The following is a 72,089-nucleotide window of genomic DNA, read 5'->3' as shown; positions in this document are numbered from 1 at the left end:
ACCTGAATGGTATACACACATATTCAATTCAACCACTGCACTGCACCTTGTGTAAGCCATGACTTAAACAATGGTAAACACTTCAATGAGCATGTATGGGCATGAATATATAAATGAAAGTACATGGACAGTGTATGCAGAGAAGGTATGCATTAACCTGCATAAACACATGTAATCATCATTACAGTAAGAAAAATCTCTCAAAAGCTTGCATTTCCTTGAGAGATGTCCATGATTACGTAAGTCAGAGTTGTGCAGATAACCACTAACCTTTATACTAGCTACAATCTGTATGTAGAACATTCACCAATGGAATGCATACAAGGATTTCTTCATAACAGACCATTTTTGTAATACATATAAACGGTGGATACTCTCTCATAACTTATTGTGGTGTAATAATTCAGATATTTCAAGCAACTGAGCAATAGACCTCATGCAAGTGTCAAACCCCTGGTTACCAACTATCTGATTCACCTGCTATGCTAGATGACATCTCTATGAATGAAAATTCACTTTGCATACATTGGTTGTTGATATGTTTGGCCAAGAAGTTTTGAGAGATGGAGTCCTATCTAGCTCATTCCCTTTGTACCATCTTCGATGCCATATGTCAGGCATGTGCTTAACTGGACCTTCCCTGCAGATACGTAGACAAAGGATTCCTGCCTAGCTGCAAACTATCGGGCCACTTTCAAAGGGAAAAAATGCTTTTGTAATGCTAATTACTTTTCGCTACCACTCGTCTGATAATACGAGCAGTAGGCCTACACAGTGATTAGTACCTTTTACAGGAGGCAAGCGAAAGAAAATGTAGCAAAATTTCTCGACTGGGCATGTATGGGCACTAATCTGACATATAACATCATGAAGAACTGTACACGAACAAATTCACTTTTTATTTTTGTGAGCTGCAAGTAATCAGAAAAAGTGTCAAATTGCAGGTTTTAGGACTGTACATTTTTACGATTTTTCACAAATTAAAGCTGCTATCATACAATGTAAGTAAATTTCTTGACACAATTAGGCTTTTGTATTCATATTTTATCATCTGTTCGATTTTCCCCTTGTTAGTTCAAATAAAAAGTGAAATATTAAGGATATTTCTTCGTGACAATCACTACTCAAGCTTTCCAATGATATTGGCAGCTTCGAACCTCGGACATCAAAGGGAACAGCACACCAGTAGATTCTATTGCGCAACAACTTAAAACTCCTTGGTTTGGCAAGCCTCTGGCAAACTTTTCAGAAGTCAAGAGAAACTTTTGTTTAAAAATCATGCTTTAAATTATTAAACAAAATTTCTTCAAATGATATTTTTCTATAACACAGTTAATCTACACAACATCTAATTAATAGAATTTATAAAGTGAAATTTACATACCGTATTTGCTGGCGTAAAGGCCGCAGTATTTTTGGAAGAGAAAATATCAAAAAGTCGGGGTGTGGCCTTTGCGGCGAAAGAGTAAAAAAAAAGAAAAAAGACTGAAGTCAAAACCAGCACGAATTTGCACATATGGGACTACGAACGGTACAATGACTATACCACTATGGTACAGGACATTTCCACACATCTTACCGACAATTTTATCTTGCAATGTTGACATGAAGATGAAAATAACTTCCTAAAACAACATTTGCCGATATATCTTGATAGTTCGTGCCAATGCATTACAAAAGTAAAGGAAGGGACCGTTCAACCAGGAAGCTGTAATGAATGGAGATACCGTCTCGAAAGAATTTTCCGAGGGAAAATTATTCAAGATTAACCTGGCTTAACAAAAAGAAATGTAACCCTCTCCAGCCATCATTTCCATCAACAGCTGTCCATATCAATGCACAGTCCCTCTCTGGCATTCCAAATAGTACGAAATGTTACGCAACGCCATCTGCTTCCCTAAGTTCTCTATTCACTCGTTTGCAAAAATATGCAAGCATCGGGCTTTGAAGCCATGCGTGGCACCGACAAATTAAGTCATGTTCATGAAAGATGTATTTAGCTATAACATATAAAATGCAGAATTCACAACATTATGACCAATGCAACTTTCTATTAGTCATCAAATGCGTTTTTCGTTCTCGGATAGCTCTACTGAAGACATGGTCATTTTAACCAGCGAAATCGACCAAGGAAATCATGAGTTAGAGCGAATGAAAGATTTTCATAATCATGATTTTCTCATCTAATTATTGACATTTTCCGAAAATTTCCGAAATTTGTACATAGCTAGGAAGGTAGTCCAAAGGATTATCTTCCTAAAGAACTAAATGAAATTGTTTTATATGTTTGCGCATTTATTGATTTAGAGCTAGAAGTTGTCAAGTTAGCACCACTATTCACCCAAAGTACGGGCCGGCAAAGCAAAAGCCGCCGTGATCGCTGGGCTGGGCTGTGTGTGGAAAGGGAGGACTTAGTGCTACTAGAGAGCTGTAACGTTTTGGAGGGGATTAAGGGGATTACGGTAGGGGAAACAAAAGACGCGCGGTGCCACGGATGACTTCAAAGGGGCCTCTTGGACGGGATCTCCATTCATTACAGCTTCCTGGTTCAACGGAGCTGACGCGAAGCATCCATCCGAAGTCTCCATTTTGTTTTCCATTTCATGCAATTTCGCATTACACCGTACATTGTGGTAGGGGTATATCAGACACCAAATCTGCCTGCGATCATCTGTTTGGCTAAACTTCCGGTAAATTATAAGAATATTGATGAATTTGGTATCAGTTTGTAAAAAAAAAATACCGGTAGTGTTTTACGAGAAAATTACGATTATTATTTTTTTTTCCTCTTTGAAATGTCAAAGTTAGGGTGCAGCCTATGCGGCCTTATCGCCGGCAAATACGGTATTGGCATTTCAAGAAAGCCGGAGAGCAACTTACGCATGTGTCCTGATATGGTACTTGAGGTTGGCAGGCCAGGAGAAGCTCCTGTTGCAGCCGTTGACAGGACACTTGAGCATCTTGTTGCCCTTGTGGGTTTCCATGTGGTAGCGGAAGTGACTGGATGACTTGAAGATCCTGCCACACTGCTCACATTTGTGCTCACGTTTTTCTACGAAAAAATAAATAAATAAGATTCTTATCTCATAAGACACATGTTCTTGCAGAAGTGTAATCCTAGCCAGTTTCCCTTCTTATTTGACCTTGTAGTTTCAATATATTTACACATCCTTAAACTTCAGGATGGTTGAAATCTCTGCACTTTTATATACACAAAATAAATAAAATTTACATCAGCACACATAAAATGAAGGACTTTTTTTCCAAAACGTACAACTTCAGAATGTTTTCTCAAATGTTCCTGTATAAGGGATTTCATATTTAATAATAAAGTTGTTTCAAATGTTCCCGCTTTAAATTAATTACCATGGTAGTTGGCTGGCATTAGTTCATTTTGTCTTGTTCAGCCAGTGATAACTTGTCTTAAAGATGAAGTTGAGTTCTGGTCATGCAATTGCATTGTGAAAGAAATGGTGTGGAATCGATCAGAAAATGTTGATCATGTGGCATATGTAGGTATCGGTGTGTACTGCAAGGTTCTGGAATCGTCAAAATGATAAGTAATGTGGTCTTGGTAAAAGTAACAAGCACCGTACCCAGAAAGATGTATATGGGACTGCATAAAAATGTGGTCCTCATTTTTAAGCGGTTACATGTCATATTTAGAATAGGCATATGAAGGCATTTGAAGAGCCATGCATTTCAGGGAACATTTTTTCTCTGATGTTCTTCCACACTTGCATAATAACAATGAAAGCGCTCACAAATTATTTTTTGCCTCTACCTAGAACTCAACCTTCTCTTTAAGAGCTAAATTCCTTCCCCTAATCTTTACACACTCACCAACTTGCTTTGGTGTGGGTGCATTGTAGGTCCTAGCAATGCTCTCCTGAGTTGCACAGATCAAGTTGGCATGGGCTATGTCCCTGAGCCTCAGAAACTGGGCCCCCTCCCCGCCCTTCTGCATGCCCCCTCCTATCACTAACAGGGGCATGAAGGACGTGGTGGCCCCGCCCAGTGACCCCAGTGGTGCTTGGGCCCTGGTGGGTAGGTTGACCAGGAAGAGGCTGGATTGCTGGAGGGCTAGACTGGACAGGGCATCCAAGGTGTCAGACTCGTCTCCGCATCCCCCCAGCTGCTGGGAGAAATCATCCCCATGGAGGTCGCTTCCATCGTCATGGAGGGAGTCGATGGTAGAGTCATGGTCGTTGACTGTCAGACTGGACTGAGGTACTGTTAGGGAGGAGCTGAGGAGAGAGTGAGGGTCTGGTTCTACCAGCGCTGACGAGGGCGTGTCTGCCATGCAGTTGGTGCTGTGCATGTAGCTGTTCGTCATCACGCTTGATGGCGAATCTTGATCCCTGTCACGATGTTCCACCTAATCAAAATTCAATGCAAAAGATTTTTTGTTATTGATAGGCTAACCGAATAGAGGTTTGTGTTTTCAATTCACTCTTGCACTTACTCATTTTAAAATTTTCTCATTCACCTCTGTCAGCACATAGGCCACATTAAGATGCTCAAAATAAAATGTCTATATACCAGTTCTGTACATTTCTTTAAAGAAAAAATTGTACCTAGGAGCTGTTGCAATAAAGCCTGCTTAAACATTACAATTTTATCACAATAATAATAGTAATAGGTTAATTTATATAGTGCAGCTACTATTATACAAATGATGCATGCGCATGAGTTCATTATACGATCTATCCGCACTCGAGTTGAGGCTGTGTGTATCTATGCGATAGATACACACAGCATCAACGAGGGTAGATAGATCGTATACTAAACGAATGAAAACATGCATCATTTGTTTTATACAACAAAACTCCTAGATCCTTGTTATTTGATGTAAAAAGAATTAATTCCAGATTGTTTTGTGACAATAAATGGCTGACAAATAAATCTCAAGTTTTAATATGTCTCAATTTAGTGCGCACACATAAGTATAGATATAGCAAGCGCACTTACATGTACCTCTACACCCATTTACGCATAGAGCTGTGCAAGAATAGGCCCATGCACACGCAGTATTAAGCACTCTAACCTCTACGCGCACTACTGCGCGCTCTGAAAACGAGTTCAATAGTACTGTAAAATATTGCACTCCTTTTCATGAAAACGAGTGCAATAGGCTCAGTAATTGAATCATACGTGACCGCGAATGACCAATCATTTGATTAGGATCTGGGAGTGAGTTGTATAAATGAATATATTCTACTGCGCTTATTATCCCAGCTGTAGCTGAGCTGCCATAAGAAGGCGCTAAAGCATTCAAGGAATTTCTTCCTACTGGGTACCCATTTACTTCACCTGGATGGAGAGTGGCAAATGAAGATTAATGTCTTGCCAAAGGAAGATTAATGCCTTGCCAAAGGAAGATTAATGCCTTGCCAAAGGACATGAGTGTCGCGGCGGGACTGGAACTGCAAACCATGGAATCAAGTCCAGTGACAAATCTGCTAGACCACGACATATCTAATTCTCTACTAAAGGATATTCATGAACTTTCATAGGCTTCTGAATGAATAATTGATTACAGATCGTACAGTTCTATAGAATGTACCCTAATTCCATTTAGATCTGTATGAACTGTACATCAAAATGTTGAAAATCACAACAGTAAAATAAAAAGCAGTCATCTCCGATCTTTTATAGAAAATACATAAACTGCTAAAAAGAGAGTAAATTTTACCTTAAGATGATGGTGGACCCCAGGAAACTGTGAGAGACTGCTGCCCGAGGCAGCCATTTTGAACGCAATGACCGCAACTACGTGAATGTATTCATGCCTAACATCTTGTTTTCAGTTGATCCAAGTCAGACATCTTTCAAAGCAAAGCTGGAAACAAAGAAAAAAAATGAAGAAAATCCCTCATAAGGGCAATGTTTGGACAATTTGCATTTCCAGTCCACTCAACTACTACCTGTACTCATGATAAAATTCTTTATTTCTTAATATTAATATTTGTTTGTAGGTTCATGTATTATTCAATTTCCTGGTAAAAGTCTTATTGAACTTTTTCACCATGTTATAATTATGCATGAATTTTGTATTGTTTGTTTTTTGTTGTTTATACTTTTTAAATCATATTTCAACTTGAGGTGCACTTGGCAGAGGCTCGCTTTTCTTTTTTCCGGTTTTGATAAAAACATTCCTCAAGACTGTATGATTCTTCTCTCTTTCTATTTTTCTTGTTCTACTCTGTCCTTCTCTACCTCTCTCCTCCAATCTTTCGTATATTCCCTGATCAACTTTTCTTTCTTTTTTCTTCTTCCTTCTATTCCTCTTTCTAGTTTTGTCTTTCTCTTTCTCTCTCTCTCTCTCTCTCTCCTTTTTTGATGACACAGAAGGTTTTTAATGTTTTTAATATTTGTAATATATTTAGATTTTAATGTAATATTTGCAATATATTTCGATTTTGATTTAATGTTTGTACATGTAATATATTTAGATTTTGATGTAATATTTGATTTTCATTTTGTTTCATTATGCATGATTTATAGTCGTACGTTTTAATCATTCATATTTTGAACGTTTTGTATATTGACTTTGTAAATTGAATAATTTCAGCTTCCCAGCTGCATGTTCTTTTATTTCAATAAACCGAATCAAATTCAAATTCAAATTTATGTTATACAGGAACCCTGAGGACAACAGCATTTTAACTACTGATGGGGCTACCCTGTTTGAGGAATAATACATCCACCAATCAATAATGAAAGAGAGAAACAGACAAAGAAAGAAAAGAATACATAGATAGATAGACAATAAAAATGAATAAATAAATAAATAATAAATAAGTAGATAAATATATAAATAACTGGAAATATCGCAATCTGCATTGCCGCATAATGCAAATGTATCCCCTGGCACTGGCAGGGATTTTTGTGTCATCCTTACGTTTCGAAGGAGGGACAAAGATCCCCTCTACCCTCCCTGAAACAAAAGGATGATGTAGAGATCGCCACTTGTGGCTCAGACGATTGTCAAGACTAGGATCAGCATCACCAAAACAATATGTGTGTAGATTTAGAGTAACATGCATCTCTATAGAAAATTTGAAAGAAATATGTCAAGAAATGTGACCTGCAGAGAGACGTATGATCTCTAAAATATGACTTTTGACCATATAAAAGATGGAACACTGGGAGGCAGCATCACCAAATCTGTAGAGTTCTAGAGTAGCCTATGATGGGCCTCAGATTCCATACAAAATCTGAAAGAAATCAGTAGAAAAAAGTGACCACCAGAGTGCATGCACGACAGCAACAAAAATATGGCATTTGAACCTATAAAAAGTGGAACACTTGGGACAGCATCACCAAACACTAAGACACACCTCCATACAAAATTTAAAAGAAATCTGTCAAGAAATGTGGCAGTTTGAGCGCATAAAAGACATGACCTTTGACCCTATACAAAACGGAACAATGAGGGCAGTATCGCCCAAAATTGAACATGTGTAGATTGTACCAAGATACATCCCTATACAAAATTTGAAAGAAATCCATCCTGAAATGTGGTCTGCAGAGTGCACTCATGCCATCCTGACTCAATGAAACACTGGTGGCAGCATCATCAAAAACTGTATGTGCGTAAATTTACCAGCATACACTTCCATACAACTTTGAAAGAAATCTGTCAAAAAATGTTTCAGTGAAACTGCACACCAGAGTGCTTACAAGACATCTATCAAAATATGACCTTTGACACTGTAAAAGACGGAATACTAGAGGCAGCATCACCAAGATACACCTATGTTCAAAATTTGAACAAAATCCCTTGAGAAATGTGGCCTACACTGTGTAGAGCGCACACAAACCATCCACTAAAATATGGCCTTTTACCCTACAGAAGAAGAAACACTGGGGGCAGCATCACCAAAAATTATAGGTGTGAATATTATACCAAGATACACCTCCTTAAAAGATTTCAAAGAAATTTGTCAAGGAATGTGGCAGTTAGAGTACACATATTTGTTTTCCTTCAATTTTTGAGCCCTCCACAGGTTATTTATTAATAATCTTCACACAAACGGACATATCTAACATATGTGCATGTTTAAAACAGTTCAAAATAATCTTTCTATACAAACAATCGTAGCAACTGCCACTTTACAGCAAAATTTCTTTCCATTCCAGATAAACATACAATATATCAAAAAGCGGAACAATACTATTCAATTTACAATATAAACATCTGTTGTTTAATTAAAATAAAAATACAATTTAGAGCATTGTTTCTCTAATCTTCAAAGCCAAAAATGATATATACTACATCTTCTATTTCTTTATTTTTGTATAAAAACAGATGGGAAATTGTAATTCAAATATCGTTCCCACTTATTAGAGAGAAACAATTTGTTTCTCCAATTTGTTTCTCCAAAAAGTACTTTACAAATGTATCTACATCTTTTTTCTTCATGAATAAGTGTTTTAATATGGGAAGAAATTAAAGGTTCTTCCAAATTTGTTGACATGTTTTATAATGTTCATTATATCTGCACTTTATTACTTGACAAACTGAATAATACAAATAATTATGCTTCAAATTAAACTTCTGCTCACATTTGTCATGAGACAGTAAGTTTCCATTACTATCCATCAAATCATTAATAAATCTTTGGTTAATTTGTCACCTAAAATAAAGGAAATAGACAGTGTTTTCTTTCCTACCTTGTCTTGTAGCAACACCTGTTGAAACCAGCACCAGAATTAATGAGCCACTAATTGTTGGGACAGGTTATCTCACAAGTCACAGTGAGATAATGTATATTGACAAGGTAAATTATAGGTAGCCGTTCAAAAATGGCACAGTTCCCGTAGAAAAAATATGTAGACTATATTTAGTAAAGTCGCTTCTTTGCAGATGAAGTAAGGGAGACGAAACTCATACTGTAGTATAATCTCAATAAAGTAATAAGGCCTTAGAACCAAGAAGAGAATCGAGCAAAGAAGTCAGACTTGAATTATGATGAAGCTGAAATAGCCTTAGCCTTGATATAGACTCTCTCAAGACGTGTGCTCTACATGTAGATAGGTGTGGCATATGTATGCATACATGTGTAGGCTATACCAGTACATTGGGTGGTTGCACATCCCAATACAATAGGGTTTAGAACGTGCTTGCCAGAGCAAGTATGTGTGGCACTCGAGTAATGTTACAGGTGTCACTATAGAAATGGGTGACAATTTAATAAAAGGCAAGATTTCTAGCCACACAATAAATTCAAGACAATAATATTTACAAATGTAAAATTCTTCTATGGTCAAGTCACTACAAATCTACACTTTTCATACCAGGATTTTAAAAGAATAGACTAATTGCGAATTTGAATTGAGCTATTCATCCATAGAGATTCAGATAACCAATCAGCTTCACACAAGAATATGACGCTGCGGCGTCGCAATGCTGAATCCAAAGTATCCTCTGGCATACTGTCGGGGGATACACTTAAATATCCTTCTCCCTTGTCATTGGTCAACTATGTTACCCACTTTTAGCATTCCTAAAGTAAATAATGGGATCACTTTGTACTGGTCCATGCATCAGTGCACCCCATTTGTTCTGAGCTGTGTAATATCAGAGGTCTACAGTGGTCACTGGTCAAGGCTATAATAGGCAGTCATTATTACACTTACTTTACTTTACTCTAATCCAAAGATGTTGTAGGTCTAAGCCTCTTCATTGATCCGGGATTCTGCTATGGTTACTGCTATTTGTGAAGGGAGGAGATTATGTGCTAACAATACATGAAACAATGTATTGTTTTACTCACTGATGGGGTTACCCTGGGTAAATAAAACAAAATAAATAAATAAATAAACAATAGACAACACCTAGACAGGCTCTTACAGAAGGCTTGGATTCTTTGACCAGTGACTATCAAGTCTATTCTTCAAGGAAAATCCAACCCAAATAGACAACTACTCTAAACGAAAGCGGAAAAATCAGAGAAGCAAACTGATGAAAGTTTCAATTAAATCTGACTAAATATAAGAAAGTTATGAATTTTTGAAAGTTGTAATCACTATTCACTACCGCTATACGTACATGTATGGGCACATCCTTTAAGTGGGAAAATAACGATTATTAGTTGTCGAATCAACGTAAGTGATACTGTGTGTGTAATTGATTTTTTACAGACGTGTATCAATCAGATATGATTATTTACGTCTGGGGACCGACTTTTAACGTCCCCATTTGAAATATGTGATTCAGTTTCGAACTTGCGTCCTCAGCTGAATCAGTTTGTAACTTCCATTATAAGCTGGATTACAGGTGCATGCCACAATGCCCCGTTGTGTAAGTAAGTAATAGTCTGTAAGTACATGTAAGTAAGGGGGGGGGGGGGGGGCTTGAAAATGTCTTTAAGTGAGAAAATAATGACTATAAGTTGTCTAATCGACTTAAGACCTATAGAGCCAGTAAGTAATAGTCTGATTTTCATACCATCAAGCCTTAGATTAAGCAGCCAGGAGCAAGGGGCAATTTATTTTTTAAAGTTGCCCCTTGCCCACAGGGATTTACCAGAGCAAGGGGCAATTTCTTAAGAACCAGGGGCAATTTTCCAAAAACAGATAATGACCACTAATTAATTAGGCCTAGAGGTCTAGATCTAGACCTACACAAGTTAAATAAGTTCAAAGAATGTTAATTTCATAATGAATACGATCAATTTAATAGCTTTTTAATCTTAACAAGATCAACAGGAAAGATTGATTAAAAACATCAATTTGCAAATTAAACAGTATTTTAAAGGTAAAGACCAGTATTGGAAATGCCCCAATTTCAAAAAATGAAATGGAAGCTTTCATTACCAATCATGTGAAAGAATCATTTTGACTAAATACATGATGATAAAAAATTTGCCGGGAAACCGCCTACTAATTCATATATTTGGTAAATTTGTTTCTCTCATGGTCTGTGAGAGATATAGGGTAGTCCCATACATCTTTCTGTGTATATACAGTGCTTGTAACTTTACGAAGAATGGGCCAAATTTCTTATCATTTTGATGATTCTAGAACCTTGCAGATACTAGATGCTAGATGATCAACCTTTTCTGATCGATTCCACAACGTTTCTTTCACAATGCAATCGAATGACCATAACTGGTCTTTACCTTTAAAGTAACTAAAAATATTGATGAGCAAATGAATAAATAAATTGTCAATGTCACAATTAACATCGTTTATCCCAAATCTTCCGCCACACTCTTGGCAGTAAGAGCAAATTTGAAGAATTATCTTATTAATTGTTGTAGACCCTATTACCAAAGAAATATGAAGAAATCTGACCAACTATTCGTATTAAAAATCGTACATGTAAAAATATCCTTAGACATTCGACAGCTGAAGTTGCGTAACGTGTGTTCTTGAAACAAAAAAAACACACACTCCCTGGTGGGATGATAGCGGGCTGGAGTTTGCCAACGAAACCAATGCACCTTCGGAGATTCGCAGCACGAAAATTTATCGGGACTCGAAAGGTTTGTGGTGGGAAGCTGGCCAGCTAGCTTTTTGCCAAAACAAGGCTAGGTCGGCTGCTGGCGAAATGAGAGTAACTACGATCGAGAACATCGTAGGTGTTCTTAATAGTGCTGTAGTCAAACGTTTAACCGTCCGGTATCCGACTGCCCATGGCGGATTCCGTTTTCAATTGGACGGTTTCGTTTTCCTGTTTTTTTTGGGTTTTTTTAATATTTTTTTATTTTATTTTTTATTTTATTTTTATAAAGTTTCGATTTATGCCCCTCCACCTGGCACTATTCCTGGCAATGTCTCCCAGCTCAGTAATCGGTGTGATGACTTACCACTTGGAAACTAGAACAACACTCCAATTTGTCTGTCATCTTGGTTTGAAAGTAATCTTTGTAATAGATCTCAATATATATTCATCCAAGTTTAACACATGGTGTACCACAAGGTTCTATCCTAGGTCCTCTACTGTTTTTAATTTACTTTAATGATCTTACACATTATTCTAAAACGACATTGTTACTAATATTTGTGACTAGTTCACAAGCCCAAATCGGCGCCTTCAGTTAAATCACCGTCCTGCTTTTGACAGGCGGTTAAACGGAATTGGAGATATCCGTGATGTTACAGCACTAGTTCTTAACTTATCAATAAGAGAATTCTAAATTCTATTTGAGATGAAATAATAAACTGGACCTACAAACAAACCTCGAAGGATCTCTAATGACTATTTGAATGCTTGTTTATTTCTCCATTTGACGATTTGCTTTCTTGATCCTTCGATACATTTGTACGTGCGTGCGCCGCAGCATGCACCATCTACTAGCGATCGCATGATCTGAACGTACGGTACGGACGTACGTGCGCTAGCGCTAGCCTGTAGTATAACAAAGGGCGCATTTTCACGGAAACACTTGTGCCTTATTAAAGCACTAAATACGAAGCTAGTAGAGAGCTTGTGCACAGCAAACTGTTCGTGATTCCGAATCACGAAGAGTTTGCCGCGCAAGTTTCCGTGGAAATGCGCCCTTTACGAATCATTCGTGTATTTTTTCTGTTTTAATAATTTATGGGCGCATTTTCACGGCAAGCACTTGCGCCTTGCCTTCTAGTTTTAGATGATTAGGGGCGCAAATTGGTGGTTTTATGAGCAAATTTGCGCCCTGCGCCGGCTGAATCGAAGGCTTGCATACCATTGTACCGAATGGTTGTATGTTTTGTGCTGCGCAAAGATTCAATCAGTTTAATTTTGTCCATTACAAGAAGTGGATTATTGATGTAGACAAATGCTCATGTACCCTTTATAGCTCATTTTATGTATGTTATTACCAAAGAAAAAAAAAGCCAGTCAATCACTCGATAGTGTTTGACAGTGAAGTCTAGCAAGTACCGTAATTAACGTTGTATAAGCCGCCCTCGTGTATTAACCGCACACCTCTTTTTCGCCCTAAAAAAAAACAGTAGAGGACCTAGGATAGAACCTTGTGCAGAGCTGCCAACCTGTGAAACCAAAATCAGTAATCTGAAAGCTAAAAATCAGTAATTTTGGATGGAAATCAGTAATTTCAAGCGCGGCGCTTTCAACATCAAGAAGACTGCATTTGCACGTACATTGTAGAGCTGCACACAACACCACAACACAAACTACTAGTACCATGGTAATAGCATCACTCTGAATGACAGGACTTGAAGTAAAAACAAGAACATTCTGTTTATAACATCAGGCCTGAGTCATGTCGGGATTTTCATAAACCGGGTCCCGACGGCCTTGCACCGATCGGGACCCGGTGTCCCGAAATCAGCTCGCAGGATTTGTCACTTGCCTCTATAAAAAGCGCATATCATCAGTATGTCCCTTAAAAGTGACCTTTTTTATCAGTCAAATAAATCAACACATGCATACCTCGGCACAGATCGGTATATTCTTCCATTTGACATTATTTTTATCCATGATTGGCGATGTTTAGTGCCATTATCGTGGCTCTAAAAGTAAAAAAAAACTGGAGCAAAAATAGAAAGGCAACGATCGAGCCGCCATTTTGATTCATGCAGGTTGAATAAATCGGGTCAAAAAACATTAATGTTTGAATAATAAAACGGCTTTCCAAAAAGTACTCCTTTACAACATACCGATCGAATAATTTTTAAAAACAAAATAGATATTTTTTCTTTGATTTTGAACACCGCATGCTTCTTTTAAAAGCTGAAAATTACTTGGTAATCACAAGAAGTTTCGATACGGATAGCTGTTGCAAGGCAAGTTCAGACTAGTCTCGGAAAAACGCGCAGTGCTCCTTGTAAGCTGTAATGCGTGCCAGAACGAACCCAAACAAAGACGTGATCGTAACGAGAAAAAAATCATTAAAAACTACGAGAGCACAATTGGAAAGACAACTACTGCTCAAAATTACGATAATCAGATAAATAACTTGGACAAAGAATTCAATAATCGCCCAAGAAATGCCAAAGAAATTGTGAAAATCGAGGAGTAACTGGGTACATTTTTTATCGCAAGGGGCTTGCTGCAAATACTCGAATCCTTTGTTATACTGCTTTTTACCGTAGAGGGCGTTATTTGGTTTCTAGCCTCGTGTTAGAACACGAGGCTAGAAACCAAATAACGTGTAATTCGGACATATCAGCAGGCCCATTCCGATAATGATTGTACCTATAGTAACTCCTTAAATATCACTATTTCTATGGCTTTTCATGGACAACTATTGTATTATTCCTCCAAGTTATGTATCTGCTTACGATAATTTTGAGTAGTTGTCTTTCCAATTGTGCTCTCGTAGTTTTTAATGATTTTTTTCTCGTTACGATCACGTCTTTGTTTGGGTTCGTTCTGGCACGGATTACAGCTAACTACGAGGAGCACTGCGCATTTTTCCGAGACTAGTCTGAACTTGCCTTGCTTGCAACAGCTATCCGTATCGAAACTTCTTGTGATTACCAAGTAATTTTCAGCTTTTAAAAGAAGCATGCGGTGTTCAAAATCAAAGAAATAATATCCATTTTGTCTTTTAAAAATTATTCGATCGGTATGTTGTAAAGAAGTACTTTTTAGAAAGCCGTTTTATTATTCAAACATTAATGTTTCTTTCAACCTGATTTATTAATCCTGGCGAGAGACCCGGCCAGTACAGTAGCTAGCTAGCAGCTGGCAACAACAATCCCATGGGGCGAACTGCTTTGCAACCCATATTTATATCAGCAGTTCAGATTGATTCAGGATGAGCTAGAATATGATTGGTAACAATTAAATACTTGAGTTTCAAGGTGGAATGATTTTAGTGGTGTGCAAAACTGCAATTTCTTACATATTTCATTATTTTTTTCGGAGCGTCGGTTCTCAAAAAACGAAACCGGGACCCGACGGCAACGGTCGGGTCCCGGTGTGATCGACCGTACCGACTCAAGCCTAATTTTAAGTGCTATAAAAAAAACAATGGTTATTAGAGGATTGATGTATCATTACCCTGTTTCACTTACGTGTGTATATTCACTTCAGGTTTTTACAATTGCAATTTTACTGTCAGGGAAGGCATTTTTGACAAGTTGTGAAAGGTGGTCTGCTGCTGAAAACGCGATGTTGTGCTCTATCAAAAATTGAGTAAACTTCACTTCGGCGTTCGGATCGTGACAGAATTGTCCTTTGCGACGAAAAACTGGGCGATGTCATGACTGCGGGAATTGGAACTTGCCTCCGCCGCTGCAGTCCGGTGCTTCACCGACTTCAGATGTACCTGGATATCGTTCGAACCGCCATGACCAATTCCAAAATCGGATGAGCAATGTGTACAACAGGCACTGTTTGTATTCCTTTTCGACGGAACAATGCATGACCATTTCACCTGAGAAGGTTTGCAGTTTTTTAGAACGCTTCTTCGATGAAGTTGAAGTCATTTTTCTCCGTCGGTTACTCGAAGTTTGACGCGACCACGGCCGACCTGCTGCACATGCGGTAGTGTAACACTCGGCCAATGCATATTTCGCCCAGATAAATATCGTGCCACTTGTTTCAGCACATCCACCATGCATGCGCTTTCGTATCGGTCAAAACTTTGTGTGTCAGCTCATTCAAAATTTATTCGTGTATCATATTTTGTTATCAACAATGAAAAGGGGTATATGAATAAAATGAAATGAATAAACATGATCCAACAAATAATGTGAAATAAAACACAATGACAATAATTGTTGAATATAAATTCAAGTTTAATCAAGGAAGTACATTCATTTTCCTTATGACAATTATCATCATCATCATCATCATCATCATCATCATCTTCATCATTAGTCGAGTCGTACTTTTATTATCATAACAATGAGAACCCATCACTAAGGGGAAAAAAATTGTAGACCTGCTATAAACTACACATGGACATGGTACCGTACGGGTTGGTTTGCAAGGTGGCTAAATGGACTTGTGACGAGTTTGCCGTCTCCCCGATATATATTGCATGCTGAAAGCTAGCACACGCAGCCCATATAGGCAGGGCGGTGTGCATATCTTTCGATGGTAGCTACATGTGTGTGCAGTGGTCGTGGCTGAGGCGCGGATGATATTTCCGTGCGCTCAAAAGTTAACCACCGGGCCGAGGCCCGGGAAGTATCGCGATCATTACCGCTAAAACACTCGCATATGCATAATGCATGTGTTAATACATAGGCATGTCCAGAAATCGGGGAATCCGTAATTTTTGAAGGGGTTTCCGTGCTTCCGTAATTGCCGTTGATTTCCGTACCAATTACGGAAAATCCGTACTAGTTGGCAGCTCTGCTTGTGGTACGCCGTGTAATAGAAGAAAAATTAGAGGAATTATTATTATCAACTACATATGGAAGTCTATCACAAAGATTACTTTCAAACCAAGACAGACAAATTTGAGTGTTGTTCTTGTTTCCGTGTGGTTAGTCAACACACCGATTACTGAGCTGGGAGACATTGCCAGGCATAGCGCCAGATGGAGGGCATAAATCGAAACTTTAATTATTTTTTTTTTTGTGTACCGTGTATAAACCGCACCCCGACTTTTTCGGCGGCAAAAAGGTGCGGTTAATACACCGTTAATTACGGTAAACAGGTTTCCTTGCATAATTTGAATATTAGGACACTGCTAACGTTTGGACATACATGACCAGGATTTCCTGCAAAGTTCTACAGAATTTGATGTTGGCTGCAAAAGGGACAATACACCCTGGTGGCCTGTACTGCAATTGAAGATGAAGAAGAAGAAGAAGAAAATACACTGTTTCTTTTCTCTAAAATTTGGTGACACATATCTACACTTGAAAGTTGCCTCTCTGTGCTTTCTGCTTATTTTTCATGTCATATGCTGTTAGTAAGGATGGCATAGCACTGTATTGATTAAGTTCGGGCTCATCTGGATGTTCAGGATGGTGCCAATAGACCGGTACATGTAGGTAGCTGACTTGACAAGCTTCATGCATAACCTGATCTCTCACTGTATACATGGCTCTGCTCCGCAGTATAACATCGGCTTGATTAAGCATTACTTTCCTTCTAGACAGCTACGTTCTCAAAACTCTGGCTTACTTGTTACTCCTAGGGTTAAAACAAAGTGGGGGGAGCGAACCTTCGCTCATGCTGGGCCTTCGTTATGGAATACTCTCCCTCAATGGGTAATAGCAGTTCTGCTGAGGTGTTAAAAAACAATCTTAAGAAATATCTGTTCAATTTAGCTTATAATTGATTACCATTACCTTTCATGTCTGTACCTTTCCTATCGCACTTTGTATAAATGTATCATGTATGTATTTCATCTTTTGCACAAGCTGCGCCTTGAGCATTTGACTGTCAAGTGGATTTGGCGCCTTATAAATCATATGTATTATTATTGGCCATGGCTGCTGTGCCACTCTGTAGGCTGCATTATGCCGCAGACAGTCACCGACTATATAACAAAAATCACTTAAAATTCACAAAAACATTGTCATAAAACATTGATTCTGCCCCTCAAACTGAATGCTGGTGCTAAATCCCAGTGATAAGAAACAGGGTCTGCAAAAATGAGCTAAAAGTCAGAAAATATGAGGTAACACATATCACATGATGTGTACCGGTACATATACTGTACTGTATGTGTTAGGTGAAGGCCCGAGTCATGTAGGGAATTTTATATACTAGGTCCCGATAGCTTGGAGCAAATTTTGTGTGCTAAAATCCTTCTCATAGAGATTGCAAGCATCCCTATGCAGTCTATTTGCATTGCGCAATCATGCAAAATGTTTAATGGGTCAATGTTTTTATTACCAAATCGAGATTAAAACCTTTATTGCTTGTGATCCCGAAGGTGATACTCAATAAATGAGGTGTCATACATATGAAAGAGCAGTTTTTTTCTCCATATTTCCAAAGGGGTGTCATCTCGGAATTCTAAAGATATATCTTGGTCAAAACAGCGATTTTAACATTGTTTCCATCGTAGCTCCGAGATATGTCACTTTTTAGAAATGACGTCCCAAGCGATAAGTAGTCCCAGTTGTAAGGAATATATCCATGCGCTTATTTTTTTGCTAGCCCCAAGGGATCACAAGCCATTACAGTCTGAAATAACCTTCCCCCCATTTTTTCGGATCAGCTAAGTAGGGAGGCGCGAGCTCTGCTCGGTCCAAACCCATGGTGACGGCACGTAGAATTTGAACATGCATATGCAATCGGACCGCGTGTGTGTGTTTGTGAATTGGCAAACGGACCCACACACGGAAGACAACAGAGGTGGAGCTTGCGATGGCGCTCAATTAGCACATGTAGCTAGGCAGCACGTGTACGTTTGCATATCGCGCATGCAGCTGTTTAGCAAAACAAAATAACTCTGCATATAAATGTAGATCTAGAAGTAGAACCCTACGTCTTTTTCATCGATTCTGACAATGATGATGATAGACTTCTAGTGGTGAAAAACCATCCCAAAAAGGCCAAAGGCAAAGCCGAAGGAAAAATAAAAATATCGTTCAGACACCGCAATTAATATTGGGATTCAAGGATGAAATAAATTTTTTAATCAAGCCTCAAGGTCACCATTGTAATGATGGGCATAAATCTACAGTTTCCTTTTAAGATTTGAATCAGAGCGTCGCTCCATCTCCATCAGCGAGAATTAGAAGGCAAGTCATGAAGTGCAGTGGCATAGCGCTAGTACAGTGGCGCTCCACCCATACACATCCCACACACCAGGCAGGCTGACATACATGGCATCGAAAGAGTGCAGTGGTGGAGTTTCGCGAGCACAGAAAACTGCACTCGGATCCCGAGGAAGACTGTGGATAAATGCACTCGTTATCATGTTAGTATGTACGAAATAAATGAACAGAGATACAAATACTACGAACAACATATATTCTTATCTCTGAATTATGAATACATGAATAGTTCTTACCGAGATCATGGGGTATACACAAACGTCAAAAATGCCGACACTGCAGCAACTTTAATAACATAAGAATTAGACCGAATTTTCCGTCTCTTTCGTTCGTTAGCCTCTTATTGGGGTAGGGTCGGCTCTCTCTTTAGAGACGGAAGCCGTTTATACACATGTCCTTGCTAACGCCACGGCCAGTTCTGGTCGTAGCGTTTTGCCCCCAAAATCCCCCAAAATGTCATTTTACCTCGAGCATGTTATATTGTAAATTAGGCCTAGGCTATAATAAATCAGTTCCACTTACCAACTTGACTGAAATAATCAGTTTAATAGTCCCTTTTTAGGAAATTATGGGTCAAAATCGAAATCCATTTTGAAAATCTTTTTCAACATGGATTCCGATTTTGACCCATAATTTCCTAAAAAGGGACTATTAAACTGATTATTTCAGTCAAGTTGGTAAGTGGAACTGATTTATTATAGCCTAGGCCTAATTTACAATATAACATGCTCGAGGTAAAATGACATTTTGGGGGATTTTGGGGGCAAAACGCTACGACCAGAACTGGCCGTGGCGTTAGCAAGGACATGTGTATAAACGGCTTCCGTCTCTAAAGAGAGAGCCGACCCTACCCCAATAAGAGGCTAACGAACGAAAGAGACGGAAAATTCGGTCTACATAAGAATAGGATTGCACATTGACTGATATTAGTAGACTAATTTATTGCTACCGTCCATCCATGTATGGTGTCGTCACGATAATTATTTCCTAATACAAATAAAAATTTCACAAGATCCCACTTCTTTAGGTCGTATTTCTAGCAATTTTCATTTGTATGGTTAGAATACTGGCACGTAACTAGGATTTTAGCAGGGGGAGGGGGGGCATGGAATATATTGAGGAAAATGTTATTTTTGCTTAATTTATATTGGCATATCAGCAGAGGCAGTCTGGAAACTAACCCCCCCCCCCCCCCCTTATCAATATTAGGGCTATAATTACACCTCAAAGTTCATCATTGAGATTGTCTTAACTTAAAACTATAGTGACAAAAATATGGTAATGCAGTGAGTGTCATAATTTTTTTTCTTCGAATTTTGGCTTGTTTTCATTCTAAACCTATATGGACTGAAAAGTTTTTATTAGGCCCCCTAGTGAAGTATTTCCAATGTTTGATTAGTCTTGATCTAAATGTTACATTGGGACTGAAGATATATAGAAGAGACAACAGTTCCGTGCTATTACACCCACATGGACTTGTGTATAGACGATACATACTATGTTCTTCTGGATTACCATTATGATCAAGTGGGTTCACCTATATTAGGCAAAAGACTCTATATAGTTGGCCCAAATTTCCTAATCTAATGCAGAATTCAATTTTTACTAGAAAAATTACCATATCATGAATAATCTACATATAACTGTCTTGCTGCATATAAAAAATGACAAGGGAGCACATCTATCTAAGTTTTACAACAAAAGTACACAATAACTCAATAAATATTTGTCAATTGAACTGAGGAAGAGTTAGAGAACCATTGGACTTAACATTTTGGGAACATGATATAAGTCACTAATTATATTGATACAAAATTGAAGTAGATGATCTGCTGGATCTGGATTTTCATGTGTACCCCAGCAAAATGAGGTATTGTATATGTTATTTGATATGTGAATTGTGGTCTACAATAATATTGCAAAATTGTGGACTTCTTAAGTAGCACATAAATATACATATATATGTTCAAATTATAAAATTCAGAACAGTGACAAAATGCATGTTTTCATTTTTCCAAATATTTTATTGGCAAAAAAGAAAATTCACAAAGAATCAAGAAAAATGAAATATTTCTGTACATAACAAAAGTAATATCAGTAATAAATAATTTCAAGTGTAAAAATAATAAAATAAAGACAAAATATTGGCTCACTTTAGGCAGTACATTTCAATTTGTCATTTTTATAGTACAGAAGCTTGTCATGATTTACAACCAACTCTGGGAATTCCATTCATTATAGATTTGTAACATTCCAAAAGATATGTGGCACTAAATATCAACAAAAAGACCACATGTCATACTGATAAACATAAGTAAACAAACAAACAAACAAGCAAACAAATAAAACAGGAGTAGCTTGAGGAATACTGAGGGTGGTTCAAAATATGCGCAAAAGGAAACATCTTTCAATTTGAAACAAAGTTGTTTTATCATAGGAGCGATACAACAGGAATCCTGGGGGGGGGGGAGGGGTGGTACTTGACCCCTCTCCCCCTAAACACACACCATTCTCTAAAAACCTCAAAAATGGGTTTAACTTGTATTATCTGTGAAATTTAAGAATCAATATTGCAAGTAACATAACAAAAAGACCACATGTGATACTGATAAACAAAAGTTAACAAACAAATAAAACACACATGTTAAGTAGCTTGAGGAATTCTGAGGGTATTTCAAAATATGTGCAAAAGGAACAACCTTTTAAATTTGAAACAATATTGTTTTATCATAGGAGGGTTTCATCAGGGAAGAGGCTGGGGAAGGCATGTGACCTCCCTAACCATCCCCCCCCCCCCAAACACACACCATTCTTTAAAAGCCTCACAATCCCTACCAAAATGGGTTTGATTTTGTTATTATCTGTGATATTTAAAAATCAATGTCAACATAACAAAGGATAATAAAATTATATTAAGTAATGCTTTACATAGCTAGATGTAAACACTACTCCAGGGTCTCCCCAAATCCAAACCCCGTTCCTCATTTGGACCGTACGACATGTAAATCCCGACTACCCAGGACCACTATTTTCCCTGTAGATCAGATATAGAACTAAAACAAGCCTCATTTTCTTCAGTTAAAACTTTAAAATGTCTTATAAGTGACTTGAAATTTAAGGAGTAGATTGTCTGAAGATTTGCATAAATCTGCCTTTGTCTTGCAATCACTCCATAAATGTATGCAAAGTTTTAAGTAGCTTATTACTGGAAAGCGGTGCCACTTTTTCCACTGACATGTGCCGTGGGCGGCTCACAAAGGGTTTGAGAACCCCTGCACTACACTACATGTATTGTAGAGCACATATTAAATGAAAGTCATATTTAAGTAGGAAATACAATCGACTCTAACAATACCCATCAAATGTACTCACTGTAAAAGCTGAAGCAATGTGTCCGTTTCAAAATCTTTCATTGCAGGGCCCAGCCAGGGACCCGCTTTAACATAGCCTTTTTTCAACGACAAAAATCAGTGACAAATCTGCTGATAACCAATCAGAAGTAAGGATTTCACAAGCTTATAACAAAAACTGTCATTTGTCACTGATGACAAGTTTTGTGACAGGAAATGTTTAATATAGTAATCTATTGTATATTGATGCAAATAAGCAAATATACTATGTAAGTGTTTTTCTTTCAATACTGATTAGCAGTAGATTATAACGAAATGCCATATATATGTTTGATTAGGCTGGGAGTGTAAGTACATGTCCGAAATCAAACTCAAAGAAAACCCTGTATGTATTGGTGTACATACATATATATTTCAGATTTTACACAATTGTACTGATGAGACATGATTACGTGCGTCTAGGGACGACCTTCACTGCTGCAATCTGAAAGACAAGACTTGATCAGAATTTCCATCAGAGTCACTTTGTAAACAAAAACAGAGAGCTGACTAAAAGAACAACTCACATCTCCCTAATACTAGTATATACATGTATGCACAAATGGTGAATTATATATACCGGTATATATTTCCCACGTACCCAAAATACTGGTGGCAATAGACGATCAGCCATTTGATCATTACTTAAAAGATAAACAAAGCTATAACTCATCAGTCAAAAGAAGTCATTTACGAAGGAGATTCGGTTGGCGATGAAAATCTTATCCATCATTACACAGCTTGCTTGCTTGTATAAAATTTAAAACACTTACTGGTAAGTGAAATAAAATACACAAATTATTCAAAAGACTAAACAAAATTATCTGGTAGTTTACCACACATTCATGCGACATGTTTGTGTAGTCCATACACACATTTTTGTGTATAGTGCATTTGATTTTTAACAGATTCAGTCAATTTCTAATTTTGATGATTCCAAAACCTCACGGTATGCACTAATACTTACCTTCTACCTTTCCCAATTACTTCAAGACAGTTTCTTCAGGGATGCCGATTAGAATTGATCAGAGGGCCTGAAAATCACCTTGAATGAGCTATTTTGTAAACAAAAAAAATGGCCTGAAAAAAACTTGGGACTGAATTCAGACTTTTACCTTAAAACTGGCACCCCTGTTTCTTTCAGAACGCAATCACATGACCAGAACTCAACTTTATCTTGAAATGTGGAAGGATTTTCTCTTCTATCAGTTAAACATTGTTGTACTTTCTTGCTCTCAATGAAATCCATTGTTCCAAATATGGAGAACTTGGGTGTGATAATCACTACCGTTTTTTTTTTTTTTTTTGTCTTTCAGTTACTCTAGACTCCATAATACAATACCGGTACATACTACCCGTTTTGTATAGAAGGGCTAAAGTTTCATAGCTTGTCCAATGTCTTCTTAACACCTCAAGAAATGGGCTTGTGGTGGAACTAAGAGTCAAATTCTTTCCTCATATCAAACTTTTGCAAAATGTTAAAGACAGCTGTTGTCATGGTACGTGTTTTTCCCAAATTGCAAGCAACTTTAATGAACTGTAAAAAATGTCTACCGTAAATTTCTGTGTATAAGACACACTTTTTGCTGCCGATTTTTTTTTAAAGTACCGGTAGGGGGTGCATCTTATACACAGGTACAATTTTTTTAATTTTTCAAAAAAAGTTACGATTTATGCCCCTCCACCTGGCACTATGCCTGGCAATGTCTCCCAGCTCAGTAATCGGTGTGTTGACTCACCACTCTGAAACTAGAACAACACTCAAATTTGTCTGTCATCTTGGTTTGAAAGTAATCTTTCTAATAGATCTCAATATGTAGTTTATAATAATAATTCCTCCAATTTTTCTTCTATTACACACGGCGTACCACAAGGTTCTATCCTAGGTCCTCTACTGTTTTTAATTTACATTAATGATCTTACACATTCTTCTAAAAAACAACATTATTAAATGTGACAAGTTTACAAGCACCAATCGGCGCCTTCAACTGCACCTGGCAGTTAAATGAAAGTCCTTCCCGCGTGGGTTTTTTAATACGGACCTGGCTTGCTGCTGACAGAGTCGGCAAAAAAAAAAAGAAGATTTTTTTCCTTCTTTTTCTTGGCCCCCAAAATAGGGCTGCGTTTTATACACAGAGATTTACGGTATGTTATGTTGTAAAGAATGTCATTCAAATATTTCATTGCATCAAACTTTTCTAAATCTTGACCTCTCGCAAAATAATATAGACATTTCTTGTTGTCCAGTAAATACCAGCTCTAAAAGTAAAACTGGGAAGAATGAGGTAAATTATCGAGAAAAAAAAAGGAACCGATCCCTTCACACACAAAGAATAATGCCCCTGTCCATGGTCGATTCTTGAGGAAAAGCCCCTTAATCTCACATCAGAATTTGATCCTGATGATTAAGCTTCATTTGAATCATATAAGCTGTCTGTACGGAGAGAGGTAACTCTGGGATACTACCTAATTCAGTGCACCAAACAGCACCTTACAAGCAACAAATGGTATTTTTGAATTAGACAAGTGAACATGATTTAGATCAGAAACTTGAAAATCACAATAACCAACAAAATATATAATAATGATAATAATAATAACTAAAAAATGATAATTTTTTTTTTTTTTACAAAGATAAGACAAAGACAGCCAAAGTAATTTTTCTTCATAAAACGAAACAAATCTTTAAATTGGGAGGTCAAATTCAAATTCTCTATTAATTTCTGAATAAGCTGTTCCTCGAATAAGCAACATGTGAAACCAGTTTTATACTATTACTACCCAATATCTAAGCCACAAACTTAAAACAAGTAATAGCGTCTTTACTCTCAATGGAATTACCCTTTTAAACATTTCTTTAAATGAACAGCCAATAGCATGATGCCACTTTTCTTTTTAAGAAGAAAATTGTCTGTATATAAGAAAAACCTTGAATTTACAAGAACTTCAGAAATAATAAAATACCGCAGGAGACTGAAACTGATTGATCCAGTAGCCATACAGAGTGTGCTTTCCACATTGTTGTTCCTATAAGTCACTGTGAATTAAATAATTTTGTGAGCCCGAGAGGACGTTACCGTCCCACTTTCCCGAGTCGTTGATCAGTCTTTGGATTGGCGGTCAGTGTCTGGACTGCAACTATAGTTTCATTGATCTTGGTTTGAAGGTCTCGTAACTCGTTGATGTGAAGTAGCCGTAAAATCCTCCCCGCATCGTTCAATACTGGATCTGCAAATTTAAGAGATTACACAGTTTAAAGTTGATTCTTTCCTATCAAAAGCAGTTTTATGACAGACAAGGCAAAGACATTTCCTAGTACAAACCTAATGCCTATTAGTATACATGGGTTTAGTAGCAAATTCATAGAGATAAAGTATAAATTTTCATTGTGTTTATTCAAAAGGATCATGAGAATGTAACAATTTGGGTTAGTTAAATCAAATTCCTGGGCTTTATTGATGAAATATGACTCCTAACAAATTAAATGGTCAAATATGGTACTTTCTCTTAAATCCACACTGCACTACTTCTAGCTACTAGCCCCCTCTATAACAAACAATGCCTTATCGGTGACCATTGGTCCCCCATGATCCTCTTTTTCTTATGTTAATTGAGGGCTTATTTGTTGAGATAACCACCTGTCCAGTGACTTTGCAGGGTGGTCTAATCCCTCCTGTACACTAGTACAGACTGGCTTTAAATTAAAAGATGTTATTCAGTGCTCCCAGCTGTAACATGATCTCCACATTTTTAAAGAATAGGGTGAACAAGGATACAAACCTTTGGCATCAAATCCTGCTTCATATTCACTGAGGTCCACCTCCACCCCCTGCAAAATAAAAAAGATCCCAAACAAGGTGTACAAGGTTATTTGTATCCTGAAATCCTGAAAATGGAAAAATTGAAAACTAGATGGAACTTCGACTGCGCGCAGTCGAAATGATGCCTCCGTCATAGAGCAATTTTACAAACCAAAACAGAAGAAATTGTTCAAATTCAAGTTCAATTGTAATCCATTAACAGGTTCTCAGAATATCGTGATTACAAGCAATTTCTCATATACATATATGACTCTTTGATCTTTGACCACATGACCCTAACATCTACTCAGTTCATTGGCTCTGCAAGATGTTCCGAGTTAAATAGTAATCCATCTGTCAGTTCTAATGAGAATGCGTTCACAAGCTATTTTTGCATACATAATGAGCCCATGACCTTTGACCTCATGACCCAAGAATCTACTCAGTTCATTGGCTCTGCAAGATACATACATGATCTAAGTTTGGGAGGAATCCAACAATCTGTTCTAATGATAATGCGATCACAAGCTATTTTTGCATGCATAATGAGCCGCATGACCTTTGACCTAGACCTCATGACCCAAAATTTAATCAGTTCATCGGCTCTGCAAATAACATACATGACCTAAGTTTGGCAGGAATCCATCAATCGGTTCTTGAGATAACGCGATCACGAGCTGTTTCAGCATACATAATGAGCCCTGTGACCTTTGACCTTTGACCTCGTGACCCCAAAATTTAATCAGTTCATTGTCTCTGCAAGATACATACATGACCTAAGTTTAGCGGGAATCCATCAATCGGTTCTTCAGATAACGCGATCACGAGCTGTTTTTGCATACATAATGAGCCCTGTGACCTTTGACCTTTAACCTCGTGACCCCAAAATCTAATCAGTTCATCGGCTCTGCAAGATACATACATGACCAAAGTTTGGCAGGAATCCATCAATCGGTTCTTCAGATAACGCGATCACGAGAACGGGACGTACGGACGGACGGACGTACGTACGTACGGACGTACGTACGGACGGACGGACAACCCGAAAACATAATGCCTCCGGCTACTTCGTAACGGAGGCATAAAAATTGATCATCAGTGATAGGGTATTCTTTAATGCTGTTCATTTCTTTCAAAAGATGATGTCATCTCAATAAGAATGCAGAAAGCTAGACAAACAAGCTTTCAAATGTCCCAGTCCTGGATACAATGTACTTTTTTTTCTATAAGGTCTGTCACAAATTACAAAATGCTGCACCAAATCTTGGATTCTGGTTGCATCAGGCATGGGACCTCAATTTGAAGAAAAAACTTAGATGGATCTTTGCCTGCGCACAGTGGAAAATGATGCCTCCGCCAAAGAGTGATTTTACAAACCAAAACAGAAGCAATTATTAAAATTCAAGTTTGATTGAAATCCATTGACAGGTTCTCAGTATATATCGTGATTCCAAGCTATTTTTCATATAAATGAATGACCCTTTGATCTTTGACCTGATGACCCTAAAATCTAATCAGTTCATTGGCTCTGCAAGATACATACATGTCCTGAGTTTGAAAGTAATCCATCTGTCGGTTCTAATGATAATGCGTTCAAAAGCTTTTTTTGCATACATAATGAGCCCCAAAAAGTAAATGCAAGTCAAGTATATATCATGTCTGATCAAAATCAAATTGATTTTAAATTCCTCTAATATCAGGTGCTATGGGAGAGATGAAATGTCACCAAAAAAAAGGGGGGCAGGGCCTAGTTTATGAGTTCATTTTACATTTTTGTTGTGAATTTGGAATAAATTTGTCTGTGCTCTACCTCTTCAAATTCACCCTCCTGTGCATCCTCAGAGAGTCTGTCTTTAATAAGGAGAGCAATTGCTTCCAAAGTGACGATAGGATCCACATGTCTAGGAATATTGAGTAGTGAGCAAAGGGAGACCAGGCCAGCCTTCACGTCTGGACTAGACACTGCAGGGAATAAAAAAGACCTCTTTCATTCATGTGCAGATCATATAGTCAATATCAACCCTTTCCATACTACTAGGTTTACCGGCAATTATGGTAAATGTACGTTTTGGAGTCAAATTTCATTAATTTTCGTTCTTTAATTGGTGGATGCTCAAACCAATTTTCTATTACTACTATATGTAGAGGTGTTGTAGTCGAGTGGTGTAAGCACTTGAATTGAAATGCTATGGTCGTAGCTTTCGATCTCCGACACCGTACAAATACCCTTTGGCAAGGCATTAATCTACACTTGCTACTCCATACCCAGGAAAGAAATGGGGCCCCAGTAGAATGATGAAAGCCTTTGTTTTAGTAATTGCCATATGCTCTCACGGTGACCATATGGTAGGAATAATCCAAAGGGAGTGGAGATGGTGCACACTGTGCATGAATGAATCTAATGACCGGGTAATTATATCTGTAAAGCGCTTAGAGAAGGTATTTCGTATATAGGGCTATATAAATCCAGATTGCTCAGCTGCCCTAAGGCTATGAAAGCATTCACGTACCACTTTACTACACCGACAAATGTATATCAGCAGCTTGCTAACAAACATCGGTGAACATTAATATCTAGAATTAAAACATTAGAAAATATCACAGTACCAATCTTACAGATTTCTGGAGGCAACTGTTTTTTTGTTTTTTTTATACCATCCCTATCTGAAATAGCTTCCCAGACTTTAGATTACCAGCAGAATTCTCATCAGAGCATCATGTCTCAAGGTCTAGAGTCAAAACCAAGACCAAGAGAAAATACCCTAGCCTACCCAAGACCAGTAACTGGTCCCTCCCAATCCCTGATCCTCACCATCAATACTTGCAAAGGGGTCCTCTGCTACAGGTCCTGAAGGGCTCTGAGGTGCTGCTACTTCTCCTTTGAACATTTGAGCTATAAGAAAAAAAATAAAACATTGTGTCAAACAAGCCAACGAGAACAACAATGAAATGAAAGTTAAGGTCTAACTTGTCAACTAACATGTTTTGTGTACCAATGTATTAGTAATCTCATGACAATGAGACTGATACAAAAATTGTGGGAATATTCAAACCTGCATGTATGTACTGGTAATTTAATCATTCAAATTATTTGTCACTAATCAAATGAATCATTTTTGAAAGAATAAAAATCTTTTCCCCATTCGGATACAAAGCTGTAACCACAGTGTAGTACAATTATAATATCAAAAATCAATTTCATTTTTAATGAGTTACAGGATAGTTATGGATATATGTTTATCATGAAAGTCAGGGGCAACAAGCCTTATTCATTTAATTGATACTTTCAGTATAATTTGAGAAGACAGAAATAAGTTGAGCTTGTTACCTTTTTCTCCAAACTCAAGTCTGATGGCATGACCCAGTATCCAATCACACACTGCCAGTCTGTCACTGCCATCTAAGGGACATTGTAAGTCTTGGATATACTGAAGAGAAAAATGTAGTGTAATAAGTGAACAATAATTGTGGAAAAGATCGAAAAATCTATTGAGAAAAGATCTATCAACAACAGTTGCATTGAAAAACCAATGGTTCAACCTCCCCCATCACAACTGAAGTCTACATTGTGTCTTGACTTGCACGGTCTGTTCATTATTCAAGACTTTTACACAATCATACATCAACTGCGTTTAGGACATTTAACCAAGTTCAATAACAGAAACCAAGACGCCTTCAGTAATTTTACCTCATGTTTTTTATGAATATATATCTTCACCTTTTTGTTCTAGTTTGTCTCTTCTTGCCATAATCTTGTTTGTATTGTGTTTCCAAGCATCTTTCTCAAAAATATTAAATCATGGCTCCACAATAACTTTTTTGAAAGGGGGATCCAGAATGAACTTTTAACATTCTGTATGCATGAGAGCTATGTGAAAACTTCAGAATGTTGGGGATCTGGACTCAGATTTTGGGTGCCCTTGTGTCCCGGGGGCCTGTTAGGAGCGAGCCCTGATTAAACAGCTGCTTTTCACATAAAATGAATATATACTTACAGCATAAGTCCAAGAAAGTGACTACATATTGTGGACATCTGCTCTAGGCAACATATACAATGAAATATGGGTATATCCTTGAGTTTCCAAAGTCCTTTACATCCTTTCAAGTTCAAGATAGCTTAGTTCACTACCTACTCTGATATTTTCCCACTGAACCATAATCTAGAAAGAATTCCTGAATGAATAGTAAAGGTTGCCTTACTTTGACGAATGCTTTAGGCCATTGAGTACTGCTCTTGTTTCTTAGATCAGCCCTGTCTTCAATCTTGTAAAATCGGATCTTCTGGTCTTCTAGCCATTCCACTAGGTTCCGCCAACAATTCTCATCTGTCATTCGCAGTTGGAAAGAAAATTACAAGTAGATATTGTGGTATTAAAAGAACTTTAAAGAAGGTAAGGGTTTGAATTCCGGTCATGCGTTTACGCATATTATTCCTGTCTCATCTGGTGCCCTACAAATGAAACTAAAAGAAATTTGCCCAAAGAGCACATTACATTACATTAAAATTGCAATTTGTTTCTCATTTGATATATTTTTTTATCTTATCTTCTAAATTATTCTTCCATACTTTTTCCCTTCATTCTTTTCACATGCTCATATTCTCATCAATTTTCCTTCCGATTCTCCTCACCGTTTGTCTGACAGTCTCACTTTCTTCCTTTGATTCCCCCCCCCCCTTTATTACCAGATCATTATCTTTAAGAGTTATATACTCTCATTTAAATCATTCTGCTTATATTTCCATTTCTCATCTCCATCATACTAAGTTCAAGTTTAATTTCTTCTTTCTCATAATTTACTCAATCTTACTTTCTGCTTTTTTCTTCACATCTATATCAGTTTCTTCTCCAAATAGATCTCATAATCTTCTACTTTTCTTCTTTCCCGGCCCCTATGTTCATTCATACATTGCTACTTCTTTTCTTCTTCTCTTTTAGTCAGATCTTCTCCGATATTCAGTATTCTCTTCTGCTTCTTCCTTTTTATCTTTCTTTATATTCCATCTGATTTTTTCCTTCCCTCTATGACAAGTCAATAATTTACTTTCTATTTTCACTTACTGTACCTCTTTTAAATCGCAGACTCAACTCTCCTAGACTACTCCTAGTACTAGTACTACTACTACTACAGTTGCACTAGGATTGCGTCTGTTTTTTTTAACCGCACATAGATAAATTATAGACCCTTTAGGCCCTAGATCTAGGCCTAGATCTACTTGTAGAGGTGTTGTGGTCGAGTGGATACGTCGCTGGACTGTCGATCACAAGGTCCGCGGTTCGAGTCCCGCCGCTGCACTAATGTCCTTTGGCAAGACATTGATCTACATTTGCCACACTCCACCCAGGTGAAGTAAATGGGTACCTGGTAGGAATTTATTCCTTGAAACGCAGCGCGCGTAACAGCTGCACTGCTAAAGCCAGGGTAATTATGCTGCATTATTGTAGAGCGCTTAGAGACTTCTGACAAAGTAAGTGTTAGGCGCCATATAAGCACTGTAATTATTATTATTATTATTATTACTTCTACTTCTACGTCGGTACTTGACAGGATCCATCAGTCAGGATATAACGTCAAGGTTGAAATGTCTGGCAAGGACAAGGTGCTCTTGTGCAGTACAGTCAGTTGGTGTATTATGTACAACTACAAGGTGCAAGTACTTAATCAGTTAATTGTCACTGACACTGACTGCACACATAGAAGCGTCACTATCCTGGCTGTGTAGTAAAAGCTGTGCTTGAGCAACATTTCAAACACCACTGTACAAAACTGATTTCACTCAAAATCGGTACTTAAGTGACAACTGACCATACCTAAATAGCAGTAAAATACATTTTTTTTTAACTTACTGATGTTAAAAAGAATAATTTAAAAGTTCAAATTATAAGTCTAGTGTCAAACTTTGCTTACAGCTGCATCGACATGATTGTGTAGAGTCTATGCGATATTGTGTGGTGTGTGTATTTGTGTATGGGTCTAATAATACCTAATAATATCACAGCAAGCATGCAGTGCTAGAGGTCAATACCCATTAGCATTGACTCTCTCCCGGCCCCCCCCCCTCCCCCACTCCGAGAACGGACGGACCACATGCGTGTTACCAAAATGTCCGGTAAAGGGGTACTTTTTGTGCGACAAAGTCCGGCCCGAGAATTGTAAAAAAGGGGTGTATTAACTTTTCACCCAGAGATTTCTTTAAAAAGGGGGTGTTTTTTCTCTTTTTCTCTCATCTCTTTGGACTCCTGAGAAATTTTTCTGAATTTGGGGGGGTAGACCTACTTTGAGCATTTTTCATGATTTAGGGGGGATTTAAGAAAAGCCCGCAAAATCGAAAGGGAGGTACATGTATAGAAATGTTGGCAGTCCTCAGATAGGGGGTGCTTTCAAAAAGAGGGAACAAGCATATGCGTACCCTAAATAACACTAGGGCACTTTAGCAACGAGACGGTACGCACAGGAGACGGTAACGCGAGCGAAAAAAAACAAACTGTGCATGCGCGAACCTGAAATCTCTCCGTCCCGTCGATTTTCGGAATGGTACTCGGCCAACTTAGCGTTCGTTCCCTAGACACGACATAAGAGAGAGAGCTGACAAATAATTTTTATCCAAATCTAACAATGCAGGGCACTACCATGACTACTGAAGATAAAAACAGGGAATCTACTAGTGTTTCCAATGTCTGTTCGATAAGTAGCTTATTCTATACCTCAATCTACAATAAATTGATGGTTTGGCCGTTTAGGCCTACTTTGGGGGCCCTTTTTCATCGTTATGCATGACGTGCCTGCACGCTGTGCACTACCGCCCACCGCTCCGGCCAAGCCTCAAGGCACCAGAGCACTAGCACCAAAAGGCAGCAGGCGTGCGGTTCAGCGCTGGAATTGGATACGGCTTTGCGTCCCCGTCGCCTTTAGCAGACAGCGAAAGCGCTTAAATATCACGACGGTAACAAGAGTGCGATACCCGTCACAGTTGGTTAAACACTCCGTCTCCTGTGCTTTCCGTCTTGTTGCTAAAGCGCCCTACTGAGTGTGGGGGGGGGGGCGGGGACTCTCTATGCTTTGCTGGAGTGACTGACCAACTGGTTAATTAAAAATACAAATGCAAATGTCAATTTTTCTTCATCAGATCAAGTTAACCCCCTATATAGCTATCCCCATTCTATTTATCTTACGTAATATAATATACAGATTATGGAATGAAAACATTTCATTCAACTAGATACGTTTTGTCAATAAGTTGAGGAGAAAATGAAGGAGATTGCAAAACCTAGCAAAATATTACACGTGTGGGACCGAGATACATACATTGATCAAATGGATAACAAATTATCTTACCATTAACATTAAAATCAGACTGTGGATTATTTAGAGCTTGCAGCTTTCTTTTAAACATGTTAATCCAGTGGAAAATGAAATAAATAAAAGAACAATGGGCTGAGATGAGGTGGAGTTTTGATGACAGGAACGTCGCTGAGGCAAAGTTTATTTCACGTTGCAATGTACGTAATCTAGCGCCAGCTAACGATCGCCAGCTGACATGCATGCAGCGCAAGAACCTTCTAGCTTCATATAAATTGAACTTTCTGCTTGAACTTTATTGGTTGATTTTTGTTTTGTATACACCACTTGATGAATTTGCCCACTTTGTGTATTACCATATGGGCGTCGCTAGAGGGAAGGGGAGTGCCGATGGGCAATTAAAATAAACTATATGTGGGCAAAACTTGTGGGGGAAATACAGTCCTGAGGAACTTTAAAAAAAAAAAAGAACCCGATGGCCTTTATGAATATGAGGATAGACGTGCGATTGTATTTTCAAACGTCAAGTCGTATATTATCTACATCACTATTTATCAGTCTATCACCATAATCATATCACCATCGTCGGATGACCCATGCACCATAGAGGTCTTAGGCGCGTATCCAGGGGGGGGGGGGGGGCGTTGGGGGTGGTCGCCCCCCCCCCCCCAAAAAAAAAAACCGCCGGCCCCCCAAAAAAAGAGAGAGAAAGAGAAGGAAAAAAGTAAGAGGACGTAGGAAGAAAAAGGGAAAAGGAGTCGAGGACAGTACAAGGAATCGTCTTCTTTCTCTAATAATTTAATGAAATGTCAAAGCTTCCGCGCTTTGCGCGGAAAGGGGGAAACTGAGTTCAAATTAAGGATTTAGAGTCGAGAACGGAACAACGAATCGTCTTCTTTCTTTAATAATTTAATGAAACTTCAAAGTCGCGCTTTGCGCGGGAGGGGAGGAAACTGAATTCAGATAAGGAAGAGCCGAGAACGGTACATCGAATCGTCTTCTTTTTCTAACTTAAAGATAAACTCCAATACTGGTAAAAAAAAAAAAAAAAATTCTCACAGAATCAAACGAAACTTACACTGAATGTTCAAGATTACAAATAAATGACATGTGCCAAACAATTTTGGAAGAAAATGTATACTGGCTGAGTAATGAGCATAGAAAGACAAGGAAATCAAGGTAGTACTAGCCCCGACACCATGTGTGTTGTCCCATATACACTCTTGTTTCCACGGCGTCAAATTTCACTCTAAATGGCGTCAGCTGGGAGTCAACTCTATTCCTAGTTAAAGTGACACGGATTCCGAATCAATTTGACTCGGATTGTGTGGCATCAGCTGAGAATTGACTCAATTCAGAGTCAAGATGACTCCTTTTCCGTGTCACTTTAACTAGGAATTGAGTTGACTCCCAGCTGACGCCATTTAGAGTGAAATTTGACGCTGTGGAAATAAGAGTGTATAGCTTTCTATGTGAGTGCTTGTTACTTAACCAAGACTCGGTCAAATTTATTATGATTTTGATGACTCCAGAACCTTGCAGTGCACACCAATACTTACATGCTACATGATCAACTGTTTCTGATCCTTTCACACGTTTTCTTTCACAATGCAATCGCATTACCAATACTAAAGTTTATCTTTAATGAAACGTCAAAGCTTGCGGGAGGGGGACTGAATACAGATAAGGATTAAGAGTCCAGAAAGGTACAACGAATCGTCTTTGATCTTTGTCTAATAATACGTCAAAGCTTTCGCGCTATGCGCAGGCCGGAGGGGCGAACTGAATTCAGACAAGGATGATGAGTCGAGAAAGGTACAACGAATCGTGTTCTTTGTCTAATAATACGTCAAAGCTTCCGCGCTATGCGCAGGAGGGGCGGACTAAATCCAGACAAGGATTATGAGTCGAGAAAGGTACAACGAATCATTTCAAGTTCTTTCAAAGATTCCGCGCTATATGCGCAGGAGGGGCGAACTGAAATCAGACGAGGATTATGAGTCGAGAAAGGTACAACGAATCGTCTTCTTTCAACGCTTTCTTTCAAAGAAAACTCCCCCCTTCCCTGCACCCACCCCCTAGGGATCGAGCGCGCTTCGCACGTTTTGCGTGCTCACTACCACCCCCTAAAATGAAATCCTGGCTATAGGACCGAGTTAGCTATTTCAGAAACAAGTATAATACTTTTAAAACGAAAATAATGTTTTTGTAGAAAGTAGCTTTTAGTAGGACTTATGGACCTCCAAATTATATAGCGGGATTGGACCGGATCATGAGCCTAGTTACTGCCCGGAGAGGGGTGAGAGGGGGGGGGGGGTACTTTAGAATTGTGATATGTTTGGGACTTGGGGTGGGGGCGGGTAGGGGGCTTGAACACTTTCGGACCTTTAAGGTTGTAGTGTACAAAGAGGTAATGAATGCAATCCGAAAATGAACCAAACATTTTTTTATTGGGGGTGAGGGTGATTGTGATGGTCACGGGTAAGGAGGTCTGATAAGGACTATATAGCGCCTTATATTGCAACACAATAATTAAAGTAACAAATGCCGTGAGAAATTTGTTTTCGTTTTCATTTTGGGGTGGGATATCTAGCCCTCGTAGCAACAAGAGGGCAGTTTTAAAGTCGTATCTTATTTGGCTTAAAATCTTGAAAATCTAACTTCCTTACTTATATGGAAAATATATCGTGCAATATATATTTACGAAAAGCTTGAATAATATTATGGTAGCTAATAAGATCGTCTTCTTTCAATTGATGTAACTCATAGGATGCATATTTCACGCATGAGTGATTAAACATAATTTGAAGAAAGGGTACCCAAAAAGTCATTTGGCGAACGGTATCTGAATTTCAAAGAGAAAATCACATTTCCAGAAAGTTCATTTTCTGCCCTTTCATATGACACCTCAACCAGGAAGAATGAGCCAGGAATAAAAAAGTTATGTTTGTTTAAAACAATGCTTGCATTTCCATTATTTTATTAGACGAATCCGTTCCGTTGGCTGTCTGCCCTAACAACAAAGAAGACGAAAGACTTCATGCATGGCTGATCGTCAATGAAACGGAGTTTGTGGTTTGTTGCTACGGCAGGCAGCCATTGAAAACGAATTAGTTTAATAATATAATGAAATGTGCATCGTATGAGTTGCATCAAATGAAAGAGGAGAATCTAAGCTTTACAAGTATGTGTCATTTATTAATTATGATTGTGATCAAGTGATGATAAAACATCGATAATTCTCGGTTTCGTTTTTTTTCTGGAACGCACTGTACATTCATCACCATTGTACAATCAACATCGAAACAATCATCATTGAAACAATCATTATCACAGTTTTTAAGAAATAAGGGTTTTCAATTTCATGTTGTGTCTTGTGATGGACTATGTTCTGTCATAAAATGATTTGATATCAGATTGTATATCGTGTTAAAAATGAATTACACTGTCTTTTTAAAGTTTTTTTTTTTGTGTGTTGATGTTCTGACAAACCTGTAAAAACAAAAAAACAATCATCATTATCACTACCATCCATTCATCATCATAAGTCATTACAATAATTTCCATTTTCACCATCTATTCTATTACCATCTATCAACATCATCCATCTATCCTAATCTCGAATTTCCCCTTCATCACCTGCACATCATCATCATCCATCTATCCTATACTTGAATTTCCCCTTCATCACCTGCACATCATCATCATCCATCTATCCTAATCTCGAATTTCCCCTTCATCACCTGCACATCATCATCATCCATCTATCCTAATTTCGAATTCCCCTTCATCACCTGCACATCACCATCATCCATCTATCATAATCTCGAATTTCCCCTTCATCACCTGCACATCATCATCATCCATCTATCCTAATCTCGAATTTCCCTTCATCACCTGCACATCATCATCATCCATCTAATTGATCTATCCTAATCTCGAATTTCCGTTCATCACCTGCACATCATCATCATCCATCTATCCTAATCTCGAATTTCCCTTCATCACCTGCACATCATCATCATCCATCTATCCTAATCTCGAATTTCCCCTTCATCACCTGCACATCATCATCATCCATCTATCCTAATCTCGAATTTCCCCTTCATCACCTGCACATCATCATCATCCATCTATCCTAATCTCGAATTTCCCTTCATCACCTGCACATCATCATCATCATCATCCATCTATCCTGATCTCGAATTTCCCTTCATCACCTGCACATCATCATCATCCATCTATCCAAATCTCGAATTTCCCTTCATCACCTGCACATCATCATCATCCATCTATCCTAATCTCGAATTTCCCTTCATCACCTGCACATCATCATCATCCATCTATCCTAATCTCGAATTTCCCCTTCATCACCTGCACATCATCATCATCCATCTATCCTAATCTCGAATTTCCCTTCATCACCTGCACATCATCATCATCCATCTATCCTAATTTCGAATTTCCCCTTCATCACCTGCACATCATCACCATCACCATCTATTATCCCTATCCTTATATCCTAATCTCCACCATCTCCTGCACAGGGTGTATAATCACCATCCTTATAGCAATCTCCACTTTCTCCATCATCACCTGCACATCATCATCATCACCATCCTCACCATCTATTATCCTATATTATCACCATCCGTATGTCCTAATCTCCACTTTCTCCATCATCACCTGCACAACATCGTCCTTATCAACATTTGCACCATCATTATTTCCTTCATCGCCATCTTTTAACCATCATCTTTATTTTAGGCATCACGACTTATTGGTTGAATAGTTAATATTTGTGGATTAATGTATGTTGACCAAGTTATCGTAGACATTTGGCTCGTGAAGCAAGACAAAGCATCCCCAACATTTTTTTCTCTAACAAAAAATGATTACAATAGTAACAGATAATCATAACTAGTAACATCACCCTCATCATCACCGCAACCCCCCTCATCATCTCCAGCATTTACCCTAGCCTCATCCACACGTAATCATTAATAACACAAACATCATCAAGACCATCACCATTTATCACCGTAATCACCATCCATCATCTCCACGTTTACCATCATAACCACCATTATCATCATCACGATCCGTCACCATTATCGACTTTATCCCTACTATCATCACCACCACCATCACTATAGTCAGCATAAACATCATAATCCTCATCACCACCATCATCATGTTAAGCCCACCGCACACCATCTGATTTGTCAAAGATATTATGGAAATCTAAACAAAAGTTATCCTCGTGATGTACGTTCTGAATTATGATAAGCATTCTCAGAACATGAAATTTAGAGCATTTAAGGCTTTTGGTCATTTTTGACATCATTAGGATTCTGAGCCGATTTAGCTTTTCCTCCTTCAAGAAAGCTTGAAATCCCATGAAATTGATATTTGATTAAACATAATGAGCATTCAGATCCTTGATCAATCAAATGTTGCACTTTGAATATTCATACCAAATGCTATCGTAATTTCTTCCAAAATCGGATTGTAGTAAGATCGTATAGTGTGCGGTTGGTTTTCAACTTCTCCATGTTATTATTTAACATTTGAAATAATACTATTTGACTTATACATCATAGGCTTATTTGTATCGCCGTACAAAAATAATTAATTAGAATATCATCCAGCACTATTGTAATTAAAGTCTGTGGTTTGGGGGCTAACATCACACACAATTCTCCTTTGTTTTTTTGTAAAGACAAATAAACCGACGAATGATATCAGCATTAATTTTCAATAGTTTTATTCACACAATATGAAATTTAACAATCTGTCACCACACAGTCGATGAAATTGATCAATCTGACGCTGAAAGTAAGGTTATCATAGTTTCATTATAATTTGCATGCAAGCATAAATCTTCTGATCAATATACAAAGTTCATGAAACAATTAACAAACGATATAATGTAAAAAAAAAACAACAACACACACATACAGTGTTGTGGGAAGAATGGAAATTAACGATAGTAACTGCAACATTTCCACTAAAAATTTCCTCATGACAGATCGTTTTTAATGTTTTTTTTAATGCCCGTTTTTCCCCGTCTTCTTTTTTTCCTGTTTTTTTCTTTTTCTCTCCCTCGCTCTTTTGCTATCAACGTGACAAATCCTGATGGAGAAGTTAAATTGTGGGCAACTTAATAAATTGATCCAATTCATATGAATCAACATGAACATATAATTATCATTTTGCAACAGGCTTTACACTGAGATGCACAAACAGATTTGAGTTGAACTTTTTATTTTTTACTTCTCTTTAATTTATTCAGTTTTTAGTAGTCTTTGTGAAATGAGAATATGATCCAAATACAAGTATGGAAGTATTTTCTCATGAAATCCAACATACAAAAATCCAACATACAAAAAGCACAAAACCATGAAGAAAGAGCACTGACTATGAGGGATTGAAAATTGAAAATAAAAAACACCATTATTTTTTTCCTAGAGACACCACTCTCAAGGATAGTACAATTAATGTTAACACAACTATGTTCTTTATCTTTGAGTTATGACAAAATCAAAAGTATAATAAGAGGGTGTCAAGGTTTAACCTAGGATAAAGTAAAGATTTTGTTGAAGAAAAGCTCCAAACTAGAAAAGGTCTCATTTTGGACTTGGAAATAATTTCATAAACTTATTCCACTGATAATAGGGTTCTATATTTATATGGGGAGGAGTAAGGTTTGTCTATGTAACATTCATTACATTATAAACACACATATATATTTAACTACAAAGACCTGCCTCTTGCCACATTTCAGCAATTGTATTGCTTGCACACCTGGAAGACATGTTATCTTGAAATGCTGTGTACATGTATTATTTATTTTGCGTTGTGCTGGAAAGTTTCATTAATTCAGCCATTTCTGCTGCTTGTTTATCTAATAACATGCTCTGTGCATATATTTTTATGTTAAAGAACATGTAATACATCACTGATTACCTACATTGTAGTAAATATTTCACACCAAAATATCAAAGCCCCCCCCCCCTCCCCCTTCCCTGTTCAGGATTCTCCCAAGGAGCACTTTTTGTAAGTAAGTAATCTATGGTTCAATTGAAAAAAAAGATCAAATTAGAAAGACAATCAAACATGAGAAACAATTTAATACCCTTTTTCATTATCTGTTGTGGACAATGTTTATTAAAAGAACATTCATGGGTTTATCTCTGTATTTCAGACTATGTATTGCAGCAAATTCTTTGTTTCAATTAGAACATTGATGGAGCTTTTCCCCTGGGTGTATTCTCATGTGCATTGTAAGAAAATTCTTTTTCCTAAATCTTCTGTTGCAATAAGAACAAAGGTAAGGTTTTTCTCCAGTGTGTAATCTCATATGTCTCTCGATTTCAGATTTTGTGTAAAAAGCTCTGTCACACAAAGAACAATGGTGTGACTTTTCTTCAGTGTGCTTCCTCATATGTTGAGACAGACTACGATTAAAATTAAATTTTTTATCACAGAAAGAACACTGTAGTTTCTCATCGGTGTGTATTCTCATATGTTCTTTTAGATAAGACTTGTTAAAAAATGTTTTGTTGCAATAAGAACACTGATACGGCTTTTCTACTGTGTGGGATGGCACATGTCGTGAAAGACTGTCTGTTGTAGGGAATGTTTTGTTACAAAATGAACATTCATATGGCCTTTCTCCAGTATGAGTTTTCATGTGACGTTTCAGATTGCCTTTTTCTGAACACATCATATTGCAATGGGAACACTGATATGGTTTTTCACCTGTGTGGGTTCTCATATGTTTTAAGAGATGACTCCTTTGTGAGTATGCCTTGTTGCAGTCTGAACACTTGTGTGGCATTTCTCCTGTGTGAATCCTCAAGTGTTGCATGAGGCCCTGCTTGTATGAATATCTATGATTGCACTCATCACATTTGAATGGCTTTTCTCTTGTGTGGGTTCTCATGTGTTCTGTCAGACGACTTTTGATAGAAAATTCTTTATCGCACTCAGAGCATCGATATGGCTTTTCTCCAGCATGTGTTCTCATATGTCTAGTGAGAATAGGCTCTGTGGAGAATTCTTCATTACAGTTTAAACACTTGTTTTGAATTGATTCCACTTCCAATTTCTCATCACTTTCCAGAGTATCCATCTCTTCACGCTCGTCTTGAAAACATCCTGGAGCAACACCAAAAACACTTCCTTCTTCAAAGTATGTCTCTTCGTCTTGTATAGGACTCTGAGAATAGCAATTCATTGCACACTTTTCTTCAGAGTGATCTGACTGAGTTACCAACTCAGCTTTTATAGGAAAATTAGAAACTGTACTCTCTGTAGCTTCACCCTTTCCTTCCAAATCAGTGACTTGTCTCTCATTATAATTAGGTGATCTTTCTTCTGAAATATGCAGGGGTGACATTAAAGTTTGACTGGTGTTATCCCTGTCATCGGTGTGTATTCTCATATGTTCTTTTAGATAAGACTTGTTAGAAAATGTTTTGTTGCAATAAGAACACTGATACGGCTTTTCTACTGTGTGGGATGGCACATGTCGTGAAAGACTGTCTGTTGTAGGGAATGTTTTGTTACAAAATGAACATTCATATGGCCTTTCTCCAGTATGAGTTTTCATGTGACGTTTCAGATTGCCTTTTTCTGAACACATCATATTGCAATGGGAACACTGATATGGTTTTTCACCTGTGTGGGTTCTCATATGTTTTAAGAGATGACTCCTTTGTGAGTATGCCTTGTTGCAGTCTGAACACTTGTGTGGCATTTCTCCTGTGTGAATCCTCAAGTGTTGCATGAGGCCCTGCTTGTATGAATATCTATGATTGCACTCATCACATTTGAATGGCTTTTCTCTTGTGTGGGTTCTCATGTGTTCTGTCAGACGACTTTTGATAGAAAATTCTTTATCGCACTCAGAGCATCGATATGGCTTTTCTCCAGCATGTGTTCTCATATGTCTAGTGAGAATAGGCTCTGTGGAGAATTCTTCATTACAGTTTAAACACTTGTTTTGAATTGATTCCACTTCCAATTTCTCATCACTTTCCAGAGTATCCATCTCTTCATGCTTGACTTTAAAACATCCTGGAGCAACACCAAAAACACTTCCTTCTTCAAAGTATGTCTCTTCGTCTTGTATAGGACTCTGAGAATAGCAATTCATTGCACACTTTTCTTCAGAATGATCTGACTGAGTTACCAACTCAGCTTTCATAGGAAAATTAGAAACTGTACTCTCTGTAGCTTTACCCTTTCCTTCCAAATCAGTGACTTGTCTCTCATTATCCTTAGGTGATCTTTCTTCTGAAATATGCAGGGGTGACATTAAAGTTTGACTGGTGTTATCCCTGTCATCGGTGTGTATTCTCATATGTTCTTTTAGATAAGACTTGTTAGAAAATGTTTTGTTGCAATAAGAACACTGATACGGCTTTTCTACTGTGTGGGATCGCACATGTCGTGAAAGACTGTCTGTTGTAGGGAATGTTTTGTTATAAAATGAACATTCATATGGCCCTTCTCCAGTATGAGTTTTCATGTGACGTCTCAGATTGCCTATGTCTGAACACATCATATTGCAATGGGAACACTGATATGGTTTTTCACCTGTGTGGGTTCTCATATGTATCAAGAGATGACTCCTTTGGGTGAATACTTTGTCACATTCTGAACACCGATGTGGCTTTTCTCCTTTGTGGCTAGTCATGTGTATTCTGATATATCTCCTTTGAGAGAAAAAATTGTTACATTCTGAACACAAATATGGCTTTTTCCCACTGTGGGTAGTCAGGTGTTCTGTCAGACGACTTTTGATAGAAAATTCTTTATCGCACTCAGAGCATCGATATGGCTTTTCTCCAGCATGTGTTCTCATATGTCTAGTGAGAATAGGCTCTGTGGAGAATTCTTCATTACAGTATAAACACTTGTTTTGAATTGATCCCACTTCCAATTTCTCATCACTTTCCAGAGTATCCATCTCTTCATGCTTGACTTTAAAACATCCTGGAGCAACACCAAAAACACTTCCTTCTTCAAAGTATGTCTCTTCGTCTTGTATAGGACTCTGAGAATAGCAATTCATTGCACACTTTTCTTCAGAGTGATCTGACCGAGTTACCAACTCAGCTTTCATAGGAAAATTAGAAACTGTACTTTCTGTAGCTTTACCCTTTACTTGCAAATCAGTGACTTGTCTCTCATTATCCTTAGGTGATCTTTCTTCTGAAATATGCAGAGGTGACATTAAACTTTGGCTGGTGTTATCCCTGTCCATATGTTCATCTGAGGAAAGAAAATAACAGAGTCTGTAGTTTAATGTAACACTTAAAAATACAGTCAGCTCCAATTATCTTCACAGCTAAATAGGAAGCTGGTATAGCTTTGTCACAAGTGGGTTCTTATATATATATATTCAACTCCAGAAGAGTCCCGATAGAGTGACATAGCCTAACAAGGAGAGTGCTCAGCTGAAGAAAAACAAGGGAAACGCACTCGCCGGTCTCGCCTGCATTACGCAATTCGATATGATGAAAAATTGAGGTTGGAACATTATTAATAGGCAGGGTGGCCCATTAGCAGGCCCCCCAAAATGAAATCCTCTAAATATAATCAGCATTTTGAAGTGAATATTGATTAAGAATCATGAACAAATAAGAAAAATTGATTCATTTATTCTTATATTAAGTTGTGAAAACATAATCCAAGTCTACTGACCTAAAATAACCTTTGACCTTGTGACCTGGAATTTGTGTCATATGACTTGTGATACTTGATAACCTTTGGATACAAGTTTCATGGAAGTTGAACAAACATTTTTGAAAATATGCTAAAAATTCAAAATCTTAAAGTTGATACCACAAAAAAGTCTAAGTTTGTTGACCTGAAATGACCTTTGACCTTGACTTTGTGACCTGAAATTCAACTCACATGATTAGGGATACTTAATAACTCTATAGTCCAAGTTTCATTGACTAAGGACTTATACTTTCAAAATTATATCAAAAATTCAAAAACTTAACCTTAGGTTCAGTTTTTGATGTTGACGCCACCGTCGCCGCCGCCATCGCCGTCACCGGAAAAGCGGCGCCTATGTCTCGCTATTTTGCTACGCAGGCAAGACAAAAACCAGAACACTGACATGGTACTTTTCATAAGTTCTTGTATGGCTTGACAATTTTCTTACAATATAAAATGCTATTATACTGCAAATACAGAAGATATGTTTTCTTCTGTGAGTGGTATATCATACTTTTAAAAAAAAGAATTGACTGTCCGTGATAAGGATTTCCACAAATACTAAAACAATATGTTGGATTTGTGTTATTCAATATTACTCACAATTCATTCTCCTATATTCGTTTTTCAACATCTGCCTGAGGTAAAATATTCTGCAATCGACTTTTAATGCTAGTTAATGTCTTAGGCTTAACCATATACCTTAAAGTGATACTGAACGGATGAACTTTTTGCCCTATTGCTACAGTTAATTGCACAGGGCCATCTGTAGTCCAGATTCAGTCCGTTCGTTCTTTTTATCCCCCACACACAGCGCGGTCTCTCCACTGATCGCGCAATCCCCAAATTTCTATCCACACGAACGAGGTCCAGATTTAGAGGAATGGCTAGGTCTACTTTCAACGTTGAGGGTGTGTTATTTTATCAGCCGATTGGGTGCGCTAAACGAAAACGGTACAGAGGCTGGACTAGGCCATCTGATGATCCTCTTGCCAACAGTGTGTGACCCAATACCTAATTTCTGCAGACTGTGCAGACAGAAGACTCGATGCGAAAACCAACAGTGCAGCTAGGGAAGCATGGGACCATACTGCTATATCTGACCTGCGATGGCACTAGAGGGAATTTTGTGGTAGTGCTTTTAGTACAGTATGGCTTTAAAGCCTACCCTTATGCAAATACTTAATCTGAAAGCGAATCGCTGCAACCCTGCAACCCTAAATCTGTGACCAAATAAAGCATGGAGCAAATATCAGATCACTGTGTTCAACCTACCATTGTAGAACCAAATCCCAATTCATCCATTTCTGCAACTCTTTCTTGAAGAAAACAAATATGCTGATTTTGTATGTGACTATACTGCTAAGGCATCATTCCCTCATCAGACTTTCTTTGAGCTGAACTTCATTGTAGATTGAGGGCGCTATTCTTAAACCTATGTTATCCATCATATTAGTGGAAATATGTTACTTGATATAACAAATTGAAATTTTATGGCATAATACCTTACTAATGGTGGTCCGGTTGTGCAGCTCTGAATTATAGTTGATAAGCTAAATTACATACTTTTGCTAACATAAAACATGATTTTAAATTTTTTTAAAAAATTCAACCCTGGGTTGGTGATGTAGCCTGAATGGAAATTAAGAAACCCTTTCCAACAATTTACCATCTGTTTGTAGATCAAGGAATAGTCTTTCATCAACCTCTGGTTCTGAATCTCCTGAAATTTCTACCTTGATGCCCTCTGGTATCCAACCTGAATAAAAAAAGATAACACAAGTTTACCATTAAAACAATCTAAACATTGTGTTTAAAGACCGTCAGTACTAGTTTGGCTAGGAGGAATTAGACCACACAGCGAGGTCACTGACAGGTCGCTATCTCATCAACTCAGCTCTCAAATAACATAAGACATAGAGGATCATGGGGGACCAACAGGCACCGATTGGGGAAGTTTTCTATATAGAGGGAGCAAGTAGCTACAAGTAGGACAGCGGAGCTTTAAAGGAATACAGACTTATCATCATCATCTTACAATCACTATTAAAATAGACAAATTTGTAAGCTATCTAGCATCATTTAAAGATATTCATGCGTGGGTATATAGAGGGCAGCACACAGACACAGCAGTAATCTTCCAAAGGAAACTCAGTGTGTACATCAGAGCGGTTTCAGAGTACCGGGCGTATTACCATAATAATCGTACATAATACAGTCATAGAAAGTCTGCATGAACAAACAGTGCAAATGCATGCATGCGATATACAGTTAGCTAGCTGCTGCCGGTGCTGCTATACTGAAGAAAGTCTTCATCTGCCTTCTCCATTCATTACGTACATCGTACAGGTCGATTTGATGTGGTCTATGATTGCTTTTCACCTCTTTTGTCTCGATCCTTCCTCCTCCTCCATTTTGTCTCAGTTTTCTTTCAAAAAACTCTTTTTGTTAAAACGTTTTCGCATGTAAAAAGTGAAACGTCATGTAAGCGTATGCTGCATGCTCGCTAAAAGTGATCTAACACTGCCCGGATATTGACCACATTAACATAATCTCTGAAATCACATATCAATAAATATTAAATTTTAAAACTAAATTACAAGCAGTCAATCCAAACTCAAGATAAATCAGGCGCAGCACTAGCACTAGACTCGGTCGTTTGTGAAGTAAGGCAAGTTGGCGATCACTACAAAACACTGAGCCAACGGGTATTTCGCTCCTGTGCGTTAAAAGTTCGCAACATGGTGAAGGTATCGCACGTCTATGTGCTGCTCTCTATATACCCACGCATGAACATCTTTGAATAGATATAACATTGCTCTAAATTTGAACGTTTCCTGCTTCTTAAGGCTACCGTACTTAACAGCCAGGTTGTAGGTATTTTGGGCATAAATTATGATGTGAATATGTGCATAATAAAGCCGTGTTCACATGAGGTGTCAAGTTGCACTTAAAAATGATGACATGAATAAGTAGTATGTTGTGCAACCCTACAAAATTGCCATTCATCAAAACATGTTTTGTCACAAAGACTTTTGGAGATGGCTTTCTACATCATATCTGAACAGGGCTTATATGTCAATGTTGCTATCTTCAATATGATTAATGATTACCTTGATCTGATGATGTAGCCCCTTCTGTTGGCTGCATACCGTCCATGTCATTGTCCGCCCATTCATCTTCTAAAACTTCTTCCTTGATCCACAAAACCCGGTAGCGACTCTCGCATTTTGATGGCTCTACCTCTTCAGACATCTTAAAATTGAAGCCCTCATGAGCGCTCGACTCTAAATCCTACATTTTGAAGGAAAACAAGGAGAGAGATAGGAGAATTAAGACCTTACCACGGTACATAGGGTCAAATAATTTGAATTACCGGTACTCAAATTTTGAATGGGTCCATTCCAAATGCTGAAAATATCATTGAGTGTTGCAAAAATAGAGGCATAAACTTTGAGCAGTCACATTAATTATAGTGCCAGAAAGAGACAAAGGTTGAAACCATTATACAATGATGATTAAAGGTAATACAAAGTTTTGGTAAATTTTGAAAATTTGGTGGATAGTGATTCTTAACAATTTTGATATATTTGGATGCCCGTATTATAAGCACACAAAATTTTGGCACCTAAAACACTCCTGTTTTCGAGAAAAGTGGAATATAAAAATTTACCGTAGCTCCCGGTAAATTTTGATAAATTTCAAATAGCGCCTACGGCCGTACCATGGTAGCTGCGACCATGAAAATCTCAGAATATGTAGTTGTGAAATATAATTTCCAAACGGGAATAGCTAATAGGCCGATTTTAGTCAAGAAACATTGTTTTATAGCTTAATTAATATCTTGACCTTGAGAGGGAGCTATACAACATAAAGAGTTTATTATTTACAATTTCATAACTTTAGACTCGATTTCAACTGCGACAACGATCACTGAATAGTATATAGGATCGCATATGCTTCCAATATATTCATTTGAACCAATTTTATGACCCCATACCAAAACTTTGTATTACCTTTAAGATAATATTCATAATAAAGAGAATATTGTAGGATCGAATATGCTCCCAATATGTTCATTTGAACCAAATTCATGACCCCATACCAAAACTTTGTATCACCTTTAACTCTCAGGTAAAGCATTCATGTTATAGACAGAGATACAACAGTGCAACAGTACAATTACATACCATACCGACGGTGGAATGCGGGCACGCACGTGTGATCAGTTAGCGACCGTAAACTAAGATTACAGTCGCTAACTTAAGTCTTAACACACGCACGCACCAGCACCCGACCGATAGTATGGTAGACCTATATGTAATTGTACTATAGGCCTACAGAATTGTGCTTCAGTTTGCTGCATCCAGTGAGAAAGTGCATATTAATTATTAGAAGTCTTCGTTTTTAGGAAAAATACTCAGAAAACAATAAGAAAATAGACACAAAACAGGTAACAAAATAAACAAACATATCGACTTTAAAATCATGACCTTTGTTTGGACATTTTTTTGATGAATATTTAGATCTAACGACACGTTACTTCATAAGTTCATAGAAATATTTTTGGGTATGTTTTAGTCCCGGTTTTAGTAGATCTAGATCTAGGGACCTCCACGCCGGAGTTACGGGTCACATTTTGGATAGGTTTCTGAACAAGCACCCAGCTCTGGACAATAGTGCTGATTTCTAGCGATGTCCGGATTCCATTCAGAAGATTTCCTCCCAGTAAGAAATTGCTCAACCTCGGGAAACGAAAATGGTTATCCGACAATTATTTGCACGTATGGGACTGGTCCGCTAACAGTAACACTGTGAAAATTAACCAAGTTTCCCCCAAATTTATTCAGTTAAAGGCATTTTAGATTATCACCAGTACAGCAACATGAAAGTAACAAGTAGCTGGTGTAAATTTCATGAGCGCTTAACTATACAAAAGAGTGTAAATGTTATCAAATATAGATATTCAAATGCAGAACTTACCGTTTACTCTCTCTGCAGACGGCAGCCCCGATTTACAAGGTCGTGACGTCACGGGAAGTTAGTTCGCGATTAAATTTAAACCACCGTACCCTCTTGACGTCTAACTATTGTTAGTCCGCCTTCGAGAATACCGAAAAGGTTAGTCCATGGTTTAAACTAGGTTTAATCCATCGACTAAAGTTAGTCTGCTTTCGAGAGGGCCACCCTTGAAATCTACGGTCGGCTTTTAAATTATTATTTCTTAAACCGTTTTTTAGAGAAAACAAATATGAGAAATATACCAACCCATAAAGAGAGAGAAAAAAAAAATCCGACCGACCCATGTTTTGGCATCTTAATGGCAATACAACATCTTTTTTTTTGAAGGCCTAATTGGCGACCGATATCTAAATTGCAGCACGTGTTTTGTCAATACGGCTACAACAAAATATGCCAAGTGCAGTGAAGTATAATTTCAGCCGATCAAAGAGGTTTTGAAAAGGGTAGAATGGCAAATGAAAACATAAGACTTGTACAACAAGAGTCATATTATTTTAAGATTTAAAAGAGGCGTTTTATGATCCGGTTGATGATATAAATCACTCACTTCTTATTGAGACATTGAAACAGTAAGCATTTCAAGCCCTTTATAAGATGGACTAAAGCTTTATATACAAATGCCCATGGTAGGGTGTCACAGCATGGGTGGCTATCTGAAACATTTCGGCCCGAATTTTGTCGACAAACCTACTCGGGTTTATATGTGCGTTATGACGCGTTGCGTTTCAGACCAAGGTTCAGACAAAGTTTTAACCTTGGTCTGAAACGCGTCAAAACGCGTCTACAAACCTCCTTTGTGCATTCGGGCCATCATAATAAGGGCGTTTGCCAAGGCTGCCCAGTATCAGCTTCATAAGTTATATTAGTGGCAGAAAAATCCGTAGACACCCTGGCGTAGTGATGGGGGGGGGGGATGGGGGCAGTTGACCCCCCCCCCAATAAAATTCAAACGAGTCGTTGCGATTTTTTTTGGACTCAAAAAAAAAAAAAAAAAAGGTCCGCTTACCCCCCCCCCCCCCACCCCCCCCACCCCCCCCCCCCACCCCCCCCCCCCCCACTGAGCGACTTTTCGGCCGGCGCGATTTTCAAATTTTCGGGAGCAAAATAATAAAGTTGAGTTGTTGCGAAATTTTGGGCCCGATTTTAAAACCCCTCCCTTGAAAAAATCCTGCGTACGCCACTGGGCCGAAGTGTACCTTTACCTTCGTAATTGCCCTTTTTACTTTGACACGAGCACCTATTCTTTTGTGATGGGGGGGGGGGATGGGGGCAGTTGACCCCCCCCCCCAATAAAATTCAAACGAGTCGTTGCGATTTTTTTTGGACTCAAAAAAAAAAAAAAAAAAGGTCCGCTTACCCCCCCACCCCCCCCCCCTCCTTTCCATATAACATGCACTCCTAATTCAAGGCGACTTAAAGCCCATTTTTCTTTAATTTTGCCTATAGCTCGCATCAATAGATGTTATAATAATGTTACTTATAAAAGAACTTTTCAGTCCTTTTTCATTAGATCGTGCTTAATACTCATCAGGGTTTGTTTTTGTCTTTCTTTATAATATATAATTCTTCGCACTTCTTTCTTTATTATCGATAAATGACGAACTGTCTCTCAACAGCCATCGGTTCACTTTATAACTATAATAATTAGCAAGATCTCAAAAACTGTATAAAGGAATTATTTGTAAACTTTGTGATTTTTTGCCACAAAAGGAAATGTATAAAAAAAAATACTTTATAATTGTCTAGCCTTATCTTATCTTCAGTATTGTAATATTATTTGGGCGAATGTTGGAACAACGAAATTGGAACCTTTACACAAATTACAAAAGAAAATTTTGAGAATACTGTATGCACAAATTCTTCCTTCAGATCACATTCACGACCATTATTCTTCCGTTTAAAAAACCTAAATAAAATATGATATTCATAGAATTCAAATTGCATTAGTAATGTTTCGTACAATAATATTACTCTTTGCGATGTTTGCCAAATGTTTGCCATAAATAGATGGGTCCATTATCACAATACTCGCTCAATTAATACATTTCATTATCCCAAAGTTAAAACACAGATTTTACTTTATAACTCATTAAGACACAATGGTACACTAAGACACATTGGTCCACGCGTGTGGAATAATCTTTCAGGGGGAAGTAAAGAGTTCAACAAATATAACTTTATTCAAAGCAAAATTGAAAAGGGTATAATTGATGATTATTCAAGTTAATTTGTTTTTTCATTGAATTCACAATTACCATTACCCCCACCTTCCCTGTATGATTGCTGGTGTTTGTTGGTGTAGTGTGTTACTAGGATTACCTATTTAATCTGTATAATTTTGTATTTTGTTATTGCTATTATACATGTGTATAGGCCTACCGTACATTTTCCCTTTACTAAGAACTACTCTGTACAAGTTTTTATAATTTTTTTGTGTAGTTTCCGTTTTTCTCTTACTATACGTAAATTTGCCATGTGTGTATATAATTATTATAATAGTGTTTTTATGCTTGAATGTATAAATTGAACTGAACTGAACTGAACTGTCATCCCTGGTATTGTAGTTACAATCATGACGATGAAGGGCAATGTCTAAAAATGGTGTACAGGGGCAGAACTAGCTTTTTGCTAAGGGGGGGGGGGGGGGCGAAATTTGAAAATCGCGCCGACCGATATTTGCGAGTGACGAGGGAGCAGTGGCGTAACGTTCGGGGGGGGGGGAGAGAAAATCACCTCAACTCTCTATTAAGTTACATGCAGGCCCAACGGAACGTTTTTCAAAGTGGGGGGGGGGGGGGGTACTAGGTACTAAAGTATTTACGATCAGCTAGAGCAAAGCGAGCGAAGCAAGTGGAGCGTAAATTGGCGTGGGGTTAGCCCCACGAAGCTTATGAGTTTTAGGCATGTAATAACGGTCAGATGAGCATCCAGGGGGCCGCCTTAGGGCACATGGTAGGGTAAAAGGGGGCGGATCCCCCGGAAGATCAGGGTTTTGGCATTTTATTACGGTCAGATGAGCAAGCCGGGGGCCTTAGGGCCTTTGGTGGGGTCCAGGGGGCAGAGCCCCGGAAGCACAGGGACAAGCATGCCATATTTCAGCACCAAATTTTGTAAATCGCTGGTATCGAATTAGAAATGAACCACGTTTGAACTTAATCAGGGAGGGGAGGGGGGGGGGGGGGGGCAACTGCCCCCCCCCCCCCACCATTACGTCAGTGCGAGGTACCATAGTGAATGAGAAGGCTGAAGGTGACGGAAGTGATTACCCCCTCACAGGTTTTTGAAGTTTCGTTGTATTACAAAAATACTCTCCTTAGCAAAACTATAGTATAAAAACAAGCAATATACTTTTTTCGCTTATCTTTTCTACAATATTTACCTGAACAGTAGCGTAGCTCCCGAGCGAGAAGATTTTTTCATTTGCATTTGTCTATACATTGTACTCTTGGGCCCTCCAGAGCCTAAACCTTTGTTGCAGTCTTTAATCAGTATTTGCTATACACTTTTTGAGATGTCATTTATCTTTATTTTGTATATGCCTGGGATGGGGTGGAGGTTAGGGTGTGGCTATAGGCAGGCGCGGATCCAGGATTTCTTAGGGGGGGGGGCCCAAATTTGAAATTATGTGAGCCAAATATTGGTACGTAATGGTGAGCAGCATTGACGTAATGGAGAGGGGGGGGGGGAGGGTGCAGGAAGGGGTGATTTTCTCTCTCCATTCTCCGCAAAGCGCCGAAGCTTTGACGTTTCATTAAATTATCAGAGAAAGAACACGATTCGTTGTACTGTTCTCGACTCTTAATCCTTGTCTGAATTCAGTCCCTCCACCCTTCTGCGCGAAGCGCGGATGCGTTGACATTTCATTTAATTATTTGAGAAACAAGACGGTTCGTTGTACCGTTCTCGAAAATAATCCTCGTCTGAATTCAATTTCCCCCACCCGCGCGAAGCGCGGAAGCTTTGACGTTTCATTAAATTATTAGAGAAAGAAAACGATTCGTTGTAACGTTCTCGAAAATAATCCTCGTCTGAATTCAATTTCCCCCACCCACGCGAAGTGCGGAAGCTTTTACGTTTCATTCAATCATTAGAGAAAAAAGGGGATTCGTTGTACCATTCTCGACTCTTAATCCTCGTCTGTATTCAGTTTTCCCCCTCCTCCCTCTCCCGCGCGAAGCGTGGAAGCTTTGACGTTTCATTAAATTATTAGAGAAAGAAGACGATTCGTTGTACCATTCTCGACTCTTAATTCTTGTCTGAATTCAGTTCCCCTTCCCCCTCCCGCGCGAAGCGCGAAAGCTTTGACGTTTCATTAAAACTATTAAAGAAAGAAGACGATTCGGTGTATACCGTTCTCGACTCTTAATCCTTGTCTCAATTCAGTTCCCCCCCCCTCCTGCGCGAAGCGCGGAAGCTTTGACGTTTCATTAAATTAACGAAGGAAGAATTAAGACGATTCGTATTACCATTCTCGATTCTTAATCCTTGTCTGAATTCATTCTCCCCCCCTCTTGCTCCGAAGCGCGGAAGCTTTGACGTTTCATTAAATTATTAGACAAAGAAGACGATTCGTTGTACCATTCTCGACTCTTAATCTTTTGCCCCCCCCCCCCCCCCCCCCCCACTCCGGGGTCGGAATGACCGCATGCGTGTTACAAAAATGTCCGGTAAGGGGTACTTTTCGTGCGACAAAGTCCGGCCCGAGAATTGTCAAAAAAGGGGGTGTATTTGACTTTCACCCGGAGATTTCTTTAAAAAGGGGGTGTTTTTTTCTTTGTTTCTCTAATCTCTTTGGCCTCCTTAGAAATTATTCTGAATTTCAAAAATGTTTTTTTTTGTTAGCTCTTTTTTCTTCCTACGTCCTCTTCCTTTTCTCCTCTCTCTTTTTGTGGCCGGCGTTTTTTTTTTTTTGGGGGGGGGGGGCGGCGCCCCCACCGACCTTTGGATACGCGCCTGCGGTCAGATGAACATGCTTTGATACCTTGTCCGCCCCCGGAAACTCGGGGGTTAAAGGTAATAAACTGCGGTCAGATAAGCATTCAGGGGCCCGCTTCAGGGCACCCTTGTGGGGTCGAGGGTGCGGAAACCCCGGAATCTCAGGGGTTTTAGGCATTTGATTACGGTCAGATGAATATATTTTTTTACCTTATTTGTAAGTTCACTGTAAACTCACTGATTGGCGTGAGGTCCAGCAGGCGGAGCCCTCAGAAGCTCAAGGGTTTTAGGCACTAAATTACGGTCAGATGAGTATCAAGGGGCCCACCTTAGGGCCTTTGGTTGGGTCCAGGGGGCAGAGCCCCCGGAAGCTCAGAAGTTTTAGGCATTTAATTACGGTCAGATGAGCATTTTTTGAAACCTTGTTTTGTTGTGACACTGGCAGTTAACTATTCTTTCTTTCTTGCTATTTCTTTCTATTTCTCTTTAATATACTTTTTCAAAAAAAGTGGGGGCGGGGGAGCTGGAGGCTCCCAATCCCCGCCGTTCCGCGGGCCCTGACATCTCAAGAAGCATATTTCTTGCCTGGCTGTAAATTTAGGATAAATATTTAGTAAAAAATGAGGAAAAATGAGGAAAATTATGTCATTTTAGCATTATGTGTAAACCACCGGTATGGAATTAGAAATAAACCACGTTTAAATTATATTTCCCCCCGAGCCCCCTCCCCGATCAGTACGCCAGTGCCCCGCCCCCCCCCTTATCTACACTTTGTTGGCGGAAAAATCGCAACTGATCTCCCCTACCTTTCTTCTTTTTTTTTTTTTTCTTTCCCTTTTCATTCCCTTCCTTCTCTCTCTTTTAGGTTTGCTGGGGGGGGGGGGGAGGCAAGGTCCTTTCGGCCCCCATCCTTCTCCACACCTTGTTGGCGGGATTAACCGCAGATGATCTATTTCCCCTTCTTTTCACCTTTTTTTTCCTTCTTCCTCTTTTTTCGGTCCCGTTTAGCTTTCCTTTTTTTTCTCCATTTCCTTCCCTCCCATTTTTTTAACGGGGGCGGGGGAGGCAAGGGCCTTTTGCCCCACTCCCACCCCGATCCACAACCTGTTGTGGTTTATTGCAATATTGGAAAATTGCAACTGAAATTCTTTCCATTTCCTTCCTTCTCTCCTATTTTTCCGCCCTGATCTCCTTCTTCACCCTTTTCTTTTCTTCTTCCTCTTTTTTCTTTCCCTTTCTCTCCTCTTTCCCTTCTCTCCCTCTCTCTCTCTCTTTTTTTTTGCGAAATGGGGGGGGGGGGGGGGGGGAGGGCACAATTCTTTTTTGGGGTCCCCGGAAATTGGAAAAATTACGTTGTCAGATATTTCGTTCAGTGGCTTGGGGGGGGGGGGAAAGACTTTAAACAAAAAAAAACTTTCCCCTTTTTCCCAGGGGGGAGGGGGAGGGGGGAGGGGCCGGGCCCCCTAGATCCGCAACTGGCTGTAGGCCAAGATATCAAATGAGGCTATAATTTTGGCCTGGGGGGGGGGGGGGGCGGTATCCTGGCGAGTTTGAGTTTGCACTGTACATTTATATTTTCGAGCCAGATTAGTAACTCCATGTTTAAACAGATACTATTGGTATATCCATGCTCACCAGTGGATGACAAGAGAATCCCTTCCGTAATGGCAGCGCGGCGTGTTAGTTAGATCGTCATCGTTCATATTATGCAAGAGCCGCCAAATGGTTGGGGACAGTGCTCACCACAGATGCGCCACAGACACCTGTTGAAATTTAGTTTTGTTCGAATAGTTTGAAAAATTGTTCTTCTTCTTTTAATCTGTTATACATTTGCATAGATGTGTAAGTTGTCTAACCATTCATCAATGAAACATGAGCTTTCAGTGTGTTTTAAAGAAAAGCATAAATTCTTGACATAATTTATTTCATAGGAGTTTACGTGACGTAAAGGATGCCATGCGTGTAACATGTAACGCAAAGGTATCGTCCCGCGCAAGGATATGTCGCAGTGCGGCTCAGTAAAGCGGTCCATTGAAAGACTTGGCTAATGGATTTGATTTTGAGCTGTAGCGCCATATATCAACAAGCGAAAATTCCACACACAAATTCCACACACAAATTCCCATTGCATTCTTTACACGTGAAAACTATACTCGGATTTGTGTATGCGACCGGCCATTCAACTGCTGTATCCTGTGCAAGATAAGTAGAAGCTCTCTCTTACAGGTCCTCATTTTGCACTATCCAGTTACCTCTTAGACGAGAAAATGGTGAGTATTTTATTTGCATTGTAGCGAGTTTTAGTGATATTTTATCAGTTGATGCTAATTTTTGTTTTTTCAACTGCATGAAATGTTGAAATGTTAGATTTGTTAAATCTTTTTCATTGTGTTCCTGCCCCATTTGCGCAAATTGCAAAGGTCACCATGAACGCGCACGATCCATTTTTATTTTTGTAGGCCTACGTCTTAACGGATTATAATTAGCTTGATGATTAACGTCGAACGTCAGGTGTAACGTTTATTGCCTAAAATTGTTTTGTTGTGTTTAGAATACCTGTGGCTTGCCCTTAAACTAAAGCCTAGACTATAGGCTAAAGGATTTAGTCTCGGCCTTTCGCTCCGCGTGAGATTGGTCACTGGGCCTGGGTCAGTGGGTGTGATCATTTATGGCACAGGTGGCAGCTTAGAGTCGCACTAGTTTAGTGTTAATGTTAGTCTGTTGCTGAGATTAGAAGGCGGGACTATCGAGAGTCGAGAGGCTACCCACTAGAATCTAGATCTAGTAATAATACTATGCAGGACATGTTGGGTATAGACCCTAGATCTAGATCCATTTTAATTTTTAGGCAGAGTTATGTAATGTCATTAATAATAATGTTGAACTTCTCATTACTGATTTTCTGTATTCTGCCCAAACTACTAAAAAAAAGCCTGGAAAGACGATGGTTGTGCATTGATCGACATTGTTAAGGTAAGGGTTTACTTTAGGGGAAGGGTTAGGGAACAAATCTTGAAATAGGGTTCACGTTAAAGCTTATCAACACTAGTGTGGCTAGGACTCTTACTCTTAGGAGGGATTAGACCACACAGCGAGGTTACTGAGACAGGTGGCTATCTCATCAACTCGGCTCTCAAATAACAAAAGAAATAGAGGATCTTGGGGACCAACAGGCTCCGATTGGGGAAATTTTCTATATAGAGGGAGCAAGTAGCTACAAGTAGGACAGGGGGCTTTAACTCCAGGGAGCTGGAGCTCACATATATGAAAAATTCAAACGGCGGGTTGGGTACGTGGTACTTGGTAGGATTCCTCCAAAAGACGCCGTAAAGGTGTTTAAACTGGGTTACCGGTACATTATTTAGGATTGTAAAGAGTAAGTTATTACAATTTTGACTTGCAATGTTTTTTGACTCCTCTGGGCCGTCCAACTAGCTCTAGGGTCTACGTTCAAATTCTAATTTGAAGAGGTCTTTGAATTGATGGGGAAAAAGGGTGATTCTTTGTCCTAACCAGACGATTCATCCTGATGTATCTTCGATTCAACATTGCGAAGATGAAAATATGAATATGAAAATATGAATATTCATGAATAGAGCTTCGTTCGCTCGAAATTGCTGAATATGCACAAGGTCGAGGTCTCTTTTTCTTTGATTCATGCATATTCAGCAATTTTGAGTGAATGGCGATCTACTTTATGAATATTCATATTTGCTGTGCCGCTACCGCCTGGAATTTCAACACAAAGTTCAATTTCGACTAACAAAATGCTATTTTGGGATGTTCATTGGTTCATCGAACACACCAGTCCTGACGAAATCATGCATATTCAATCAATGGTCCAGAAAAATACATTGGTTCATTGAAGGATCATTCGTGAAACTCTTGAAAATTCAACAAAATGTTTGTAAAATGTACCAATGCATAATTCTTCAAAATGTTGACGAACACAGTCTAACAAAAAGAAGGTACGATCAAAAATAGTTTTTTTGGGGGGGGAAAAGAATAGGATTTTTGTGAAGTTGGGATTGGCAGATCTTATTATAAAACAGAAGTAACTGCAGCCAGTAAGGGGGGGGGGGGGGTTGGGAAGGGGCTCAAAACTTCTTCAAGCCCCCAACCCCAAAAAATCTTTGTCAATTTATTTTAGTGAGGGCTGCAAGAAACACATTCTAAATGAATGCTAGAACCCGAAACCCCCCCCCCCCCCCAAAGAAGAAACTTGTTACTGAACCATGCTTAACTGCTACTCTCTCAGATTCGGAGAGGGTAAAATGCCAGCAAGCGCAGTTCATCAAATCGACAAAGCTTAAACCTTACTGGAATTGACATTTCTATGAATTGTTAGGGAGGGGTGCTGGATTGACCTTTTTTTAGAGAAGTATTTCTGGGGAGGTTAAAAATGTATTGTTTAGGATTCGGATTATCATTCATGTCTGAAATTATTGCCTCGAGAAAAAAGGCCAACTGGCCAAGTAATGTGACGAAAGACAATCACTGTTTTTTTTTGCAGGTATGTTTCAATAAAATGTGTGTAAAAACAAAATGCTGCATGTTTAGGAATTGCTTCAGTGGATGTACTAAAGCAAACCATTAATCGGAAGTGTAAACAATGGAAAAATCCATAGTTCCATAAGAAGTATCTGCCCATTGAATAGATCTAGGAGTGCAGTGTATATATGTCCTTAATGTCATTTTGTTTTTGTTTTATACAGGCTGATCAACTCACTGAGGAGCAAATTGCAGGTAAGGATCATTCAAGTGTTATCCTACCTAGAGATGAGTTCTGATCCAGTCATTCCAGTGATCAGATATGAAAGAAGTTGTCTGGAAACAGGCACGTGTTTTATGAAAGAAACTGCATGAAAGTAATTGGGAATTTTGATAAGGATTAGAGTTTTAGGCTCTTCAAAATGACAAGAAATTGTGTTGCTAAGAGTCAGTCATGTGCATTGCACTTCAAATGTGTATTTGGGACTACACACATGACAATGAAAGTTTGGTCCAAACTTTTCAGTAGGCTGAGCTTTTCATATTGCAACAATGAGGGCATACAAAGAACAATCATTTTCAGGCTCTTTTTCTTTTATGCTGTCTCTCAATTTAATGTAACTTTGAATGATACATGTTCAACTTGTACAAGATAATTGATGATCAACAGCATTTCAAATGTTGATGTTTACTCACATGTTTCTTGTCTTCTTTTTCTTTGAATAGAATTCAAGGAGGCTTTCTCCCTTTTTGACAAGGACGGTGATGGCACCATCACAACTAAGGAGTTGGGTACTGTGATGAGATCACTTGGTCAGAACCCTACTGAGGCTGAGCTTCAAGACATGATCAATGAAGTGGATGCTGATGGTAAGTTAAAAGTAGAGAAATATTTGGCATTATTCTAAAAGATGTCTACCCATTCATGATCATGTGAAGCATACTAGCTGTAAAACTGCCAGACCTTTATTATTTTAAGTAGTATGGACAATAATGGGAGAAAAAAGGAACAGCAATTAATCTCCCGAAGTGTCATAAACGTGTGGAATGTTAAAAAGAAAAAAGAAAGAAATGTTGTCTTTGCACTCGATCATGCCATGTAAAATGTCCTTAAAGTGTTTTTTTTTTCAGTAGAATATTTCCAAAAAAAAGAATTTTACCAGAAATTCCTACTATAAAATATTTACTGATTGAATGAAACATAGTTTTCAAACTTTTTCCTGTCCTCCTTGATTGCCTTCATAAATGGACATGGCAAGAGCTCGACCATTGAATGTATTCCCAATGGAAGTAGGTCTGGAAGAAATCGATGCTTAGATGGTTGATAATTAGATTGCAATGACATCTGTTGTTTGGCATGAATCCACTATAGTAACATAATTGTGTTCATATCAAAGAGCCTTGATAGTCGTTAGTATCCAGATGATGCTAATTGAAATAATAGACGATTATACATTACTGCATATAGACATAGACAATTGTAAAGTATGTCCCAGAAAGTGTACTGTTCAGTGCGTGCTCCACAATAAATCAATATTTTGTATTATTCAGTAAACTGCCAACTGGCAGACCTTGAGTTCTGAATGGGTTGTCACTCATTCTATTGTTACTGCACTGCAGGACAAACTGTATCGTTAGTTATACTGTAGGAGGATAAGTTGCAAGTTCTATTCTGATTTTTTTTCCCCCTTCTCTAATCAATGTGGCTTTGTTCTCTTGTGTTTCATCATCCTCAATGCCCCAACCCTTCCAAACAAATTAGTACTGGGTTTGAAATGTGTGTTCTTCCATACTAGCCACTCATGTAGTTAAACCGTAAAAGGCTGGGTTATTTTCATGCTCTTAGCTGGAGCTAAAGAAGCTCTTTTATTATCTATTGATTGATGAATTGCCTTGTAAATGAAACACATAAGTTCTTAGTTCATATCTTCATCTTACTGTAGTAGTTTATATTAGTAATAATTGACTGTTTTAGTTCATATTTCAACTGGGTGATGCATGAGTAAATTATTTGATTTATTCGCTACTATCATTATTTCCTTCATGCGTCTGCAGGAAATGGAACGATAGATTTCCCAGAATTCCTCACAATGATGGCAAGGAAAATGAAGGAAACGGACAGCGAAGAGGAAATCAGGGAGGCATTCCGGGTATTTGACAAGGATGGCAATGGCTTCATCAGGTAATATTTTTGAGGTTGATAGTGAACCTGTCCTTTATTTCTGAGGGCACCAGTTGGCATGATTGAACATTGAGGGAGGGCCATTAAAGGTAAAGACCAGTATTGGAAACGCCCCAATTTCAACAAAAATGAAGTGGAAGCTCTTATTACCAATCACGTGAAAGAATGTTTTGACTAATACAAATACATGATGATAACAAATTTGCCTGGAAACCGATTACTAATTGATATATTTGGTAAATTAGTTTATCTATTGGGGTGTGATAGATATAATGCATGTGTTGCACACGTGTGCGTAGTCCCATATACATCTTTCTGTGTACGGTGCTTGTAACTTTTACCAAGACTGGGCCAAATTTCTTATCATTTTGATGATTCCGGAACCTTGCAGTACACACCAATACTTATATGCTAGATGATCAACCTTTTCTGATCGATATCACAACGTTTCTTTCACAATGCAATCGCATGACCAGAACTGATCTTTATCTTTAACATAAATTATTTACAAGAGCCCATTATATAAAAGACCAAAGTTGTTCAAATGGAGTTCAAAACTCTATATCAAAGCAATTTTTCACTAAGTCTATATTTTCATTGAATCATTGTATAGTGCCTGTGTAGCATAGAATTTCAACTGGATGATGAATTGTAGTGGTTTGTTTATAGTGTACCTATGATAGATCGGAGGCTTTTGTTTATAGTGCAGTTATTCACGTGTATAAAGTTCCGCCAATTTATTCACACTGCTGTGAAGGGTGTATTCATTTCTGTGAATCTTTGTAATGTTGCAGTTAGAGAGATGCATTTGATCTTCCATTAAGAGACGATCATTGATTTACATGACTAATGTTCTTCCCGCCACATATAGGCTCCTAAATCCCCAAATGTATCACCACAAGGACCGTTTATAATTTAGCTGAAATCTTTTTCATCTTCCATTTTAAAGGGACTTTGTAACATTGTTCAAATGAGAGATAGAGGTGCTAAGGTAGTGACTTCAATGCTAGATATACAATTGAAGATAATCTGAAAATTTGAGTAAAAACGGACCATTATTCATGGTACAAATTGAGAAAAACTGATCTGATCGATTCCTTAATTCTCCCATCTATATTATTTCAATTTAATGACATTTTAGGTGAATGGAAATTCCAGACATTTAAGTGTTGACAGATTTTTTATAGCCTGTTTTATGTCTTTTTTCCATAGAAAAACGGTTGGGAAAATTCAAAAATGGTTGGGAGAATTTACTGTTAATCACTGTTAGAGGGTGTCATACATAGACTCCTTCAAAGAAAACTATAGATATCTTTGTGGTTTGAGAATTTTTTCAGGATTTTTTGCATGTCAGAGGGTTAGTACAGTAGAAGGAATATAGTAAGTAACATTTTATACAAAAATTTAGCAATTTTTTCATCAACCTTCAACAATGTTACCAAGTCACTAAAACATATACTAATTTATTTTCCTTTCATTTTACAGTGCTGCAGAACTGCGCCACGTGATGACAAATCTTGGAGAAAAGCTGACAGACGAAGAGGTCGATGAAATGATCAGGGAAGCAGATATTGATGGTGATGGTCAAGTCAATTATGAAGGTAAACTTTTATATAGAAATATACTTGTTGGGGCATGAAAAGTGTTTATAAAAGGTAAATGTAGATTTAAACAAAAAATAATATCAGAAAAGAGATTTTTAGAAAGAACTTTCTGACCAAATGTTTTCTTCCTGTAGGCAACTGGTTAATATATGAAATTATGTATTAAATTCAGAGTTGTTACCTTGCAGATCTATAGGACCTATTTGAGCAGATGTTGGAAGAAAAAAATTATAAAAAGTATCCTACCCAAAATGTCCAAAATGTATTCCTTTGTGCCTTTTCCTTGCTTCCCTGTTTGTGCCCACTTCAAAGACCAGTTGAGCCCTATGCAATTCATATACTCTCCCAGAACAACAAACAAAGGGATATCAGGAGTTTTCTGAACAGGTCAATGAGGTATCTCTACATTTTTATTTGCCACGTGTGCTCATATGAAAGATATTGAAATGAATCCTTCAATATCAATAGCATTTAATTTTTATTTTTTACCCCCAAAAGTGCATGGGGTCAGAACCTGCGCCCCTCCCCTCATGTCTTGTTTTAGAAACTAGCAAATAACCCAGCCAGTTTAGGGTTTACAAGAGGAGACTGGGCCACACCTTGTCATTTGGTCTAGTTCTACATTTAGTTGGATTAAGTTCTATTCAGTCATACCTTATAGGTTTAGAGCCCTTCATATAACCTTGCAGCTGTAAGCAATCTATCTGATCTCTTATTTTATTTCTTTGCAGAATTTGTAGCCATGATGACTTCAAAGTGAAAACAGTACACAAGATCTTTCATTATTCACGTGCGTGCCACCTCCTACTTCAACATTGTCACCCGATCAACCAATTCCTCTTCTCTTCACTTCGACCGACCCTGCTCCCTTTTCTACAATGCATGTAGCATGGCAGTTCATTTATGTCAAGTGTATATGCTTTGAAGCAGCGCATTCCATGCCAACAACCTCCCAGCTTTTCCTACTGGCATTCATCAACCTGCTACTTGTCACGCTTATACCATGGGAATGTTCCTGGATGCTGTGTAATGTGTATCCCGCACTCCACCGTGCGTCACAGACCACCCTTTTAGATGCTTTCCCTTGTGCCTTGTAGCAATCCAAACAAACCATTCAAACAATGCGCGCGCATCATGTACAGTTGGAATGGCAGCAATATTAATGTTTAGTTTTTGTAATTATACTCTCCTGTATATAGAGGGCTCTATGATTATGTAGGGAGGTATAGTGATTTCCTCTTTCCTTTTAATTATTTCATGATATTGTTTTGAAAATTGAAATTAACAGGGTTTTGTTTTTTTGTTAATTTTGTTCTTGTTTTATTTTCCGGTTCTTGCTCTTGCAATTGCAATAACCATGTTTTCCTGCAATTTGTGTTGTTTTCGCAAAAGAGAATGTGAGTTGCTAAGAGCAGAGATTTTTGCATTCCATGATTTCATATTTTCTATGTTTTCCATAATTTTTGCGATCTTTCAAACCTGTTTACTGCATAAACCTTGAATTGGAGAAAAAATGAAATATATATGTTGCAAGCTTTTTGGTGGGCCTTCTGCAGAAAGTTTCAAGTATGCAAAGTAGCGTGACCATGTGGTTGTTCATGTAGATAAACCTCTGTGTCGTTGAGAAGAGAAGATGTTCACTTCTAGTAAAGTCTCTAAACGAAGTGATTTTATATTATTAAATGTGCCATTATGACATAAAATGCATGAATTATGCAAAGGAGCTGATAAAACAAAAGCAAGAATCTTGATGAATCCATTGTTCAATGGCAGCAATTGATTTCCAGGAAAAAAAAAGTTGAACACAAACTGACAGGTTTTTAATTCTCTATGGGTTTTGTACTTATTACTTCTTTGATGTTTTCTGTTTCTGCTATATTTTTTTTCCAAGACTTCCTGAACAGTCTTTCCTTAATTACAATTGCTTATAACATATTAAGTATATACGTAAACATTACTGATAGCGTGTACCTGGACATACATACATATTATACAGTAGTTGTACATATATAATAGTAACTGTAAGTGAATTCAAAAGTCGTACAAATTGGGCTCGGCTCACAACTCACATTTATATCTAGATACAAAAACTTGTACTCTGTTCTATTCAATAGATGAAGATACAATCATTAGCCAACTTTTATCAAAAAAATGTTCATATGCATGATTATTAATTATGTGGGGAGTAATCTGTAGTTCTGCAGTTTTGTTACCAATTTTCAAATATAACAAATGTATTATTATACAGGAACATGTATAATTAGAAGCAGCTCAACAATACTAATCATATACTATTGACATGTTAAATCTTGTGTTTTTGTTGTCATTTATGATTTTGATTGTATTTGTGTTCTCACTGTATGAATGCAGTTCTTTAATTACAGCCAGGCAATTCACAAACCCCCCTTTTTTGGAGAGTGGGAGGCAAATTTTACTGGCAATTACAGTATAGCCGCCCTCCTGTCCCTGTTTCCTTATTCTGTACGGGAATGTATCAATGGATTTGATTCTCCCTCTCTTGACTTATGCCAGTCCCCTCTCGTTCTTCTTTGGGGGGATGTAGGAGGGTGTTTCCACCCCTTTACTGATGTTACAGTGAATTTATGTCGTACCATGAACTGCATTGTGCAATGTGAACATGTGTGCGTGCGTGTGTTTTTGAGAGTAAGTTGTGAGAAGCAGAATTAGTGAGAACACGAATGATAGGGAGACGGAGAGAAAGAGAAAGAATTTTGTTTTCGAAATTCATGTACAGTTGTATACCGGTATGTACGTAAATGTGTGTAAATGTTGAATTATTTGATAATTTTGTAGAATACTACATTGACGAGTGGAATAATTCATACATTATTATGTCGCAGGGTTGTTAGGAGTACATGTACATCCATTCACAAATCTCTTCTAATTTATTTTCCTTGTCGCAGTCGTGGTCAAGCTCATATTATTGCTCGATGTGGCAGCAACAAAGTTTGTCGGTCGAGGTTTTTAATTGTAATGAAGGACAATACAAAGAATGCATTTATGAACTAATATATTGAGAATATGTTGTGTGCATGGTTGGGAAAACTGCTGCAGTTATTTCCTTCTTATTACCAACAAATTAATTCAACAATTATCAACCATTTATTAATGAGGGGGTGTGATGAACGGGATTGTTCATTTAAATCAGTTTAAAGTACAATCGTAAAATAACAATTGAAGAAGAAAACTTACTGTGCAGGAGTCCTGTTTATAAAGAGTAAGAAAAAGATATTTACATGATAAACACTGGATATAGATGGACAAGAAGAAGAAGAAGAGTATATTGTAGAGAATGGGATGTATATTTATTAGTGACGTGAATATTGGTACTACTTTTTGCTTTGTCCCGGAGAGTAGGAAGACAATGCAACTCTGCGGTACTTGGGTCACGACTGCTCGCCATGTACAATACATTAAAGAAAATAAAAGGGCAGAAAATATAGGAAAGGTTCATTACTGAAGTTCGTTATGCTCCTCCGCCTGCCACTTGTAGTTGTACACGCAAGCAATGATATTGAGAGTTATGCGAGCTATATCAGATTTCACAGCTTAATTGAGATGGGAAGCCAGGCTTGGCATACCGGGCTGGCCTGGGAAAAAATATGGCATACATTTTTTTTCCTTCCCGAATCGATTTATCTGGTGTTTTATAGGCCTGGTTTACTCGATCCAGCTGGAGAGGGAGATTTAATATATTTTGCCGTAAAGCCGGAGATGAAGATGGAGGGAAAGAGAGAGAGAGAGATGCAATGGCTAATAACTTTTTGTCCCAGGCTTGTTCATTCATCTCTCTCTCTCTCTCTCTCTCTCTCTCTCTCTCTCTCTCTCTATCTCTCTCTATCTCTCTCTATCCAGTCTCTCTTCCACCCCCCGCTCTCTTCCTATCATACCTCTTCTTTGGAAAGGGAGCTGAGCGATGATAACATTGTAATTTTCCCAGTGGCGTATTCTGAATAATTCAGGAGTGATACGGAGGGTGGGAGCCTGGGCCCTTTTCTTCTACGTGCGTTGGACAAAAGAATGCAGAGCTGCCAACTAGTACGGATTTTCCGTAATTGGTACGGAAATTAACGACCATTACGGAATGTTGTCTCAAATTACGGATTTAAAAAAAAAAAAAAAAAAAAAGATTTTTTTTTTTTTTTTTTTTTTTTTTTTTATAATTTTTTTAATGAATTAAATATGATTTATCGTAGCGAGTGCTGTGAATAGGAGCCATTTTTCATGATAAACTGTGTTGTGATGACCTGAAATTCAATACTTAACATCTTTGTGTGAGTAAAATCACCAAAAATTTCAGATAATCATGCGTCCGCGCAGTGTTGGCGTGTCGTTTTTTTAGATTCATAGCGCCGCATAAGAAATTACTGATTTATACCCCAAATTACTGATTTTGAGCCTTGTGATTACTGATTTTCTGTTCTGGAGGTTGGCAGCTCTGAGAATGTGTTCGATAGTAATTGCCCAGTTTTATGTATTGAGGGCTTTGTGCTGTTAAGTGCTGAATAGTCCACCCGAATAAAGGTGAGAACTGATTAGATAAAGCAATTATGGCCTAAATGAAGAAGATAACATAATTTCCAAAATAATTTGTCATTTATATATATTAATGGATAATAATAATTTTTTTATTATCATTATTGTTTTTCTTTTTCTTCTGGGGGGGGGGGGGGGCTAAAGTATTTCCGATCAGGTAGAGCGTAACGATCGAATGGGGCTCAGGGGGTTGGGGCTCAGGGGGTTTAGGCATTAAATTACGGTGAGAGGAGCATCCGAGGGCCTGCAGTAGGGTCCCTAATGGGGCAGAGCCCCTGAAAGCTCATGGGTTTTAGGCTTTAAATTACGGTCAGACGAGCAAATTTGTGACACTGGCAGGTCACCTTCCTTTCTTTGTTTCTATTTCTCTTTAACATACTGTTTCAGAAAAGTATTGTGGGGGGGGGGGGGGGGCTCGAGCTCTGACATTAATAAGCATATTTTTTGCCCGACTGTAAATTTCCAACAAACGCGTACAACATTTAAAAAACATTGACTCCATTGTTAAGTTTAAGATTGCTTTAAAGACTCATTTAATATTTAATTCATCCATTTTGTCTGTTACCCAGTACATCTTGTCTTTGTATTTTGTTGTGTTTTTCTCTAGAGCGCTTAGGGACATGTTTTAATACTATGTGTTATGCGCTATACAAGAACGGTTAATTATTATTTATTATTATTACAACTGTAATTTACGAACAAGTGGGAAAAACCGGGAAAATCATTTTATTTTAGCACTGGTATTGAATTAGAAATAAACCAGGTTTGGATATTTTTATTTTTATTATTTTTTTTTTATTTATTTATTTTTATTTATTTATTCTTATTTTTTTAAATTATTATCATTATTATTATTATTATTATTATTATTATTATTTATTTTTTTTTGGGGGGGGGGGCATATGAAGGGGTGTCTTTTTTATAGATTGGACGCGGTCCGCGCGGTGCCGCATTAAGGGGTTTCACAAACGTTCATGTTGGGCCATTTTCGAGAAAAAGGTTACTTTTTCTAAATGGTTCAAAATCCTGCTGTACGCGCCGGTATACGCGTTCAGGGGTATTTTTCTTTTCTTCAAGGGCCAGACCGGGGGGGGGGGGGGTGTAATAATGCCCATTGGCGAGACTCCCGGCCGGCGCCTGCGCTTGCCGGTCTTTAGATTTTCAGTAGATCAAGATGGATGCCCACGATACCGACCCAGACCTACCAAGTCTCACGCAAAGACAGGCATATAGCATAGCTGGTCCCTCATACTTTGTATAGTAGAACAGTCACTGTTTATTGTACATTGTGTACTTTTTCTAAACATATACAGGTACTTCACATAATATTGATCAAAATTGAAATGTAATTCTTTTTTCCAAAGAAAGGACTTATGATGTCTGCGCAGTAAACCCATTTGGAAGTGTAAAGGTTAATGTTATTGCATCTCTATTGAAATACATTTTTATATTGTGAGTTTTACATCAGAAGTGCAATTTTATTTATTTTACATTGTCAATAATTGAATGGTAATCCCGAGGCGCGTACGGGGGGGGGGGGGGGGTTAATCCCCCCTTCTTTTTTTTATGTGTGTGTTTTGTAGGAACCCCCCCCCCCCTTCCCCCAACGGAACGAAATGTTGATCGGTCAAATTTTTAAATATCGGGATTCTCCCAAAACAAAATATGACCTCTTACCCCTCCCCCCCCCAGCTTATTCAGGGGCTGGTTGAGTCGTTGCAAAAAAAATTGGACCCCCCCCCCCAAAAAAAAAAAAAAAAAAATGTCCTCTTTACCCCCTCCCCCCTCCCCCTTTTATTCAGCGACTGGCTGAGTCGTTGCGAAATTTTCGGCCCGATTTGAAATTGTTAACCCCCCCCCCCCTTGAAAAAAATCCTGCGTACGCGCCTGGTAATCCCTGTCGCACTTTAAAATGCTCAATAGGTTACAATTAAAAAAATACTTAATACTTATACACTTTTCTTAAAACACCCGTTTAGGGTGTGAATTCGGGAAAGAAAAAAATCACGCAAAATTCTCATTTAGGGTGTACTTTGGCTTCATAAGAAATCCTTGTTTACGGGATGTCTGGAAAACCTCTCGTCGCGCATGATCACATTATTTCTACATGACTGAGACCCTCGGGCTGCCCCCTCCCGAAGCCCCCCCCCCCCCATCAGTACGACAGTGAATATAATATACAAACATAATACAAGTGTGTGCAGGGGCGTCACTAGACCTTTTTCAGTGGGGGGGGGGGGGTGTAGAGGCCACTGATTATCGACAAAACTAGACACCAATTACCGACAAATATATTAATGCCAATGTCCCAATGTCTATAAATTTAACCATAAACCCGGGGCCAGGAGCTAAATTATTTAATTGTATTGTTTTCGACCCTTATTCCTTGTCTGAATTCATTCTCCCCCTCCCGTTTGACGTTTTATTAAATTATTAGAGAAAGAAGAGGTTTCATTAAATTATTACTCTTAATCATTGTCTGATTACAGTTATCTCCTCCTGCGCAAAGCGCAGAAGCTTTGACGTTTCATTAAATAATTACTCTTAATCCTTGTCTGAATTCAGTTTCGCCAAATCCGCGCTAAGCTTTGAAAGAAAGAAGACGATTCGTTGTACTGTTCTTTTCTCTTAACCCATGACTGAATTCAGTTTCGCCCTCCCGCGTAAAGCACGAAAGCTTTGACGTTTCATTACATTATTTCTCTTAATCCTTGAATGAATTCAGTTATCTCCCTCTCGCGCGAAGCGCGGAAGGTTTGACGTTTCATTATCATTAAAGAAGATGATTCGTTGTACCGTTCTCTTCTCTTAATCCGTGTATGAATTCAGTTGCCCCCTCCCGTGCGAAGCGCGGAAGCTTTGACGTTTCATAAACTTATTAGAGAAAGAAGACGATTCGTTGCACCGTTCTCTTCTCTTAATCCGTGAATGAATTCAGTTGCCCCCTCCCGCGCGAAGCGCGAAAGCTTTGACGTTTCATTAAATTGTTACTCTTAATCCTTGTATGAATTCAGTTATCTCCCTCTTGCGCGAAGCGCGGAAGCTTTCACTTTTCATTAAATTATTAGAGAAAGAAGACGATATGTTGTGTACTGTTTTGGATTCTTAATCCTTGTCTGAATTCAGTTCCCCCCTTACTGAGCGCGGAATTTTTGCCGTTTCATTCAATAATATTATTAGAGAAAAAAGCCGATTCGTTGTACCGTTCTCTTCTCATAATCCTTGTCTGAATTCAGTTTTTCCCCCTCCCGCGCGAAGCGCAGAAGCTTTGACTTTTCATTAAATAATTAGAAAAAGAAGACGATTCGTTGTACCGTTCTTGACTTTTAATCCTTATCTGAAACCAGTTTCCCATACGCGGAAGCTTTGACGTTTCATTAACTTATTAGAGAAAGAAGACGATTCTTGTTCTGCTTTCGACTCTTAATTCTTGTCCGAGGAATTCAGTTGCTCCCCTCCCTTGCGAAGCGCGGAAACTTTCACTTTTCATTATATTATTAGAGAAAGAAGACGATACATTGTAATGTATTGGATTCTTAATCCTTGTCTGAATTCGGTTCCCCCCTTACCACGCAAAGCGCGGAATTGTTGTCGTTTTATTAAATTATTAGAGAAAGAAGACGATTCGTTGGACCGACTTTTAATCATTGTCTAAACTTTTAAAAATATTCCTTTGACCGATAAAAAATCCCAGTTCGTAGGGAAAAAAAAATTGCCGGCCGACCGACATAATAATCTCACCGACCACCGACTTCAAACTTCTGCATCGATATAGTCACAGAATACAGGATCGAGCAAGATCCCGACACAGCGGACCCGACACAGCAACCGAATTATCTATGCGTATCTTTCTTGCTCCCTCGTTGTGGCGACTCCACCCAACATCTCCCTCTCTCTCTTACTCCCTCCCCTCTTCTCTCAGGCTTTTACCCCCGTCTATCTCCCCTCTCTTTAACCCCCCGTTACTTTTGTTTCCTTTTCCCTCTTTTTTCTTCTTTTTTCCTCTTCTTTCGTTTCCTTTTGTTTTCCTCTCTTCCCTCTTTTTCTTTTTTCTCTTTCTTTCTTCTCTTCTCTTTCCTTTCTTTTCCTTACCTTTTTTTCAGCAGCGCAATTTTACCGACAATATCTTGACAGGTGAAGGGGTGTTGCACCCCACCCCCCCCCCCCTTTAGCGACGCCCCTGAGTGTGTGCTTCAAAAGACTAGACTTCTATTTTATGAAAGTGTATTATTTTCGTAACGAAATTCTTCGGCCTTTTATATACTCGCGGGTACGGTGTCGATGTCATAATCCTAGAGATTTGTCTATGGTTATAACGAACTCGTACGCACTATTGTTCGCGCTTGGCGCTTGGCGCTCGAGCGAATTAACTCCTGGCGATGGAGCTGTTGTCTTCTATACCTGGCATCACGCTTCACCAAACTCGGATTCATAGGTCCATTCATAAACTCAGAGATTATTTCATTCAATTACTGCGGCAGGATACTTTGTAAAGGCCTGTGGCGTAGCGATATGCCGCAATGCGCAACAGTGATGTGTCACTGCAACACAAATATTGATTAGCGGTAAAATGTACTTGAAATAATGACAAGAGAAGTCCCAAACACTTAGTGGTATTTCCGCCCTCCTTTCCATCCTTCTTGACACGCTAGAGAATGAACCAATAATCAGTATGTTGATTACATGGGCAGAGGATCCGTGGAGGGCGAAGGGGGTAGGCCTGCTCCCCTCCCCCGAAAAAAATATATATGCACCTCTTGCCAGATAAAGGATGCCCTAGTCTGTGTAGGTGCGCCACATAAAATACACAGACTGCCCCCTCTTTTGAACAGTAGTTATAGTGATATTTTCAGTGTGATAGATGTTTTAGATTTTAATTCGAAAGCCAGACAGGTTTATCCCTATAAATTAAGGTGTACATTTTTGTCTTCAATTGACATCCCTAGATTTATGCCGTATTTGTCTGCTCTTGTGTTTTAATGACCAATGCTTTTGGTTAATAATTTGGCCCATATGCCTCTATTTAAGCATTTGCCTAAATATAAAGTGCTCGTTTTTCCATTACAGAACTTTTCTCCAGTCAAACTACAGTTGCGAAGTTCATCTGGTCTCAAAAAGATCGGATTTGAGTAAATATAAATATTATATGGCAGTTTTTTATTTAAAAAAATACCCTAATTCGCTGAGTATTAAAGTGTGTCACACTGCTCCCTGAGCTGAGGAAGCTTTCTTTCCGTCTTTAAGCTATACCCTCCACTCCCCGAAATATTGCATTTTGGTTCAAGTTGAAAAACCTTCCCAAACGAGGTATTTCTACTTATTTTCGACTTCCAGGGATGTCAACCACGCACTCAAATAGCTTGAGGAGTTATTACGTAACGAATTCCTGCGCACACAACTTTCGTTTCTCCTGCATACATCC

General features: G+C 38.4%; 4 protein-coding genes across 6 annotated transcripts in view; 1 reads left to right on the top strand and 3 right to left on the bottom strand.

Annotated features, from left to right (window-relative positions):
• The window catches only part of LOC587121 (metal regulatory transcription factor 1), a 21,648-nt gene extending 2,690 nt beyond the window's left edge, over positions 1–18,958 (bottom strand). The window contains exons 1-5 of one of the 3 annotated variants that reach the window (XM_030999384.1): positions 18,888–18,954; positions 9,646–9,795; positions 5,696–5,842; positions 3,844–4,378; positions 2,881–3,052 (exon numbers count right to left, since the gene is read on the bottom strand). In XM_030999384.1, the coding sequence (XP_030855244.1) occupies positions 2,881–3,052; positions 3,844–4,378; positions 5,696–5,752 (764 nt within the window). In that variant the 5' untranslated portion in view covers positions 5,753–5,842; positions 9,646–9,795; positions 18,888–18,954. Of the gene's footprint in view, positions 1–2,880; positions 3,053–3,843; positions 4,379–5,695; positions 5,843–8,679; positions 8,705–9,645; positions 9,796–18,887 lie in introns of those variants that run through there. The other 2 variants (XM_030999383.1, XM_030999385.1) reach the window with 2 other exon arrangements.
• A 5,696-nt stretch (positions 18,959–24,654) lies between these two features.
• On the bottom strand, positions 24,655–33,348 carry LOC586176 (RNA transcription, translation and transport factor protein). The gene is made up of 7 exons (XM_030999331.1): positions 33,176–33,348; positions 30,041–30,165; positions 29,169–29,268; positions 28,653–28,733; positions 27,651–27,802; positions 25,821–25,869; positions 24,655–25,268 (listed from the first exon to the last, which is right to left on the bottom strand). Exons 1-7 carry the CDS (start codon positions 33,231–33,233, stop codon positions 25,114–25,116), a joined length of 720 nt encoding a protein of 239 aa, XP_030855191.1. The 5' UTR covers positions 33,234–33,348; the 3' UTR covers positions 24,655–25,113.
• A 5,541-nt stretch (positions 33,349–38,889) lies between these two features.
• On the bottom strand, positions 38,890–49,085 carry LOC105443937 (zinc finger protein 271-like). The gene is made up of 4 exons (XM_011677627.2): positions 48,860–49,085; positions 46,990–47,170; positions 45,546–45,635; positions 38,890–43,423 (listed from the first exon to the last, which is right to left on the bottom strand). The coding sequence occupies exons 2-4, from the start codon at positions 47,129–47,131 to the stop codon at positions 40,374–40,376; spliced, it is 3,282 nt and encodes a 1,093-aa protein (XP_011675929.2). The 5' UTR covers positions 47,132–47,170; positions 48,860–49,085; the 3' UTR covers positions 38,890–40,373.
• A 6,896-nt stretch (positions 49,086–55,981) lies between these two features.
• Positions 55,982–64,417, top strand: LOC585084 (calmodulin-beta). Its single transcript, XM_011677625.2, has 6 exons — positions 55,982–56,103; positions 58,549–58,579; positions 59,051–59,194; positions 60,380–60,506; positions 61,992–62,107; positions 62,842–64,417. Exons 1-6 carry the CDS (start codon positions 56,101–56,103, stop codon positions 62,868–62,870), a joined length of 450 nt encoding a protein of 149 aa, XP_011675927.1. The 5' UTR covers positions 55,982–56,100; the 3' UTR covers positions 62,871–64,417.
• Positions 64,418–72,089: the final 7,672 nt, after the last annotated feature.

Source organism: Strongylocentrotus purpuratus, unplaced genomic scaffold (assembly GCF_000002235.5).
Source record: "Strongylocentrotus purpuratus isolate Spur 01 unplaced genomic scaffold, Spur_5.0 spur5_scaffold_5, whole genome shotgun sequence".
In the NCBI taxonomy this organism is placed as follows: domain Eukaryota; kingdom Metazoa; phylum Echinodermata; class Echinoidea; order Camarodonta; family Strongylocentrotidae; genus Strongylocentrotus; species Strongylocentrotus purpuratus.
Note: the sequence above shows the minus strand (reverse complement) of the source record. Positions and strands in the feature narration are given on the sequence as shown.

What these genes read in the sequence shown, in the direction of transcription:
- LOC585084 (XM_011677625.2), top strand. An exon ending in GATGGCAATGGCTTCATCAG is followed by an intron (nt 60,507 to 61,991) that starts GTAATATTTTTG and finishes TTCATTTTACAG; the next exon opens with TGCTGCAGAACTGCGCCACG. An exon ending in TGGTCAAGTCAATTATGAAG is followed by an intron (nt 62,108 to 62,841) that starts GTAAACTTTTAT and finishes ATTTCTTTGCAG; the next exon opens with AATTTGTAGCCATGATGACT.
- LOC586176 (XM_030999331.1), bottom strand. Translation starts at nt 33,233, where the DNA reads ATGTTTAAAAGAAAGCTGCAAGCTCTAAATAATCCACAGTCTGATTTT. An exon ending in GTCTGATTTTAATGTTAATG is followed by an intron (nt 30,166 to 33,175) that starts GTAAGATAATTT and finishes TGCGAATGACAG; the next exon opens with ATGAGAATTGTTGGCGGAAC. An exon ending in AGGAGGGTGAATTTGAAGAG is followed by an intron (nt 25,870 to 27,650) that starts GTAGAGCACAGA and finishes TTTATTTTGCAG; the next exon opens with GGGGTGGAGGTGGACCTCAG.
- LOC105443937 (XM_011677627.2), bottom strand. Translation starts at nt 47,131, where the DNA reads ATGTCTGAAGAGGTAGAGCCATCAAAATGCGAGAGTCGCTACCGGGTT. An exon ending in GGCTACATCATCAGATCAAG is followed by an intron (nt 45,636 to 46,989) that starts GTAATCATTAAT and finishes TTTTTTATTCAG; the next exon opens with GTTGGATACCAGAGGGCATC. An exon ending in CCTTGATCTACAAACAGATG is followed by an intron (nt 43,424 to 45,545) that starts GTAAATTGTTGG and finishes TTCTTTCCTCAG; the next exon opens with ATGAACATATGGACAGGGAT.